Source organism: Lycium barbarum, chromosome 2 (assembly GCF_019175385.1).
Source record: "Lycium barbarum isolate Lr01 chromosome 2, ASM1917538v2, whole genome shotgun sequence".
Lineage (NCBI taxonomy): Eukaryota > Viridiplantae > Streptophyta > Magnoliopsida > Solanales > Solanaceae > Lycium > Lycium barbarum.
The window spans coordinates 10,656,360-10,728,448 of NC_083338.1; the positions used below are offsets into that span (position 1 = coordinate 10,656,360).

Sequence of the window (72,089 nt, forward strand, 5' to 3'; positions counted from 1 at the left end):
GTCTCAAAAGGTTGATAAATTCTTCCCTTTGTGACGGAGTTAAATGGACGCTAATTCTTGTTTCCCTCACTGTTTCTGAATCTCCCAAGTTTATGGTCTCTATTTCATCCAAATTTGATTTTGGCTTATTCTCAAAATGTTCAAAATATTTAGTTAACTCTTCAGGTTGCATGTCCTCTTCATATTCTTCAGAATCTTGTTCGGCATTTAGGATTGGTTCGCTTGTTTCATTACGTGTCACATTCACAATATCAGCAGACTTACCAGTTTGATTGCTAAAAAAAAAGAGAAATTAATTAAATGAAGATGGAATTAAAAACAGAAAAGCATAGTTTGGATTTGGCATTTAAGCTTTCAAAAGGTGGAGGCAAAACACAACAAAAGCATAAACACGATTCAGGCCTCAATTTTGAATCGCGTTGTTTCATCAAATACTATTACAAATTATCTACCAAGACTCCCGAAGAACCGGGGGCAGGGTACAAGTCCAATTGTTTAAAGCATCTGCAGGCTCAGCATCCCAGATAGTTGGAGTTTCAGGGCAATCATCCAGAATCACATTGCATTCAACTTCTTCCTGGGCAATGAATAGATTCTTGAGACCTTCCACGAGGTTGTCTTCAGCAGCTTCCTCTGATACTTGGGTAACACACGCTTTCAAAAATGACTGATTCAGGAGAGGGACAGGCTTTGGCAAGGGAATATCACCTTTCTTTTTTAGACTAGCCAATGAGATTTCTTCAAGAGTGGGCTCGTATCCAAGACCAAAAGTATCCTTCTGACCGGGTATTTGAATTGGTTCTGCTATTCCATCCAAGTTCACTCCGAGACCTCGACCAGGCTTAAAACCATTCTTCAACATTTCCCAAGCCACCATCATAAGCACACGTGGCAATTTTACCCTTTCAGCTTGAGTAGTACACATAATTTCCTTAATATGGAAAAAAGATCCAGCTAGCCTTTCTACACTTTCAATCACGGGAATTGAGTTTTCGGGATAAATCGAATTGTTGCCTTCTCCATGGATCACAATTTCCTGATGATTCCATACAAATTTCAAATTTTGGTGCACGGTAGAAGGGACTGCACCAGCCATATAGATCCATGGCCTTCCTATCAGAAATTGCAACTAGCAGATATATCCAGTGGAATTCCACCATAAACTCCACGGGTCCAATTTCCAGTGCTAAGTCAATTTCCCCTACGACACCCCTTTGAGCTCCATCAAAACCTTTAACCCTCACGTGACTATCACGAAGTTTCCCGATATCAATTCCTAAAGCTCGAAGAGTAGTGAAAGGGCATATGTTAAGAACTAAACCCCCATCAATCAACACTTTAGAAATGAATTTATCCCTGCATTTGACTGTAATGTTCAATGCCTTGTTGTGCCCCAAACCTTCAGGCGGCAACTCATCATCATGAAAAGAGACTTTGTGGGCTTCGAGGACTTCTCCAACCATGGCTAAAAACTTTTCGCTAGAGGTCTCAGCTGGAACATAGGATTCCTTTAGTACCTTCACTAAAGTGCTCCTATGAGTTTCAGAATTCATCAACAATGATAATAAAGAAATTTAGGCTGGTGTTTTCTTTAGTTGTTCTACAACAGAATATTTCTTAGTTGGCATCTTCCTCCAGAATTTTCTACTTCAGCCTCGGTCACAGCTTTCTTTTGGTTTTTTTCCTTACTCGGTGCTCCTCGTGCTACCTTTTCGGGGGCATAACACCGCCTAGATCTTGTTATTTCGGCAGCAACAGTTTCTGCAACCAATTTTGCCTTTCCTTTGTTCCTTTCCTCAGACGAGTAATTCCAATGAACTACTTTGGTGTTGAAAGAAGGTGCCTGAGCAACTAAGGCTGTGATCCTAGGCCTTGGAGTGAGCACTTCTACTTCAATTGGTTCCCTCAATTAGACTGTGATTATGGGAGCAATAAAGGCTGATGATTCAACCTTTTCCTTTTTTTTGACCGGTACAATAGTCCCTTCCAAGTTATAGTCTTCATCAATGGTGATCATGTTCACATTTGCATCACTATGATTGGGTAGAGGGTTGTTGTTTATATTTGGGGGAGCTCATTTGAGCTGGATGACTCCTTCTTTGATCAACGCCTCTATTTGTCTTTGAGAGTAAGGCAATTTTCAGTATCATGTCCGACAACCCCTGAGTGATACGCACAATGTTTAGTCCCATCATACCATCCAGAAAGGGGGTTAGAAACTCTTCCTTGAATCGGTTGGAGTATCCCTGCGGTTCTCAACCTTTCATATAATTGGGCTAAGGGTTCGGCTAATGGTGTATAAGTTTTGGTTGGTTTTTGTTCAAAGTTTGGGCGAGGTCTGGGTGCATTTTATGGACGGTTTTGTGGTTAGTATTGGGGTTGAGGCAGGTAGGTTGATTGATATTGTGATGGGCTTTAATAGGCAGGTGCTCGAGGTGGACAATATGTTGGCTGGGTGTGGTAAACAGGATAGGGAGCGGATGGAGGTTGGTAATAAGGCTGAGATACTTGGGCGTATTAGCTGTAATATGAAGGCTGGGATGAAGGATATTGGTAGGTTAACATCTGGTTTGGTCTACGTTCCTGGATGGTCGTGACCGTGGACACTCTGTCCTTCTTCTGCTTAGCTGCTCCCCCAATTGAACCTGATTGAATTGCCTTACTTGTTGCTTGCAAGGCTGCCAAATTTGTGATTCTTCCCGTCTTGATACCTTCTTCTATGAAATCTCCCATCCTAATAACTTCATAAAACTTTTTCCCGATGAAACTTATCAACCTTTCATAGTATGTTGCATCTTTTAGAGATTGTATAAAGAGCGTCGTCATCTCACTTTCCGCTATCGGGGGCTGAACCTTTGCGGCTTCCGCTCTCCACCGCATAGCATACTCTCTGAAAGTTTCTGTTGACTTCCTTTCTAACTTCATCAAATAGAATATGTCTGGGAAAGTCTCAGTGTTAAACTTGAACCTATCCATGAATTCTTACGCCATTTGTCCCCAACTACGCCATTTCTGCAGATCTTGGCGTGTGTACCAATCAAGTGCTTCTCCTATCAAGCTTCTTATAAACAGCTTCATCCTAATGGCTTGATATTTCCCTACTTCAACAAGCTTATCATAGTACGATCTCAAATAAGCCCGAGGATTTCCTTTTCCATCAAACATATCAAATTTTGGCACCTTATATCCAGCAGGAAACTCAATATCGGGATGAATACACAGATCCTCGTATTCAAGTCCTTCACATCCCTTATGGGTTTGGATGCTTCTAAATGCTTCCTTCAGACTACGAATCTCCTTCGCAACATTCTCGTCCGCTTTTGCCCTAACTTCCCTTTCCATCTCCTCATAAGGATCAACCTCTGGATGTTGCACGGCTTGCAATAGGGTAGTGAAAGGTTTAGCTTTCGCTACATATACCGGTGGCACATACTGCGTGTTATAGTTAGCGGTGTGTGCCAACAGTATGTGTTGGGTTGCTTGGTAGCTTTGGGTAAGTGGGGTGGTCTGGTTGAGTGGGATAGTTTGGCTAATTGAAGGCTGAGGAATATATGGAGTGGTGAAGGGTAACGTATTGACTTGTTGAAATTTAACTTGTTGTGGGTTGGCTTGTTACGGGTTATTTTGTTGCGGGATGGCCTGTTGCGGGTTAGTTGGTTGTGGGATGGCTTGTTGTGGATTAGATTGTTGTGAGATGGTTTGTTGTAGGTTATTTTGTTGTGGGATGGGGGGCGAATTAGTAGCACTTGGATTGATTGTGTGAAGTGGAGGGTTTGAGAGAAAGAGTTAGGGGGCAGGCGAGTCAACAGGCGAAAAGGATGGTGGGATTGTCGCACTTGTTCTATGTTCATGAGGAGAAGTGTTGAGGGTAATGGATAGGTTGGTGAGATTTCGAAGTCGCTCAATTTCACTTTGTATGTTGGCCATTTGTTACATCAATTGGGCGATGAGTTCATCAACATTCCTTCCCTCCGAAGCCTCGGGTTCGTCTCTCGGAACGGTGATAAGTCCCAAGCAAGTCTGTTCAGATGCACCTGAATCATTCATGTTGTTAGATGCTTGTGCTTTTGATCTTGTGAAGTATGGGTGATCCGCCAGTTCACAATCAACACGAATCAACCTTTGGGGAAATAATCAAAATAAAACAAAACTACGTCAGTATAGTGTGAATGATTGATACTTTAATAAAACAATATTAACATTTGACAAATAATGTTGAAAGAAACATATATTACATAGCAAACAAATCACATAGTAAAAGAGAAATCTAGCAATCATAGCGCAACCTATTATGCAGGGGACCTCTTTTGTGCCAGAGGTAGGCCTAACGCCAAATATTCGAGATGAAATAATTATTTTATAATTGATTTCTCCTAATAATTCCTTTTCAATTGATAGTTAGAATGATGAAACCTGATTTAAGAAATTTTAATAAATAATTTCAAAAAAGTAAAATTAACAACAATAACAAACTCGAGATAAGAAAATTAAACTAAAAAGTTGGAATGATGAAACATGATTCAAGAAAGTTGAGACTAGATTCTAACACGAGTTGTTGCTTCTTTGAAATCTTCTCTCAGAACTTGAACGAGAGAAAGAACAACAAACAACGCACAATATTTTTATCAATTTTCAACAGTACTCTTTAATTCACTTTTTCTAGAGAATAAGAAAAACTTAAAGGAGCTTTGACATTGAGCACTTGCAATTATGGAGAAGTAATTAGAAAAAAATGGTAAAAGATAAGTAAAAATGTCTAGTTAAGGAAGAAAGGTGAAAAGTTTTGTGAGTCTTGAACAAATTAAAAGAGCGGGTGTAATAAAGCTATACACGTTTTCTAACGAAAAAAGGTAAAAAGTGGAGTAATATTTTAAATTATCAAATTAATTTCCATTCATATGAAAGTGATTTGTAGGAGACATTCATATTTCCAAATTTATAGTCAAACAGTTACTGCTATCTTTCCTTTCATATGAATCAATTTTATCTCTGCTAAAAAGTACTCGTATCTATTTACTATTTAAAAATAAATAAATTAAAGGACAATAAATAGTTGATTCACATTGAAGCCGGCCCTGCCATTTAGCTAAGGTTGTGGGACTAAATGTGATTGGATTTTGTATTCATCCTCCATTTATGTGTAAAGATGTTTTTCTATTTACTCTTCAACCTTTAATGTCATTTAATGGTGTACAACATTATTTGTGCCTAGTTACCTTTCCTTTGCTTGAGAAAGAAAGGGAAAGTTAGTAAAAGAGTAAGTAGCAAGAATTTGAGGCTTATAAACCTCATCTAATAACTTGAGCAAGAGATAGGAAAGTTACTTGAAATAAAATGGGTGTTCATATTTTCCACATTCTAAGGCTAGAGAAAGCTTAGCAATGATATTTATCAATTTGGTTGAGAAATTTTTGATAAACTCGAGTAACCCATATTTAATTACATCTACACATATAAAGGACTTGGATTGATACTCATCCGCATTACTTTCCATTGGAACCACAACCTTAGTTCCTTAAACAATAGTTTACATTTCATAACAAAACTCTTAGACGTTAATGATCAAACTTTCAACCAATTATTATTATATTCCCTTCTCCCCCGAAATATAGACTAATAGTCGAGCGTTACACTTAACTAGTATATTTTTTCATTGTGTTCTCTGTGGGATTCGACCTCAACCTTGTTGAATTCTATATTTGACAATGACTGCTTACTCCTAATATTGAAGGTGTAATTTGCGCGTGTCAATACTTTCATTTGAATTTTGTTTTCTTTCATGACACCAGTAGTGTCTAACCAAATTTTCTTTCGTCATACCAGAAGTGTCTAAAAAATATTTGATACTAGAAACTAATGATCAAGGGCTAGAGAAGAGCTAATTGTTTATCTATAAGTATCATGACACTAGCAGTGTCCAAGTAATATCTGATTATGGTAAATAAGTTAAAGTCTCTCGAAGAGGTTATATATGATAGCATCATTCGTCCTAGATAATAATTGTTACGATAGGAATACAGATCGTAGTATACCAGAAGTTTATTGGCAATAAAATTGGTTATCATATTGAGACTACAAATGATTAGAAGATTGAATATCTTCAAGTTACTATAGCTAAGAAATACGTATATGAAACGTTATCCGATGGGATAACATGTCGCAATAAACCAAAAGTTTATGATATTAAATGTCATGCAATAGCAAACCATAAGTTTACTAAAATAAATAGCACTCGTCATGGTAAACTTGCAGTTTGCGGGTACTATAATTTTATTAGTTGATAAGACCATTTTGATTTTCATGATTTAAATCTGATGTGCTAATTGAGTATTCAAAATATATTGAAGAACCAGAAGATTCTTCAAGAATTTTTTTGTGTTGCTTGTTCTCATGATACGTTGATTACACCAGCTAATGTTGGATTGAATCTCCTAAATTCTGAAAATATAAAAGGGAATGTGGATTCCTTCACCTGCGATGCGATGTCTTAAATAGATGCATTTGTGAGATGGCCACATGTGCGTTTATTGTCAACCTGCAGTTTGACATTTACAAAGTTGCTGCTCAAAATAATTGAGTTGGAAGCACAATTTCCAAATTATGTAATCAAGACAATTCATCTTGATAATGTTGGTTTATATTTAAGCTGGTTTTGCATTAGATGCATCCATAATATAGCTAAACCATTGCCTATGATAACAGAACTTCAGATGTTGGTCTAAGATATGATATATTGCATGCAACAACACTTGTATGCTTCAGACCAATAAATTATGATAATTGTCCCCGCATAATCTGATCAGGGTCATGAACTAGATAATTCCACCTTATAGCTTTTGAAGTGCGGTATATGATTAATGGATATACCACAATGCACACCGATGAATTTCCCAAAGAAAATGGGGATATGTGTTAGTTTTTCAAACATAACGGGGAGAGAATATGCAGCTAAGAAATATGTTGTGAATTATTATCAGTATGATCCTCAGATAATTCGAGTCAAATGTTAGAAGCATTTGTTGACCCAAATTTTCATATTTCATCTGCAAAATGCTCCTAATGTCCCTGAAGGACAAAGTCTACAGCATGCATAGAGCATGATAGACCAATCGGTTTCAAATATAATAATCCTTGAAACAAAAGGAGCAAATGATCAAAATGATCACGACAAGGAGGCGAGTCCGGAGCCTAAAGGGTATAAAAATACACGGTATAAACCAAAAGGGGATGACCAAAAATTTATATACCAAAAGGGGTATATCGTGGGCTGATCCACGTTATACCCCAAACTTTTTTTTCACCTGTCAGACGAAAATTGAAAAATTAAAAAAAAAAATTAACCGTATAACGTGGACTGATCCATGTTATACAATATATTTTGTATAACGTGGATCAGTCCACGTTATAACAATATATATTTGTAAAGTGGACTGTCCACGACTGCAACTTCTTCGTTAGTGAGGCTTTAGATTTCATTCTCATGTTTACTGTTTTATATTCTATTTTCTAATTCTGAATTCTTCTAAAACTGTTCTACATTACGTATTATATTGCTAACCATTAGTGCCTTTACAAAATTGATTTAATTTAAATTAACTTAAATTACATTAAACAGCTCTTATAATATATACAATTTAGTTTTTTTAAAAAATTTAACCTTGTTATACCCCATTTTAATCGGATCAAAAGCGGAGTACAACATATTGGTGATTCCTATATTATTTTCATTTAAGGAGTCGCCACATAATTATTTTAATGGTGAATTAGAACACCTAATTATTAACTAAAAGTGTCCTAATTCACCATTAAAATAATTATGTGGCGATGAATCAATGGAGCAGAATCATAATTAATAACGATAGTGGTACAACATGGTTATGAAATCGGTGCCAAGTGTAAATCGGAGTAAAAGAATAGGAGGCATGGGGGGCATTAGCGGCGTAAGAGACCTAAGCCCTAGAGAAACGAAGATGGCGTTACAAGTAAATTTCAAGCGCCGAAGAAGAGGGCAAGTGACATTAGATGGATGGCATGGATAGCTAGACCTACTACTAATGTAAGCATCCCTATGGGGCAGGAAGTTGTTAATTGGAGCAGATTCAGATATAGACTTGTAACTACTGGATGAGCTAGGTAAAATACATTTGCTCAGATTGCTACATCGGGTGCATTACTTGGTTACAAGACTGTAAGGTGAGTATGTTAAGATTTCACGTATGAATGGTTATAGCCATAGATTGTGGGGAACGGTATGAATAAGACGTAGTGTAGTCAGGGGTATGCGACTTCAAGATTTACAGGTACAAGTGAACCCAAAAAAAAGGGGGGGGGGGGGGGGGGGGGACAAATAAAGAGAATACTAGTGTGAAGGTCGAAGTGATGAGCCCTACGGGAGTGTATTGACTAATAGCGAAATAACCGCACCTATTCAAATCTCCAGGAGAAGTTCACTATGATACGCCGAGATCTTAAGGTATGCATGCTTACTTTTGCTCTCTTGGTCGTGTGTGGCCACAAATATATTGGTATTGTGTTGTAGCCCTGTGAGGCAATGATATTGTGGGTTGTTGTGACAGGGTGGTAGTGCCATGTTACAGGGGAAACTCTGGCAAAAATTTTCTAGAATTCCCGAGCATTTTAACATTCGAGGACGAATGTTTTAAAAGGGGGGAAGAATGTTACACCTTGAAAATTCTCCGTACGTGTACAGTGAATAGGTGAGGAAAGGACATAACATATGCGATGTTTTGGCGAGCAATAAGGGTGTAAATGGCCTAATTAATATTCTCAAACACATCCGAGATAAGGAACGAAAGCTATTAAGGGAAAGCGAGTCGCATGTTGTATATCGGACAAGAATTTCGAGCAACGAGTTAGCGAGGGCATAATGATGTCTTAAGTAATAACGTCCTTTAGATTGGTATTGAAGTGCTAAACAAGTATTAAGAAGGTTCCATAAGGATCGGAGAACAAACGAGTCGACGAGAACGGAAGTCGCTTCAGTTGGCATTATACGGCCAAACATACGGTCCGTATAAATTATATTGGACGTATGTTGGACCGTATAATTAGCCAAGACGAAGATAACATTCTGGACCAAATGTACGGTCCAACATACGGTCAGTAAAAATTATACGGACGGTATGTTGGTCCGTATAAAGTCCCTCGGCCAGATTTCAATTTTTAATATAAGGGCCCCTTTTCATTTTATTCTCATTTCATTCCCACTCTCCACTTCAAGAACCCTCTAGAGAATACTCTAACATTCATCCATAAGAAAAATTCAAGGGGAATTGATTATCAACAACATAAAATCCATAGGGCAAATCATATGAAACTCAAGTAGGATTCATCTTCTTCAAGAAAACCCTAAGGAGGCGAAGTGAAACTTTGGTGCAAGAGGAAGAATTCCATTCAAAGCTTGTTGTCACGACCCGACTAGGGGGCCGCAACGAGCACCCGGTGCCAGCCCACCCGGGCACCCCCTTAACTTACACTTATGCTTACATCTAAGCGAGCCACATAATTAGACATACATTTCCTTTCATCCATCAAACTTGTCCCATTTGGACAACAACATCTTTATATCATCATAGGCATCTATGCCACGTCAATGTACATGAGCCGACAAGGCTAACAAAATGATACATAAAATATAGGCCGACAAGGCCAGACATATCTAATCATATACACGTGACTACGAGCCTCTAAGGAGAGTATAACATATCACATGAGCGGGACAGGACCCCGCTATGCCCATAATTATATACACAAAAGAATAAGTACCCAAAAGCTATGGCTCCGAATGAAATGGAGCTCTGCTGTGTAATCTCTGAGAAAGCTACTATGGATCAAGCCTGTCTCCCTGCGCACCTGCGAGCATGACGCAGCGTCCACAAACAAAAGGACGTCAGTACGAAGAATGTACTGAGTATGTAAAGCATGATCAACATCGATATAGAAGCATAATAGACAACATATGAAGTAGCATAGGGGGAGACAATAATATCATCATCATGGCACTTACTTGCTTTCCATAGGGACATTCCGTTTCTATTGCGTATCCGCATACATACATCCATATCCGTACTTAATTACCCTCACAATCATTTACATCTCATATACATAACATATTTGTACTCTTAATGATGTCATATACATAGCATATACACATATATACATATATACATAGCATGCCCGACCCTGAAGGTTCGGTGTTTCATACATACTTGGCCAACCAAGGCTCATGGTTATATCTACCTGGCCCTACCAAGGCATCAGGGTTATCCGTACTATCTGCAGACGTGCGCGCGCGTTACGTAATCATATACATACTTTATATACATCCATATATATATATTCTACCCGGCGTTATAAGCTCGGGGTTTCATCATAGCCCTTCATAGGCACACATACATATAATAGCTCATAAGCATCTCTAGCATTATTTTACTCTCATCATCGTTACTATCATCATCATTAGCGTTACGTCTATATTATAGGCTTACCCATCATATGAGGAACGTAGTACAATAGTAGTACACATTAAGGATCATAGGCTCAGTAGCCTTTGAGAATATAATCATATGGAGCACATCATGAGCTCATAGAAGGATAAATGATTGGCCAAAGAACCATGCCTTATGAAAGAAGGGTTAGCCTTACAGACCTTTTCGTTGAACTATTCTACACTTGTACGTACTCCTCTGATGCTCACGTTTCTACCTTCATTAAGGTCATACTATCATTAGAATAGATAACTAGCACACACGGCTAAAGCTAGAGAAAATCGGGCCGCATCTCCTTTATTTATACAACATTCGCCCATATCGTAATTCAACTCCTAAACGTCAACAATACATTCACAATATCATAACAATGGCCATTAGTCATTCACATTATCCACATTCCTCAATTTACTTTCATTTGTCCATATCTATGGCTATAACATATGACTATATCCATTCACGTGCATTGCTCATTTCATGTTCTCAACACCATTTATAACACAACACAACAACAATCATGATTCAATTCAAACTATTTCTCAAAACGTCACTATTCATCATTCATGACCCATTTTGCTATACTCTTCTAATGATCAAGCATTTCAACTCTCAAATACCTTAAACAACATATAAATATCATGAATCTTACCTTAGATGTTGTAGGAACAAGCCTTAGTCGATAATACTCCACTTGAGAAAAAACCCTAGTTTTCCTCCATTTGGATTTCTTGACTTGGATGATCTTTAATGGGTTTTCTTACACTTGATTCACTTGACCAATGTTGTTGATGACTAATAATCTTTGAAAACTTGTATAATAGATGTAGAGAGATGGTTTAAGAGAAGGGGTGTGATGTAGAAGTGAAATGAAATAAGCCTTGGTCCCCTTATTTAATGACTTGAAAATCTGATTTGAAGTGCACAGTGGTCGTAAACATGGTTTACGGTCCGTATTCCAGTTTACGGACCGTCCTTCATGGTCGTATTTAACCATAACAGAATCAGAAACTCAGGCTGCAACATGGTGATTTACGATCATGGTTTACGGGCCGTAAATCACTTTACGGTCCGTATTCCAGGTCGTATTTTACCATTTGATTATTTGGCAGAAAGTTGAAGTCTCGAATGCCAAAATACGACAGGCCAGTTTACGGACCGTATACCATTTTACGGTCTGTATTTCACTTTACGACCAACTGGCCAGTTTGCAAACCTGCAACTTTTCACATCTCTAAACTTTTCATTCTAATCATCCACATCCATTTACATGCATTGCTCATCTCATACCTCGCCTTATCTTAGCCAACTTTTTCGTCTTACATCGGATGCCTTCGAACTCTGGCTTAGGGTCATCAAACGTCATTTCTTACTCATGGAACATCATCCACTCGCACTCATCACTAGTTCATTCACTTGCGTACCAACGGAAGATTTTCCGAGGTGTAACACTTGTTCCACCATCATCTAAGGTATGTTTCATGATTATATTATGTTGTCAAAGGTATTGGAAAGCTAAGATGCTTGGATTGTAGAAAAACATGGAAAATGAGTTTTTAAAAGGATGAGTAGTGTCACAATTGAATGGTAGTTGGATGGAAATCATGAATGTTGATATGTTGTGATCATGAATACATTATAAATAACGTTTAGACCATGGGATAAGTGTAACGTATGAGGAGAAGTGATGATAGGCTAAAACCACTAAATGTGGAGAAATTGAAGGAAATTAGTGGATTTTGCTAAATGTATATAAACGATGATTGTTGGTTTCTATATTGTGATTATTGTTGTGAATGTTTGGGAGCTGAAATAGAATATGGGAAACGTAGTAGAAACAAAGGAAATGCTGCCCAATTTTCCCTAGAAATAGAAGTCCGTTCTTATAATTGCTTAACTAACGGCGGCATGAACTCTTTTGAAGGTATACACGAGTGCATCACAAGGGAAACGAGAAAGCGATAAGAATGGTAAACGTCCAAGGTATGTGAGGCTCGTCCCTCTCTTTCAAGGCATGATCCCTAGGTTATGATTTCATAACGGTTTCCATATTTCCCTTGTTATCAACAGTTAAAAAGTCTAAGATCCAAGGGTATGATTTCCTTCCTGATAATCCATAAGTGTTTTCCAAGATATTCGTATTCACCAAACCAAAGTTTGTGATTATGTGAGCTCCTATGATAACAACGATGGATATGTTCTTCCATGACACCGATGATGTCAAAAATGAGAATATCATTATGATGAGAACGATTTTTGTTTAAAGGTTCCAAGTTCACGATTTCAAAGACGACATAAGAATGTTGAGCCATCTATTGACTTCTCGATTTTATTCATGGATGATGACTACATTTTCTTTAAGATTCCAAAAATATATGAATTGACCTCTTATAAGATTATAACCCTATTTTATGTTTCCTCTTGATGTTATTATTCATATCTGTATTCTTCATTGATAGTCCCACCTTATAATAATTGTTCCTTCAAGGTGAGACATGACGATAATGATTAATACATAATATAATTGGAGGTTACCGACCTTACGTCACTCCGATGGAGCCATAAATTTTCCTTGGGCTCTTATGCATGTTATGTATATTATATAAGTATATGATATGTATATGTATACAGGGGATATGGGGAAAGGTAAGGTGCTATAGACGCATAGCCACCTGGTCAGCTGGCATATTATGATCTCATCCCGGACGCGGGATGCCCCGACGCGGGATATATGGGTAATGGATCGGGTCGTACGTTCCACGTCATTATATCGATACTTGATGATATATGGATCGGGCTGCACATTCCACAGCAATACACGATATGATGTTTATCAGTATGTGTAATGACCCGTTTGGTCGTTTAGCACTTTTGGATTCTTTTTCGCTAAAATACCACTTTCCGTAGCTTTAAATAGTATTCTTGACTTGCGGAAACTGGTGGCAAGGTGATTTAATTGGCGGGTACTTTTTGAAATATATTTATTTAATATGTGTGAATAGTTTATTTATAAGAATATGAGTTTCACACATATAAGGTATAAGTTGGTAAATATAGTATTTGGTGGAGTGAATAATTTTTAAATAAAACAAAGTGGTTAATTGAATAAGTGAAATAGGGAGGCTATTGTGGTAAAGAAGTGGGCCAAGCCCATTACCTATTCTGGCTGAAACCATGTTGTAGTGGTTGTGGGGATAAAAATATTAGGGTAAATGAGCTTTGACTCTTAAAGAAAAATAAACAAAGGGGCTACTCAAGAGGCGTACGACACAGTGATTAATTCACTGGTTTTAAGCTTCAGGTATTATCTTTGTGTTAGTTCATATCATGCACTTATTTATTGATTATTATATAGAGGCCTTTTGGAAAGTGCATAATTTATTTAATGAACCAATGATTTAGAAGATCATTTGATTACTACTACTAAGGGAAAATATCATATTGTTCTACGTGCATATTTTTTTAAGAGTAATTATTGATGTCACTAGTAACTAAATTGCAACATACAAAATGCAGAGAACAACTAGGTTACAATCAATATCTCGTACCTATTGCTGTTACTTGTATCATGATTGGATTATTACCTATTGCTATGCACATTTTGGACGTATCTTTTCGGATTGCTAGAAAAAAATAAATGAATTGAGTTAGGAAAGCATTAACCAACAAAACTTAGCAAATGATTAGGTAATGATGGGGGACTAACTAACAGGTCAGTGAGAGGTTACTTGGTGGGATGCATATTTTTATGATTTTTAAGTGAACTGCTAGCATGGAACGTTCAGATAGTGTTGATGTTAAAAGCTTCCACATTTTCACTTTTATACAGAGATGTAGTAATTTTCTTCCATGTTTAGTATTTTTGGGATGTGATAATTAATCTATTGGATGTTCATAAATTGTATTGAATTATATGCACACCTTCAAATTCATGACAATTAAGATTTTGAGATAATTGAAGGTTCTAAGCCCTAGTCTTAAGAGATGAGAATTTAGGATTTGAGAGACTATTTATGGATGAAATTGACTAATTTTCTGGATATATCACCCTTAGGTTATGGGTGATATGATTTTTCAATAAAATTTCAGTTCTGCCCTTGTGGGTCCGTGGTCACTTTTTAAGGTCGTTTTTGGGTTTCGGATATAAGTATAGCAATATGGGTGTCCTTAGATTTGTATTCTAACGTAGATCGCATATTTGATAGATTTCGATCGTTCAGAGGCTCTACGCAAAGGGAAGGCTTTGGTTTGATTGTTCGTGGCACTTGTTCGGCATTGAGGTAGGTTACGGTCTACTTTAGTTAGACTCTGATTAGATAATTGTATGTAGTTGTAGAAAGTGACGGGGATAGCATGATAGGCCTTCGGGCATGAAGTGGAGGTGAATTCCAATTAGGTTGGTTTGTCAGCCGTTATGTGGGCTTGTCGCCATATGTGTTATTTTCTGTGATTATCACCTGTTTGTATCTCTGCCACATACTAGTTCACTCATCACACGGAAAGGAATGGTAATAATGATAATTGAACAGTGGACAGTAATATGACTTGTACTTGTTGATTTATATTGTGATATTGTTGAGACTGATATCATGCATGGCATGCTTTCCATATTATTGTTGTGATGATTGGTGAGGTGAGTGATTGAGAGACTCCGAGGTCTTTGCCGGAGATGGAGAGTGACAGAGAGACTCTGAGGTCTTTGCCAGAGATTGAGAGTGATTAATAGCCTCCGAGGTTTCTGCCGGAGAGCACGAGTGGTACATGGACTTCGCGGGTCCCCCATGAGTCATGGCTTTGAGGCACTGCCCTTAGCATGTGTATACGAGAGTGGAGTGAGAGAGGTGACTGTTGCATTGCATTGCATTCATTCACTTATACATTTGACTGACCATTTGGTGAACTATATCTGTCCTAGTTGATTTCATGATTCCTTTACACTTTACTTGTATATTAGATGTGACCATACCTGTTTGCTCTATATGCTACTTGTTAGTTTCCACTTCTTCATGCGTTATCTAATCATTGTCGGCCTATGATGCTTACCGGTACTAGTGTTGTACTGATACTACTCTTGCTGCACTTTTGTTGAGTGCAGAGTACGATCCAGGCTCCAGTTCTACACCCCGTGGCTGATACGCGAGGGTGACATATTTCAGTCATTCAGGGTGAGCTACTTGGTCATCCGTGGCCCCTGAAGGACCTCATCTATTTATTTCTGTTTTTGTATTCAACAGACAATATGTAGCATTCGGGTATTTTCAGACTTCTATTCCGTACTATGTTAGCGCTCTTGTACCCTTTGACCAGATTTTGGGGTTGTCGTGACATTTCTAGTTATGATAAGTATTTAAGACTTGATAACTTATTCTTATGTAATTTTTTGCTATTTAACTTGTTATCAGTAATGTGGTTCGCCTACTCGGAGGGATAGTGTAGGTGCCACCACGACTCGCGAATTGGGTCGTGACAGTATGCATGCATGAATCTGCCTTAAGAGGCAAGCAGTTACTGGTTATCCTTTTGTATTTACTTTATCTTTTATCCTCTCCTTTATTTCTTGATGCATGCCTTACATACTCGGTACAATGCTCGTACTGACATCCTTTTCTTTTTGGATGTTGTGCTCATGCCCACAGGTAGACAGGGAGACGGTGCAGATCCGTAGGAGCCATCTGCAGATTTACAGGAGCACTCCACTATTCCGGAGGTGCTATTCGGTTGATCCTTTTATGTATATTGGTATATGTTATCCAATAGAGGCTCGTAGATACTAGATGTGGGTTATGCGGTTTCACGACGTGGATAGTATGTATGTGTATAAGTATATTGAAATATGTTCTTGTATTAGAGCATTATATTCTGTAATGAAAAACCCAATCCTCCTTAAAGTTAACAGGGAATCGATGAATGATTGTTAAATGGGTTAAGGAAATTATAGCACGAGCGGTGCTCGGTGGTTAGCCCCGGGTACCCGTCGCGGCCCCCAGCTGGGTCGTGACAACCTACTCCAGGTGATAATACCAATACAGTCATAGTCATGGACAAAACAAGCAAACCACAAACCTTAAGGGGGGCATGATCCTAATTCACCTTTTATTCCATTATCAGGCAGCAAACAACAAATAGACTGGTCTTGTTTTATTTTATTTCAAGTGTAGGACTGTTTTAAAGGAAAGGAGCAATGAGTCACTTCACCATCACACTTAAAGGTTTAATACCACAGATGCATAGTCCTAGTCGAACTTCCTTCATTCATTAAATCTCAGGAAAAAAAAAAGGAAAATACCACAGATCATGTCCAGAAACATAGGTCAAATTAAATTTCAACATTCTAGCTAAGCCTTTTTGCCAATCAACTTTACTTCACAATTAGAGTGCTTCATGATGAATAGAAAATAGCTAGGATAGATGGTAACCACAAACGCACATTGTTATCAATTTTAATCATGTCATGCTATACTACAAGTAAGCTGTCTCACCTTCCCTACATTTTTTTTAGAATTAAACCTAGATTAATCACCTTTGCTTTGCTCAAGATCATGCTCAGTAAACCTATAATAATTCAAAAGCAAGGCAAAGAAAAATGGAAAGGGACCTGCCCAACAACTCATTTACAACTTCACAAAAGTCTCATGATCTTATAAACAAAGATAAGGTCAAAAGCAGTTCATGGCCATTCTTCTCTTTTCAAGAACTCTAATCATGGCATTTCTATTTATCTTTTCCTAAATTTTCTATTGTTTACCTAGGAAATCATGCATTAAACACATTCCCAACAACACAGAGGCAAATAGTCATATCTAGTCTACAAAACACATTCAAACCAAGCAACATAAGCAGAATACTAAATGCTAAACTAAAAATGAAACAAACTAAATTGAGGTTTACCTTTTACATGCGCAGCCAAGGGAAGAATTGATTTGATAGCCTCTTGTGCTTCCAAACCAACAAACTCAGCCACACAAGAAGAAAAATAAAGTGAATGAGAACCAAATATTTCAACCAGAGCCTAACCCTTTTCGTTTAGGCTTCTAAAATTATTTTGACTGGAAAGTTTCTTGAAAAAATCCAAGTTTTTCACGTTCCTTTTCTAAAAAAAACTCTACTCTTGAACTCTTTTTCTTACTATTTTCCAGTTTTTTATTTTTCTTCCAAAAACCAGATCCCTCATGTGCAAAGACTGGGGTTGTTATTTATAGAACCCCAAAATTCAGACCAAAACCAACAAACTCCGATGTGGAATGAAGTTTAAACATCAAACCAACGGTTCAAGTCGACACGAACGAATATACAGCCAGATCTGGCCCTCTTGGTTCGATCTAGGCAAATGAAAATGGACCAATCACAAAATACCCTCAAAACAAATTGTAAAAGTAGCAAACAAAGATGATTTTGACAAAAATTGAAAAAATAATGGTAAAGGGAAGATTTTACAACTTTCAGGTAAAGCAATGCACAAAAGACCATGTGAACATTGATCTTTCACCATCATACGCGAACATACACTGTGCAAGTCAGCCCAAACTCACACACACACCATTTTTGGCATGAGAGAGGTAAGATTTCAAGGGCGGCTGCTAGGGTTTGCCTAGAATAGTAAGAGAGAGAGAGAGAGGAGGCGGCGTAAGGTTAGGGAAAATGAAAAGAAAAGGGGTGGGGGAGGGGTCTGATATTTTGAAAATAAAACATTTGGGCCGGGTCACAGCCTGGTTGGGCTAGACTAAGTCCAAATTTGTGACTTAATAAGATGGGCCTTTTGTATACATCAATTGTATATATGCATATACCTTGCGTATATGTATATGTATACTTGATGTATACTCGTGTACATATAAAACAAGTAATTTAGAAAAACATAAAAAATGAAGAAGCATTAATCATATAAAATTAAGACGCAATTATTTTATAAAAATAGTTAAAGAAAGTCAACCAAAATTATTTATGAGCCAAAAATAGCCTTTAATATATTAACTAATATAATTAAGACGCTAACTATATAATTAGCAATAATAAATATATAAATTAAACTGGTTTATAAAACAAAATATTAACAGACCTGTTTTGCAAAATAACCATGATTTGGCTAATTTAATAAGAAAATATATTTCTGAAAAATTAGTTTGCAGTAATCACTACATAATTATTTAATTGACTTAACTAAAATATTTATGGGCGATTATGCCTATTTTTTATAAATCTTGTGGATCACATATAAAAATTAGAAATTAAAAGGGTGGAAACAACCTAATTATCCAAATTATTGAAATTGTTCAGACTTTTACAAATATTAAAAAGAAGTTTTTGCAAGAAATATTTAATAGTTTTAAAATAACTTAACTAAACAAAACCCATTTCTTTTTCCTCCTTTTTCTAATAAAACCTCATAAGAATAGTTATAAAAAATACTCATTAATTTCTAAATGAATTTATGACGCATTGAAAATCTCTTTTATCAATTTAAGGGAAGAAATATTAATCTGGATGATTTATAAAAAAAAATCATTCAAGTCCTTAGAAATATTTAACTCATTTATTTATTACCCGGGGACTCTGGGCAGTTAAAATATATTAGGCGAGGTCAAAAATTAAGTGTCAACAGTCAAGACCTGGATTACTCTGATATCTTCCCAACATTCCAACAGCAAATGCAATGTCAGGTCTTGTACAAACCTGAGCATACATCAAGCTTCCAACAAAAGAAGCATATGGAATATCTTTCATTTGTTCCCTTTCAAGATCGTTCTTCGAGCATGGATTCAAATTGAACCTCTCACCCTTCACAATGGGGGCCACACTTGGTGAACACTCTTTCATTCGAAACCTCTCAAGAATTTTATTGATATAGGCTTCTTGAGATAGACCTAAGATACCTTGATGTCTATCTCGATGAATCTTAATGCTAATGACATAAGATGCATCACCCATGTCTTTCATATCACAATTCTTAGAGAGAAATTGTTTCACTTCGTGTAGCATTCCCTTATCATTAGATGCAAGCAAGATATCATCCACATATAGAACTAAGAAATAAATTTTACTCCCACTGACCTTCAGGTATATACATTGATCCATAATGTTCTCAACAAAGTCAAATGAAGAGATAACATTATGAAATTTTAAGTACCATTGACAGGAGGCTTGTTTTAGTCCATATATGGATTTCTTTAGCTTGCATACCAAGTGCTCACCATTACTAGAGGAGAATCATTTAGGTTGTTTCATATAAACCTCTTCCTCTAGATCACCATTGAGAAATGCGGTTTTCACATCCATCTGTTGCAATTCTAAGTCAAAATGGGTTACTAATGCCAATATGATGCGCAAGGAATCCTTTTTAGACACAAGAGAAAAAGTGTCTATGTAGTTAATTCCTTCCCTTTGAGTGAATGCTTTAGCAACGAGTCTTGTTTTATATCTTTCTATGTTGCTTGATGAGTCCTTTTTAGTTTTAAAGACCCATTTACATCCAAAGGCTTTTACACCATTAGGCAACTCGACAAGATTCCAGACCTTCATTACTTTTCATAGAATTCATCTCTTCTTTCATGGCATTATATCACAATTTTGACTCTTCGAAACTCATGGCTTGTGAAAAAGACTCAGGATCATTTTCGACTCTAATGCCAGATTCTTGCAGATACATAACATAGTCACTAGGAATTGCTGATTTTCTTTCTCTAGTAGATCTCATTAATGTTATGTCAACATTTTCCTGAGGATCATGTTGTTCAACTGGCTGTTCAATAATTTCTTGAATTTCTTGAACAACCTGATCTACTGGAATATTTTCAGCAGTTTGTGGAATTTCATTGATCAGATGCTCAACACCCGGTTATACTTGAGGTATGTTGTGAACGATAACCAATCTTTCTCTTGAACTAGAAGTTTGATCTCTTATAGAATTTGTATTCTGAAATTGATCAATCCCACTAATCAAGTCATTCTAAAGAAACTTCGCATTTCTTGATTCTACAATTCTAGTGTTGTTAGATAGACAATAGAATCTGTATCCTTTAGACCTTTCGGAATATCCAATGAAATATCCACTAATGGTCATAGGATCCAGTTTATTTTCTTGTGGGTTGTAGATTCTAACTTCAGACGAGCATTCCCATACGCATATATGTGTTAAACTCAGCTTCCAACCTTTGAACAACTCAAAAGGTGTCTTTGGAACAGCCTTAGTTGGAACTCGATTTAATATATACACTGTCATCTTAAGAGCTTCAATCCACAAGGACTTATGTAGCTTAGAGCTACTTAGCATACTACGCACCATGTCTAATAATATTCGGTTTCTTCTCTCTACTAAACTATTTTGATCTAGAGAACTAGGTATAGTGTATTGGGCAACAATCCCATTTTCTTGAAGAAACTTCACAAACGGACCTTGGGCTTGTCCATGCTCAGTGTATCTACCATAGTAGTCACCACCTCTATCAGTTCTCGCAATCTTAATTTGCTTTCCGTATTGTTTTTCTACTTCAGGCTTGAAAACTTTAAAGGCTTCTAATGCTTCCCTTTTATTATGAAGCATGTAGAGATACATGTATTGTGAGTAATCATCTATAAAGGTGATAAAGTATTTCTGACCATACGTGTCCATGTCTGGGCAACATATATCTGAATGTATGATTTCTAATATGGTTGAACTCCTTTTGGCACCTTTCTTTGACTTGTTGGTCTGTTTGCCTTTAATGTAGGCCACACAAGTATCGAAATCAGTAAAATCTAAAGTACTAAGTACTCCATCATTTACTAATCTCTTGATTCTATCTATGGAGATAAGTCCTAATCTCCGATGCAATATAATAGAGGAATCTTCATTCATAACACAACGTTTAGTACCAACTTGGACATGCATAACATTAGGAGTGGAATCATTTTGTAAATTAAGAGAGAAAATACCATCAAACAATGTACCATTTCCAACAAGTTTATATTTATAAAATAGATTGGAATAACCTTCTAGAAAGAAAGGAATATCCCAAGGGTACAAGTTTTGAAACTGAAATTAAATTCCTAGAAAACTTAGGTACATAAAAGATCTTTTCTAACTCTAAAATGAAACCACCGCTAAGAACTAAAGCGCATGTCCCAATAGCTTCCACACGCGACTGCATCTTGTTTCCAGAATAGATGCTTCGCTCAGCTCCCACTGGCTTCCGCATGTTTTTTTAATCCCTGCAATGAATTCGCAATATGGATTGTAGAAGCAGAATCAATCCACCACGTGTTATGATTAACACTAGCCATATTAGCTTCATAACATACAAGAGAGATTGAAGTACCTTTCTTTTCAAGCCATTTCTGATACTTGATACAATCCTTCTTTATATGCCCCTTCTTTCTACAGAAACGGCTCTTGGACTCTTTCTTGATATCAAGTTCAGGTTCAACTGGTGCTTTTCCTTTCCACTTCTTATTGGCTTGGTAGGTCTTCTTTCCCTGAGTAGCCATGAATGCACTTTCTCCTGTTTCCATCAGCAATCGACCCTCCTCTTGAATACACATGGCCATAAGTTCATTAATAGACCATTTATCTTTATGCGTGTTATAAGATATCTTAAAGTGGTCGTACTGTAAAGGAAGAGAGTTCAAAATATAGTGCACAAGGAAAGTTTCAGACATTTCAACCTCAAGAGTCTTTAGCTGAGCCGCTAAGTCTCGCATTTTCATGATGTTCTCGCGCACACCTCTCACACTGGTGAGCCTCATTGATGAGAATTTCATAATCAGGGTGCCGGCAAGTGCCTTATCTGAAGTCTCAAACTGTTCATCAATAGCCTTCAATAATGCCTTGACATTGTTATAATGTTCAACAGAACCACGAATATCAGTAGAGATTTTGGTCTTAATGAACATAACACTCAAACGGTTCGAGTGCTCCCATTGTTCATGAAGAGCAATCTAAGCTTGAGTGCTAATTTCATTAATAGGTGGTTCGTCTTTCCTGATAGCATAATCAATGTCCATGCACCCTAAATGAAGAAGAATTCTCTCCTTCCAGATCTTATAGTTCTCACAATTCAGTTCGGGAATATCACAAATATCAGAGAAATTCGCAGGTTGCATAACTGCAAAAATATACATACATGCTTAATGAATTTGAGGTAAATAATTTAAATTGAATCTACTGAAATAAAAATTGCCCGTGGGCTAAATTTTTAATTCAATTAGATTCATTCTTTACGATAGAATTATCAATTTACTAGCAGGATATTCTATCTTTATTATAAAACTACTAAATTCTCATTGATAATTCCTGTGGGTCATTATGAAACAACAACAACAACAACCCAGTGAAATCCCACAACGTGGGGTCTGGGGATGGTAGAATGTACGCAGACCTTACTCCTACCAAGATAGGACGGCTGTTTCTGAAAGACCCTCGGCTCATTATGAAAAGTATTTAATATTTTATCCTAATTAATTATGCAACCCAATAATAAAGTTTCTTGAGTTATTATATCGTGCATAATTAATCACAATTCTAATGTCTAAAATTTCTGTAAGTGATCCTTAATTTTAAAATTTTATTCAGTTAAAGATGTTGTGGCTAATCCTCAATCAAATAAAATTATAGATCACTTAGACATTAGTCCTTATTTAATGTCTATGATCCTAAACTTGATATATAATTCCATTTAATTAAAGTTGTTGTGGCTAAATCTTAATTAAATAAAATTATATGGATCACTATACATCAAATTAAAATTTATCCATACTTCATTGCTAAAACATTATGCAATAGATTTATGTCTAAATGCTTTGCACGAACAGAGGTGTAATAGGCAAATAAAAACAATAACTGGAGCAGTATTTCATCAAAAAGAGAGAGATTAAAGCCCACTCCATTTTTACTTTATTATCACTGTATTGTCTTTTTCTATTGAAAAAGGTAAATAAAAAAAAAATTCACATAATGGATGAAGTAAGTCATCTTAGCAATGGGGCCCGCTTTATCTTTATCAAGAAGACAAAGAGAAAAGACACTTTGCATATGCACAGAAAATTTCTCTCAACACCGTATCATCTTCATCAACTGGTTGGGTCATCTCAACCCGGTTTAAACCCAACAAAATTTTCACCATTACAGACAGTGAAAACACAGTTTAAAACAACCGCAATATCAGAAGATCAGTTTCTTAATGATTTCTAGTATTAGAATTTATCAAAAGTCTCAAAATACAGATCTGTTCATGAGGATCTGTAACAACCCCATTTTGATAAATTTTTGCAGATTCCGAAATTAACAAGACAGAGGTAAAACGGTTGCTCTGATGCCAAATGTAAGACATTATAGAGCAATAGCACAGCGGAAAAAATGTGGGGAGTTTATGAAAATAGTTTTCTGAAGTTCTGGGCAGTTGCAATATGTCGAGAAGTTGGGAGTTTATCTCCCTTTGTATGCGGGCCATTATAAAGTTCAACTTACATCTCCTTCCAAATCTTTTTATGATACTCCTTTGACCCATATTTTCCATAAAAAAAGGGTAACAATGTTTTATTCATTTTTAATTCATACATTGTTTATGCAATTTGCGCATGTGCTATGTATATGGCAGGTTTTTTGTCAAGAAAAATCTTCAATTTTGCAGTGAAAAAATTATACCTATTATAACAGAGGTGTTAATGCATCAGCCTTTCACCAGATGGTCATGGGATTGTATTCGGTGGAGAAGCCAGTACCTAAAGGTCAGACTTTCTCCCTTTAATTTTTTCCTCATTCAATAAGATATGTTTAAGAGAAATTACCTCAAACTCAAAGTCATTGTTCATGGAAATTTTAATATTGTGTCAATAAAAGCGTCGAACAACGAGTAATGAACCTTACCTCACATATGTTCTTCTTCATTAAGCCACTTTCAAGTTGTTTCCTCTGTACTAGAAAATATACTCTGCTTCACTGTTACTTATGATTCCTATATGTGAGTAGTGAATTTGATTTCACTTTCTTCTTTGAATGGATTGTTTCTATTAATTGTAATATTCCTTTTTTTTTTTTTGGGTACCATTTGTTGTTTTATAGCATGCAAAGCAAGCCTTAGCTCTATGCAAAGGACTGCCACTTCTAAAGGTTAATTAGATTTTGTTGCAGTTTCTACCTTTAAATGTTCCTTTTGATCAATTTTATGGTATCAAAGGTTATTAAAAAAAAAACTATATATATAATTACAGGACAAAGACCCGGTGATGTGACAACTACAACTACAACTCAAGACTCCTATTTTTACACTTTGCGCCAATTAATCTCCTTTAAAGCCTAAATAAAGTTTCCGTAACAAAGATTTACAAACTAAACACGCTTCCCCAAATCTGCCGAAAAGGTTCGACAATACAACGCGCTGCTTCACCAATTATCCCTTATTTCACTCTCACTCTCTCTCTGCCTGTTCGTATTCCTATTCTCCATGTTCTTGCCAACATCTGTTTGCTTTAGCACTTTTTACAAGAAAGATCTTCACCAACTTCTCTTTGCTTCATCTTCACGACGCAAAAAAAAAAAAAACATTTAACTTACCCAGGTATGCGAATTTACCTTTCACAAGCACAACCAATTTCCTCTACTTTTGTCGCATTAACTATTTTCATGTACATTTCATTAGACTCCTTTCGTTTACTAAAAGCTCACTCACTTACTCCCACATCTTTTGAAATATAATTCAATAGCGCTTTAAGACTTCTCACTGTTGGATAAATTGTTCTTACAATTTGGTGAGAAAAACTGCATCCTCTTGCCTTTTGCATATGCACAACTATGCCAGTTCTGACAAAGTTCTTTATCCAGGCTAAGAAAATTGCTTCAACAATGATTTTGAAGATAGAATGCGTGATCTACTGACTAGGTAACTTTCTCAATTAAGATTGCCATCTCAACATTTTGATCTTTGTACTTAAAAAAAGGAAACTTTTCAATGGCTAGCTTTGGGTTTAGAGTGTCTATGTATGCCAGTATTTCTTCCGCTTCTATATTGATCAATATGCCTTAAGCATGGAAAAGATAAGTGCTAAAAAGGGCCTTAGCATTTTTAAGGATTTCAAAGACAAAAAGAGAGAATAAGGAGGGGTTGCACTTCTGTAACAGAGATGGAAAAAAAAATGGAAAGAGTGAAATTCACTAATTTAGGGGATGAATGCAGTGAAACAGAGCTGGGTTTTCTTTTTCTAGGTCTCGCGTGTTATATCATTGTTAGTTTCAACGGATGTGGTTGTTTTCTGAATTTGCCAGTTTGCATTGTGACCAATATTTGAATCTATAAAGCAGTCTTACTTGTATAGGTGTGTCAGTGCTTCTGGTTAAACGTGAGACCGAAGCATAGCTAGGAAAACTGTGTTTTACGTTTTAATGATTGCCGCCTTAATAGCTGATCCTTTATCGTCCACATGTATCACATTCTCGAACACCATATCCGCTTACCTGTAGTGCTAATAGTGAATAATGCTTGGATTGTAGTTTGAAGTGTAAGCTATTGTTGCATATGATAATTTTTTTCTAAGCCACTTCAATTAATTTATGTGATTGACAATACCATTTAACGAATAATTCTCAATGACTATCTTGCTTCTTAGTAGAACATTTAGAGATCCCTATATTGTATTTTGTGCAATGTACCGTTAAATTACGATAAATATGGTTTGGAGATAAAAAAAATGGGTTCTTTGTAGTTCTAGCATCTATTGTGTTTTGAAAATTGGCCAGATTTATGCCTTTGCATGGTAAAATGTAGTGAGCACATGAACAATATTTCGTCTAAGACAACTAGAGGCCAACTTTTAGCGACATCTGTGATAAACCTTGAAGATTTTGGACTAATTGACGAGGTTGTATCTACTTACACTCCACTTAACTGCAAGAATAGTTCTAAGAGCTCCGACCAACTAGCTCTGTTTGTTAACATACATCCTACTGAGAGGGCTAGGTTAAATTCATCCCAAGTTAGTGCAGGGAAAGAACTATCCATAGAAAAGAATGGACAAAAATCTGTTGCAGATTCAGTGAATGGAAAAAATGAGGATGACTATGAGATCAAATCATTGCTCTAAAAAAACACGACAATTTTATACATAAACATAATACTCCTTCACGACTCACGGCAGTAATTGCATTTCATACTCATGTTAATACAAACTCACAGTGGTTGTCTATATGCTCTGAGAGTGACGAATAGGGGTTTTGAGCTTCCTTTAGCCTAGCACCTTCTTTTTCAAGTATCTCCCTATTTCATTATACAACAATGAAAGCATGCGGAACAGATGTTGCTCCCACGACCACCTAAAAAGGTTGAATCAGAGACATTTTTGCTCAATTTGGAAATTTTGGTTTAAGAAAATAGAAACAGAGGATCTATAATGCTTGAAATTTTGCTTTTGATTTAGTGTTTGAATTTGCTTGAAGAGTTTCTGATGATGAACCAGAGAAGCTGTAATGATATTTATAGTTGGGCGTGTAGAAAAAGAAAGCGATAAACTTATGCAATTCGAGGTACCTAGGATGTTCTTCAGTTAAAGAAGATGCTTCTACACTATTCGACTTAATTTTTCTAAAATTATTTAACACTTCTTAAATAATGTTGTATCTCGAATAAACTGGAACGGGAGTACTAGGAATGTCATTTTCATTCATTATAACCACTCAGTTTAATATGGTTTTCTATTACCTCCGTTCTTTTCTTCTTCTTTTCTACATTTTTTCTTAATTTGCCTCACGTGAGAAGATAGTCCTGATATGTCAAGACTACTAACCCTTATACACTCTTAATTGGTGATTTAGAGTATCAGTTGTCACATTTAATTTTTATCTTAGTCGCTGTATCTTAGTCATTTCTTATACAGTTTTGGCTGGTGCTTCGGACTGTATATCCACAAGACATGTTGCTACCGCTTCTCTTGCTTTATGGCCTTGCAGGATATGAGGTCTCCAATTTTTGTCACATTTTTTAAACTTCTTTTAACCGTTTAAAATGGACAATAATTTCTTATATATTCTTCGTTTATTGGGTTCCTGTTTTGTACTTCAGCATCTTCTGGATGCATTATTAAGGGAACAACTTAACTCATAATCATGTACTTATACTTTCATCTTTTTCTCTTTATAATGTTTATTCTCATACTTTATAGTCAACTAGGTAATTTCAGTCAAGAAATGATCAACATGTCTTTAGGGTAGTCATGACATTGGATGTGCCATCTCAAATGATGATAATCCACCTCTATATATCTTCGCCCATTACTAATAAGCCTTTGATTAAATAATTAGCCTAGACTGTGTGCTTGCCTCTCGTCTCTTCTAACACTAATTCTCTGCATAATGCAAACTGAAGGCATACAACATCCAAAGTAGTGGCCATTATTATTTGGAGGGTGCAACCATTTCAGGTGATATTTTCAATCTTTCTAATGAGGATGTGAATAGTCCAATGGGTGCCCTCATAAGTAAGTGATCCTTTGCATTTTATATGACTTCCTCCATTTAACAGATTAGCGCTTGCCATCAATTCCCGAAGTCCGTAAATATGGTTAATGTGCTTGGTACTGATTTGAAACATATTCATGGGAGGGGTCCTTGATATCTGTAATCGTGGATGTGTGGGTTCATGACAATTACTTGGCTAATACATGCCATTTGTTTTCAGAGAAAAAAAAGACATTATGGTAAGAATCTAATTTTTCTAAGCATTAAAACTGAGAAAATGTAGTTCAACATACTGGCAAAGATTCTCTAGGAAGAAATCAATGGGAATTTGTTGCGCTTTAATTGATTACTCAGCAGAGATAGAGAGAGTTGCGGTGTTGTTTGCAGGCTCGTTGGTCCTGACTCGTGAGATAATTTTGCTGCTATGTAGCTATTCACATCATTATGTGGATGCACTGCACTTAGGTAAGTGCTTTGTATAATCTGAGTAGTGATTTAGGACAAAATTAAAACTTCAGTTGTGTTCTTTATCACAAAAAAAGCAGGAAAAGGAAAAGGAAAAGAAAATTTAAAATAAAAAGCTAAAAATGCTAAAGTATTGAGTCCTGTATATGTCCTTTCCACTGTCCCGGGTCCTTTTCACTCTACTTTGTGTATCAAAGTAAAGTAAAGTTATTAAAAGTTTAGTTTTACAAATTTAAAGTTGTTGTCGTGTGTTTGCTAATTCAGTAATATATGGTAATCAACTTAAAGTTCATGGCTGCTTTATCATGTTTGCAGGTTAGGAATTATCATTGTTTTCTTCTCGAATGAGACTTTGGTTGGTTTCATCGCTGTTGCAAAGGTCATTATTATACTGCAACAACTAAAAGAGTTGCTAGGGGTAGCCCACTTCACAAGCTAGATGCAAATAGTTTATGTATTGCCTTCTTTTTCCTAGCTTTTCAGCAGAAAAGATGAAGAAGATACCATGTCAATCTTGAACGATAATTATATTTTTATTTTTACGATTTGAATGTAATAAATCTGAGAATTGGCGTCATGAAGAGTTGTGGAGTTATACATCTCAGACCAGCTTTACTACATGGTCATCATATTTTTAAATTATTTACCTTCTTTAATGACCGCACGAAGGACAGACAAATTGATTAGTTTGTATATAAAAGGAAAATACGAAGATTCAGACTTCTTAATTGATGCATGATTTTAAAAGACTTTTCCCGTTGTCAAAAAGGGTCTACATCAATCAGAAAATATTACGTTAGCCGAACCAAAAGTGTTGGACGAAAATGGAAAGGTGCATGTAGCATTATTATGAAAAGGACTAAAAGAATCTTATCTTTTCTTTGTGATCAAACTATGAGTCAAGATCAGTCAGATATAATATTTTATGGACAAATTGATTGTCAATTAAAACAACATTCATGTCCCCCGTCTTTTTCCTCTTATTCGTCCACAACTTCTAAAGTACTAATTTTATTTTTACAAATTTGACTTTGGACGCTAAGTTCCAATGCTTTTGCAATTTGCTGTATTGACTAAAATGTTCAACGTTAGGAAAACTTACTATAGCAAATACTCTTCTATTAGCTAACAGAATAGTCCTAATTGAGTTCAAACTCCTTCAGATAAAACTAATCACAAGACTTATTTGCAGTGAACTACTATCTAAAATTGACAAAGTAAAGGATTAATGATTCACAGTGTCAGAATCAGAAATTGTACTAAAGAGTGTCAAATATAAAAAAGTAGACATACGTGAAAAATAGATAGCATCGAAAAAGTATAAGTTTTCGACGAAGGGACTGACACCCTTTAGCATAAGATGGCGGAACCCAACGACCATTAAGAGATGGCATCGAAAAATAACAAGCAAATGAAACGGAGTAAATACCAAAAAAAAAAAAAAAAATACCTTTATATAACATAATTTTCCCATCATAGTTGCATCATCCTCAACAAATACCGAAGAAAAAAAACATACGAAAAAAGATAGAAACAAGTAATTAACAACAGCACAACAGTGGCATGCCGGTATCAGCTAATTGCCAGGCGCAGTTGGAGAGATGCTACCTTTGGCCTCAATGAGGCGGCGGTGACGAAGAATCTTCCGACTTTGAGTTGATGGAATAACACTCATGAAATCGCGAGTTTCATCTTTACTGGTTGGAGTTGATGGAATGACACTCATGAAATCACGAGTTTCATCTTTACTGGTTGGAGTTGATGGAATGACACTCATGAAATTGCCAGTTCCATCTTTACTGGTTGGAGTTGATGGAATATTGAAGTTTTCAACCAGCATTTTTCTTCCAACTTCAGGGCCATAACAAGTGACACCACCAAGCAGTAACATAGAGATGAATAAAGCAAACGAGGAGGAAGCCATTATTTTTTCTCTAGACTAGATCTCATTGTAATTTGTGTTTATGAGATCGATTTATTTATAGTTGTTGTCGTAGTCTTGTGGCTATCCAGATAGCTGTCCAGTCCAATGATGATGATGTCATATGATCGTCATCGCGCACGCAATCACCGACTTTCTCCAAGTAGGCTGTTACTATATGACTTTTGATACGTACTTCCGATATTTCAATTCTCCATCAGTTCAGTAAACTATTCAGTAAACTATCAATCCATCAATTCAATTCAGTAAACTATCAATCCAGAAGGAAAAATTGAAAGGGAACGGACATGTGGCTATGATGTGATATTCCACGAATCTCTGTCGATTTTTTCCTCCAAAAAAATGTGTGATTTCAGTAGCGTCCTTAATTACTCCTATGTATTAGTGGGTAATTATATGGTTCATTTTGGACTTCCGCTATATCGAGAAACTACTCTTATTTTCATTACTAATCTTTCTTTTTTTTATTTTGTTTTTCCGTTTTACACGTTCCCTTTAATTGATTTTATCAATTGTCGGTTTTCCCTATTGGGTAATTCTCTCTAGGTGTCCATCACGGCCTTTGTATTTGAGTGCTGACTTTAATGGATTCTTCGAATTAGATTTTATTATATAGGAGAATGAAATAGATCATTAAAATCTCTAATTTTGTGAATTTTATTGCTATACTAGAAGCGCGGGCCTAACATTCCGATTTAACTGTACTTCACAATCCGATAATTTAGAAAGAGATAATTATGAAGCTACAATAAGTTAAAAATATGATCTTATAAGAATAAAATGGCAACAAGCACAAAATAAAAGGAAGCTTAATAAAATTAATTAATTGATAGCAATTGAACTTTAAATGGGATAAGCATGCCAAAATATGTCTTTCTGCTTGTTGCTTTTGCTTTAGTTGAAGAAAGATCAATACCTGTGCAAAGACCAAAAGGCACAATCGGCTCACAAATATCTTTCAAGACATGCCCCGATCGATTTTAGTTTTCTCAAAAATGGAGAAAGAAGATGCAACTAAGCATATTAGAAGCATGGACGGAAAGCTCAAAAGTTAAACTAAAGTTTGACAGGAACACAGATAGAGCTGTAATTAATAAACTATGCTCAACCCAAAAAAGAAGATATAGCCAGATTTTGAGTGTCATTAGAAGTTTGTACAGGAAGTTTTCACTTTTTTCACTTTTAATACATTCAGATAACTAAATATTCTTTGCAAAAACTATAACCAAACACAACTCCATCTTCAACTCCAAACTTGGAATGACCATTCAAAAAGTAACTGCTCAGGCCATACCGACCGCTTTACTCTTGAAACTAAAGAAAAATATTGTAAATAAAATATAAACTGCTTTTTCATTTGCCATTTTTCTGTAATAGTTCAATTGTTTTTAAATAAAATAATAATAATAATAATAAAAAAATAAAAAAGAGGAAGAGATCACACTGAATTGGGGAGGTGGGACATATGGATTGGTGAAATTATTACACTGAGATTACATAAATCCTTTCAAAACTTTATCATTATTATATATACAAATTAAACACGACTACATATAAATGCTTTCCTTCCACACACCCAAAGACAAAACAACCAAACGAACACACACTCCATCAGTGTCACAAACATTTTACACATTCCTAAATATATTAGGGCTGCATATCGATCGGTTCGGTTCGGGTTTCAAAATTATCGGTTTAACTTATTGGTTATCGGTTTGTAAATATATTAAACCGTTAAAGAACCGTTAAAATATCGGTTAATGGGTTATCGGTTAATCGGTTTTTGTATGTTATCGGTTCGGTTATCGGTTTAACCGTTAAGATTTCACACAACAAAAAAATTGCTTGACCACAATATGAATGGTGACTGGTTAAAATTGAGGTAATTGGCAGGTTTATCCCGCTTAATCATGATTTATAATTGACAATGGGTTTCAACCCACAAAAAGATCAAGAAATGGATGTAGTTCCATATATGACTTTTCTTCATTTGAAAACTAATAATGTTAAAAGAAGGTTATTTTGCCACCATCTTTCAAAAGGTTATATTAAAATCACTCCTAACCCATAAACAGAACATAAACAAGCAACAGTTGAGTTTAAATCTTAACATACATCATATGCAAACACAACCTGAGACTTCTATATATACAGAACATAAACAAGGCAGCAAAGCATCTTAAGTGTATAACCAACAAAACACAATACTATGTTTCAGCCTTAATACTATCAAGAAGGCAGGTTGTTAATCATCTTTACATTTCTCCATCATTCTACGGTCTGCATCTTTACAGGGGTTAGTAAACTACCTATGAACGCCAACCCTACTGACAGGACCATAATTAAGCTATAGATTAGAACTTAGAAAATAACCCATAGAACAGCTTCTAGTGGGCACTGGGCAGCAGCGACAAAGGCAAAACAGTGCACAACAACTTAGTTAAAGGGTAGAAGTGTAATTAATTAAATTGTTATCGGGTTATCGGGTAACCCGTTAACAAAAATGGTCAACCCCCGACCCGACCCAATAAGCCAATAACTCAAAAACACCACCCGGAACCCGAACCGGTAATCCATTAACCCGAACCATTAACCCAATAACCCAATAATCGGTTCGGGTTATTGGTTTAACCGTTAACATGCACAGCCCTAAAATATATTGCATGGCCAGCTTAGTTCATAAACTTTGTGTATCCTCCTCCATTGTTGTGATGATGGTCATATTAATGGCTGCAACTATGCAAGAAGTGGGAGCAGCATGAGTAATAGTAATTGTCGTCATATTCTGGTCAAATGCAGAATTCCATCCTCTGGTCCAAGCAGAAGAGGTCACTCCAAAGTATTTCCCATTTCATGATTAACATATTTGTAACATTTTATGATTATGAAGAAGCTTGAAACAGAGGATTTGCATATTGATTTTATACACTAAGGTTTTCCTTTTTTACTTTTTTCTTCTGGTTTAGGCATGGTGCTATAGAAGTAGAATAGTGGAGCTCTAACAGCAATAACAATAATAGCAGTAAAGAAAAAGATCATCACTATATTTCTCAATTACCACTTTTTGATAAAGACTTCAAATTTAGCACAAATTCAACAACATGGACTGAATTCCCTCTATCAGTGTAATAAAAACTTCAAATTTAGCACAAATTCTACAAAAGCAGCAATTACATGGACTGAATACAAATGTAAATATAATAATTACCTGAACATAGCTATGTTCGCCTGTCCAACCATCATCAGGCTGAGACAATACCAGCACAACCTTAACCCCAGAGGATGCCCAGTTCTCAAACCTATCCTATAAAAGTTAAAAGACAAAGAAATCAGACAACACATACAAAATTTATCTTGTATTCTGTCACCATGAAGACAGAAATTGTCTACATTTTGCAAGCACACAAACAAAACCTGGTATGCCATTCTCTTCAAATTCTGTGCACCATAATATAGCCGAACATCAGATCTCTTGTCTGCACCAAATCCTACCTCAATCAGGGATCTAACTGGGCTGGCAAAACCAAATTCGAGATAAAGGAGTGAGCTACAATGGAAAGAAAAAAGATAAAGTGAAACATGAAAACTAAACATATTTTCCATCCTTCCACTAAAAAACATTGAATGCTAACCCAGGTACTATAAGTGAGATTTGAAGCTGCATGATACAAACTCCAACCCTTTTTACATTAGGAGAAGTAGGCCCATCTATTGAAGATTGCAACTTATAGGGTTGATGAACTTCAACTTTATACAATCAACTCAGTACTCACAAGATAATAATAACTTTGTCACATGCAAGGTCATACAGAACTATAGAAGAAAGTCTAGTGCAAATGAGATTTCTCTTTGCTAAAACATTTTTGAATAAAATTACAAGAGAGTATAAACTTATTAAAGAGTTCTTAAATACTCGAATTATTAGACTTATCAAAGATCAGAAGATTGACAATTCATCTAACCTTTTCACTGGGTCTCCTTTTTTTTTTTTTTTTTTAATATCTAGAATTAAATACTAACAATAAACATTCTCAACTGTTTTAGTCCCCATATGCAAATGGACATTGGATTCACACAGCAAAGGAAAAAAATCACATCATCAAAATGAGACCATCTCAGAGAGCCTTTGAAATTGAAGTGCATACGGGTATACTAAGATGAAACGTCAAATCTAAATAGATATAAATATCGACTAAGATTAACTAATCTCATGTGATAAGGCAAAGTAAGTTAAGGTAACCTAACATAAAGTAGCATATTAACTTACTTGTAAATCTGGAGCACTGGGGCAGCAAAAAACCTTAAATAACCAGCATAGCATCCTTGCTAGTTAATCCTCCATAGTTCCCAATGACCATCCCACTACCGGACGAGACTGTACCATTCATATGAGAACCACAAAAAGGTTTTGTTTTTAGTAACTAAATATCCCCAAATAAGGAAGATGTTTCATGCGATTAGACAACATAAAGAGTGTCAGAATTGTGAGGAAAGAAGAAAGTCTAAGTTACATTATATTTCAAGCTTATCAATTCAAAGTCAGGGAAAGAATAAAATATCAGTGGAATTATATCTACTTCTTTGCACAAACTGAGATGACAAAATGGACGTGCCTTGATTTCCTTCAACTCCTTACTTAATGCCGCAATGGAGTCATCACTACTGGTCAGACGTACAAAATCAAAAACCAATTTTTACCAAATTCCATTGCACTACTAAGAAAGAAACACGGAAAAAAAAAAAAAAAAAAAATTGCCTCTGTAATCAATTGAAACCATGAATTACCAATATCATTCTTAACATAGCCACAAAAGTAATGACAATACTAATAAAAACATTAGCTGCTAACTAATAACCTAATTTCAATGCTTTGATAAACTACAATAGAACTGACAATTTTAAATGTTTGAACAGGATTTTCATCAATATGTTATGTGCAAAGGAAATAGGACCTCCACACCTGAAAGCAAATAGCAGACCATACTACAGGAAAACAATAAAGCATAGTACTAGCAATATACTATGTATTCGAATTTCCAGTGAAAATAAATAATGAAAGGGCATATACATAAGATGACACCAGCAAAATATAATGTAAGTTAAGACTCTGGTCATTCACAATTTATGGTAAAATAAGCAATTACTTCTTCACGGACCATTCAAAGAAAACCGTACTCCTTTTGGCATTTCCCATCGAATGAAACATATTCTAATAACTGGATCGCTTCATACCAGCTATAACATCACTCTTCATGATTTCAAGAGCTTCAGTTTCTCTGTAATCCAAGATCATTCCTAGATATTTGAAAACAGAGGAGCTTTGAAGGTCCAAATGTGTAAATGCTCCATAAGATCATCAGGAATATGTAACAATTGCGCAGTTTGGCATGTTTCCAGTTGGAAGAACACATGTTTAGCATAACTGTTCCTCCAACACCTGCACGCACATAATAATGAAAGGATTTTAGCAGAATTTTTAGGTACATTAGGATTGCAGATTAAAAATATTAGACCTTACCAGAGCATCACACATTAAGTGGGCATGATACTAATATCTGGACATGTCTTTTGACCACAATCAATCACTTGCTTCCTACAACAACAACAACATACCCAATGTAATCCCACAAGCGGGGCTCAAAGAAAGACAAAAGGTTACAATTATAAAGCCCAATTTTCTTCTTCTTCTTTTTTTGGCAAGTAAGACTTTCTATATCGATAATTATCAAGCAATCTATACAATTTCATAGCTCAGCTAATATAGCTTGACATTTCTCAAACCGATTTTCAACGTCCTTTTTATAAGACAACAAAGATAACATATTATAGTACACTCATAGAACTGTAATGAGCTTTCCTGCTAATACCATATTAGCTTTTCATCCCTTGATTTAGAATTCTGAAATTCAAAAGTTTTATGGGGTTACGCACGCAAGAAAAGCAAGGTATAAATAGAGGTTATGAGAGGCAAAGCTTATCTTCGGCGAGTGAAATAATTAGCTTCAAGTTGTATAGCTTCAATGCTTTAGTTATTTTAGGCATATTATCAAGCACCGTTGCAGCATAAGTGTGAAAATCAAATACACATACAAACATGCATCTAGAAAATCCAAAAAAAGAAATGTCCAAAAGAAGAGAGAACTATCAAGTATCCACCAAATCCCATTACCAATAAGTGAATGCATTAAACAAACAAAGAAAAGAAGAAACAAACAACAATCACAACAAAATGTAAGAGAAACCAGCACACTCCAGCCAAAGATTCATAATACTCACAGAACATTCTCAATTTCTGTCATAAAAGGACTCTCTGCAAACAAAAGGAAAACATTAAACAGCAAACCGAGGCTGAATCAACGAAAATATAAAAAAGAGCAGTTTTGTCCAACGGATATGAATCAAGAAGCCGAGAGATTTTGTTTGTTTGTTGGGGCTCCTGCTTGCTCTTTGAAGGCAGTGAGTGGGAAAAATGAACTAAAGTGTGTACACGCGTACCATTAAGGAGAAGTGCAGAACACGTGTCCATGGGAAAAAAGACAAAGGTTCAACTATCAATTTCAATTAAATAGTACCATTCCTGTTGCTTTTTGTACAACCATTCATTGCCTTGTTCGTACAGCACAAGTTAGTACAACACCCAAGTTGAGCAGAATAAAGCTCACAGCAGAGCAAATTCAGAACTCAAAGTCAAAGGTCGTTATAGATGCATATGGGTGTAATTGTTTTAACAAAACCAAGAAAGAGGGGAAAAATTCAAAGAGAACTCACCAAAATGAGCAGAACATTAAAAGTAACCAAACAAACGGGATAAATGCAGAAAAACCAATAGAAGCAGAGCGATATAACAGAGTAAGAAACTTGGGTAAGTGAGTTCATTCATGGCAAATGAAAGAACAAAATAAAAAAAAAAGAATTAAGGGGAATTAAACTTAGCTTCAAATTCTTTCTTCTTCGCAACTTATATTTCAATCTTGAGTGAGGATCAGTTAGATAGAAAAAAAAAAGGGGGGGGGGGGGGGGGGGGGGGAATGGAGAAAGCAAGCTAGTGGGCATGGAAGAAGTGACTGGAGACGGTAAAAGAGTAACAAAAGAAATATTATACACCAACTAATGGAGAAGAAATGAAAGAGAAACAGAACAAATCGTAAAAATAAGGCAGAGAGAAGATGGTACCTTACTGTGTAACTCTTCGATGGGGAAGACAAATGAACAGAAAAGAAGTAGCTAGCCACTTGGCTAATGAAGGGGCCTCAATTGAAGAACGAAATTACTAAAATGCCCTCGAATAACATTCATTATTACAAAATTGCCTTTGTTCGTCCTTGTAACCTTTGTTCGTTGGACTCATGCTTATTATATATACTAGATTGCTTATGCCCGTGTTGCGCACGGGGCTAACATTTCAGATTATAGTGTATTTATGTATATGTAGTTGTGTTTAGATAATCATAATATATATATATAAACTATGTTTAAAATACGATTAATATAACATTGTAGTTTGTGCTCCGTATCTAAAACTTTACTTTATTCGTGTTTGCTACGAAAATTTATTAATACTTTTTAAAAGAGAAGATTTGTTTAAAAGAAAACTATTTTCTTCTCTTTGAGATAAAATAATAGCAATATTTAAGCATCAGTTGATACTTTCAATTTTAATTCGATTAATTTAAAAATGTAAAATACTTATTATTTTTTATCAAATTTTGATTTGGATAATTCTAATTCAAATTATTAAATTAATTTTACATGTTTGAAACGAAACAAAGTAGAAATTAATTTTCTATTTAAAAGAAGAAATGCTATTTTTTAATTTTTGGTAAATATTCTCGGTTTAACTCATTTTACTTGTCATGTTGTCTTTTGCATGGTTTTTTAAGGAAACGCGAATTAGAATTAGAATTTGACTAATTTATCTTATTCATTATTTGATCTTCATTTGATATTAATCTCTTTTCACATTTATTAGAGTAAGAATAAAAATAAAAAGTAATTAAATTGTATGTTATTTTTATATATATATATATATATATATATATATATATATATTTTAAGTATATTTATTTTACTAAACATAATAAATATAATAAAGTATTTCTATCTACTTTTTAGAAGAGTTGGGGTAATATCAAGTATAAAACGTCATTTTTTTTTTTTGCCTTAAATAAAAAAGTGGGTGGGACCACAAAGGATTTTTTTTTACTCTTAAATAAAATAATAGGACTGAACACGGACGATGATGTTGTCTCTATAAACTGGTTCTTCTATATAGTAGTAATAGTAAAGTAATACATATAATTTTTTTATCAAAATTTGATTTGGATAATTCTAATTCTAATTATTATATTAATTTTATATATTTAAGATGAAACGAAGTAGAAATTTGATTTTCTATTTAAATGAAGAACTTCTATTTTTTAATTTTTAGTAAATATTTTTTGTTTAACTCATTTTACTTGTCATGTTGTTTTTTACATGTTTTTTAAGGAAACATCAATTAGAATTATAATTTCACTAATTTACCTTATTAATTATTTGATCTCTATTTAATATTTTTTTTTTTATGACATTAATCTCTTTTCACATTTATTAGATTAAGGAAAAAATGAAAAAGTAATTAAATTCTATCTTATTTTAATATATAAGTATTTTAAGTATGTTGTTGTACAATAATTTCATGTGCTCCCACTAATGGGTTGATACGCATGTGGCAATGAATCCATCATTATTGATTTAATTGTTTGATTTTCTAAGCACTTTTTTTTAACATTGTTTGTTTTTTTAATATGGGATTCATTTTTTTTTTAATATTAGTTGTTGTTTAATATATATGGGGCCCACATTTTTTTTTCGAAGAGTTTGGATGTGGTGGGTTCCACTTTTTTTTTTAATACTGGTTGGTGTTTAATATGGGGTCATGAAGAGCTTCTATTTTTTAATTTTTAGTAAATATTTTTTGTTTAACTCATTTTACTTGTCATGTTATTTTTTACACGGTTTTTAAGGAAACGTCAATTAGAATTATAATTTCACTAATTTAGCTTATTAATTATTTGATCTCCATTTAATATTATTTTTTCTTTTATGACATTAATCTCTTTTCACATTTATTAGAGTAAGGAAAAAAATGAAAAAGTAATTAAATTCTATCTTATTTTAATATATAAGTATTTTAAGTATATTGCTGTACAATAATTTCATTTGCTCCCACTAATGGGTTGATATGCATGTGGCAATGAGTCCATCATTATTGACTTAATTGTTTGATTTTCTAAGCATTTATTTTTTAACATTGTTTGTTTTATTAATATAGGATTCACCTTTTTTTTTAATATTGCTTGATTCTATTAATATGGGGTCCACTTTTTTCCCGTGAGTTTAGATGTGGTGAGTCCCACTTTTTTTTTTTTATTGCTCGGTGTTATTTAGTATGGAGCCCACCCTTTTTTTTAAGGGACAATAGACGATGAAGCATGGGTCTAAACCCATGCTTTATATAGTTTCTTCTTTTTCTTTATTTTTATTTTTTATATTGCTTGGTGTTGTTTAGTATGGGGCTCACCCTTTTGAACATTATTAGTTTGCACTATTTTTATGCATAATATATATATATATATATATATATATATATATATATGTTCAAAACACGATTGATATAACATTATAATTTGTGATCCGTATCTAAAACTTTATTATATTAGTGTTTGCTAAGAATACAAAGTCTGAACTTTTTTTTTTTTTTACATTGTTTATTTTTTTAATATGGGATTAACTTTTTTTTATATATATATATTGCTTGATTTTGTCAATATGGGATACTATGTTCAAAACACGATTAATATAACATTGTAGTTTGTGCTCCGTATTTAAAACTTTATTATATTAGTGTTTGCTACGGATACGCATGGTGTTTAATATGGGGCCCACAATTTTTTTTTAACATTGTTTATTTTTTAATACGGGATTTACTTTTTTTTAATATTGCTTGATTTTGTTAATATGGGGTCCACTTTTTAGGGGGGGGAATTTTTATTTTTTTATTTTTATGGGGGGGCCCAAAATTTTTTATTTATGAGGAGGGGCCCACGACGGATGACGAAGAGTGAGTTTTGAGTAAAACTCACTCTTCTAAATAGTAGAAAAAATAAAATAATATTAATACTAGAGGGTGTATGCCCGTGCTGTGCACGGACCTAATACTTTGGATTATAATGTATTTATATATATGTAATTGCGTACAATTGTAAAAATTTATGTATTGAATAGTTAGTATATGTATTTTATATTAGGTAGTGTTATTATGGTTAATTTTCAAGTAGTTATTGCCATTTAGGATTTAAGTCACATCTTAGGTGAATGAAACTGTGCAAGTAGAGGGTAGCCACATTAATTAGTATCACATTTTTAAATGTTGGGTCCGTGCGCAGCGCGAGCAATATTGTAAATAACAATAAATCCTGAAAAAGAGAATACCTAGGGGTTTACTAATGCATCAGTGATGCATAATACGATATCTAAATAGAAATTTTTAACATAATTCAACTACCTATAAAAGCATACACGATATCTTAGAAGATGAAAGTGAATAAATATAAAGGTAACCATTTAATGAGAAATGATAGTTAGATAAATATAATATTACAGGCCAAACTCACCAACCAAGGTTCTTCACACAACCTTGTCTAGTGGGTTTAAGATATCTTTCAAAGAAATGAGAAGCTCAAGCAAATCTTTGATCAATTTTACAGATATTGCTCTTCCCAAAACCAACGTAAAAATCGTTCACTTTCACAATATTCAGGGATGATTTAAAATATCCAACAGTAAGAAGATTATCGTAAGTAATGAGGTAAGATAGTATAAGACAACTAAAATAAGTTTGCACTGTTTATGCATATATACATTTGTCTATTACATTGATGATTGCACTGTCATATATACATCATTTATACCACATATTTATAGAAAAAGTATTTTCTTAGTACCAGTCATGCATGTTGTAGTTGTGCGACGCCATGGTTGACAAAATACCTGTAGAAATTTGTTGTTAAAATTAGTGCAAGTTTTCAAGTAATGGATGTAGAGTGTAGTAGTAATGCAGTTCAGCTAGCTGTGTCATGTACCTTTTTAAAGCATGGGGCGTCACATATGGTTGTAATGTAGCTTTTCAAAAAGGCAGTCTTGTGGCAAAAAGATAATAGCTTGACAGTGCATTGGCAAAAAGATGTGCTCCAAAAATTTGTTGGCAAAACCTGATAACAAAATGATGCTAGCTTTGGTTAGGAATGTAGATGTTGAAAGTAAATGAAAAAACCACAGGGTTCTATTAGTCACTCCAATTGATAGATCAGCATTAGACAAAAGAGGTTTAGAGATATAAAGAAAGTGTTTTTTTATCAATTTGTCAGCCTCTTGTTCTTACCCTATCTAAACATGACAGTAATCTAATGTATAAAGTAATTCATGCCATATGCAGTGGAAAAGCTATAAGGGATAATCTGAAACTTTCAAATCTCATAGGCTTAGAAGATGGCGTTTTAATGCTTCATTTTTTTAGTCTTAACATCACGTTTCTATGACAAAACTCCATCTTTTTACTACTTCAGATTCTTTCAGACAGATTAAAAGTTAGAGATATCCATTAGGCACTAAACTTAAAAAGACGCACAAGTAGGCAAGCACATAGCTTTACTTAACGTCTATGCTTCTTCATTGAAGCTTCCTCTGTGTATAACTGCTCAAAAGAATGGGAAGTGAACTATGCTTGAGAAAAAGCAAATGAAGATTGGTGGTGCAGGAGGGTGTGTGACATGCAATTATACAGGAGATGGAGAAGGGTAGCACTATATAAATAATAAAACAGATAATTGCAGATCAATTGTATTAAGACTATTGACTTTGGTACTAAAATATGAACAAAATTATGGATTGTTGTCGAATTTAGAATCTTTACCTGAAAATTGAAATAAGAATGTGGTTCTGAAGTCGTTCTAGTAATGTAAGAATATGAATCTTCCTATCTGCATCACAGTAATTCAGAACACTGCCACAGAAGTAACACTTCATCAGTTATAACCTGCATGTTCATTGCAGGTTTCAATTTTCTAGTTAAATGATAATACATCATAGGTTTACTTAGTTATTATGTGTGTTTATGGTTCGATGTGGACTTCGATATAAAGCAGACTTACACGCTGCACATCATCCAGCTATAAGCAAGTTGGCTATATGCATGAGTGGCGGCTTTCTGAACATCCAGATGGTTATAAGGCAGTTGGCTATATGCATGACTGGCGGCTTTCTGAACCTTTGGAAGGTTAAAATAAGTGCCTTTCTTAGCTCAAATACACATCAACACCTACATTCATGTTAGTATATTGCTCAGGGGAAAATACCATTCACTTCTAGCAGAAACACAAATTTAAGAAGTTGAGTAAATGGAAAAAATTACCATTTCCCTAAATCGCTATTGTTCCACTATAGATAACACGCATTAAAAACCACGTCATAATTATTTAAATATTCACAAACAATGTTATTTGCTTCAGATATGGCATCATTGCATGTGTGTGAAACATTTTGCGGACTACCAAAGGCATAATCGCCAAAATCACACTCATTCATACCAGAAATCATCCTATTAGAACAAAAGTACTAATAGGTTGCAGGAACACCACTATAAAGTCTCGGAGGTAAATTCTCCGACAAAATAATGAAATAGTTCAGCAAGCTTATACACATACAAATTTCTCAATATCATATAGTATACATCTATTATTATATTAAAGATTTTAATGAGTCTAAATGAGAAATATATTGTCCCTGCATCTGATGCCCATAATTACAGCAATCACTCAAAGCATACAAATATACAATAAGTTTAAGTTATATATATGTGAAGTGTAAAAAAATTTATAACATCAGGTCATCTTTACCTTTACCTGTTATAATAAGTTAACTGCTGCTTTATTTTTAAGGTATTCTTTGGATAACATGATAGTAGAAAAATAATCTTTACATTGACTGTGCATAAAATTTAAACAAAATATGCATGAGATTTTCCCCCAACTTACTTACCATTTATTTCAAAATCTTGAGTGGTTTTTATCATAACCCTATTTACTATTGTTGCTTACCTGGAGGTCTCTAAAATCAACTGCACCAGCAAAAATATATAGATTCAGTATGCTGACCTTGCAGTTGACAAACTGTTCCATCTAAATTAATGATTTATCTCATATAGACTAATAATGTAGTAATAAATTTTTACTCAACGTAATTTTAACGTGTTAATAAAATATCTAATTTACTCTTTTTGGTATCTTTTAGTCACCTGATTCTGTGAAGAAAAATAAATGTACTGTCAGTGTACACAAGGAAGCAAAATAACATAGAACTTATCGCACGTGTGAACCGCATCGCCTTGTAATCGTTGTAATCAATAGGATCCTCATGCTTTTTCTTTTCTCTAATTGCCATGTGTTCTTTCTGCAGAATTACAAATCAAGGTTATAAATTACGAATGATTCAAACAGCAATGTAGTTATTTAACCACTCTCTGACTTTGGACTCACTCTTTGTTCTTCAAGAACTTTTGGATGATCATGAAGATATTCGACAGCCATCACAGAAGTAGTGGAAAGAGTACAAAATGGTTATGATTATATCAATCATCTCATCATTTGTTAATTTTGTACCTATTTGCTTCTTCATTCATCAGGTAACCAAGCATATTGTGTTGAGTTTGCTTGAAAGCTCCTCTCCTTTATGAGTGTCTTTAGTAGGCTGACAATAATTTTCCTTGCCTGAAGGAAATTTTCTTATTAGATGAGTACTGTCTAAGCTTCTCATAATCACACAAGTTTATAACATGTTAAATTACACTGACAGTATACACTTGAAACATAAAACTTGGAGGTACCTGCAGTAGAAATACATATCAATTATCCGGCACTTCGTTTTTGCTATATGAAGCCTCTTCTGCTCCTTTGGTCTTTGGAACTACTTTTTCTTATGTAGCATAAGTGGCAACAACCAACAATTACAAGACCAAAGCTCACCTGCAATCGGTAAATCCAATAGGAACATGGGAATAAAACAAATGCTTTCCAAAAGCAGGTGGTGAGAGGGCGGAAACACAGATGTGATCGTAAGAAGGCGAGCCTAAACATAGAGCGAACAAAGATACAGAATTGAAAAAGAAGATAAGAACAGAGGCCAACAAAAGAAGAAAGGTCAATGGGAAAATCGGGGAGGAGTGTGAAAAGGTGGAATCCAGTTGCAACCCACAAATATTAGTATTACAAGCAAAAGGCAAAATTAATGGAAGAAGCTCCGTTTCAAAGATATGATTGAGATGGGTGATTACTGGGTGGTGATTCGGTGGACGGTGGTCAGTGGTGGATGAATCAGTTGTTGGGTTTTTCTGATAGAGCTAGGAGGCGATGGTTTGATTTCAGATAGCTATTGCCGGAGTTCACATGGCAGATCGTTCTAGAAGCTTGGAGTGTGTTTGGAAATAAATATCTAGTATTCTAGTTACCATTTTGCCCCTGTATGAGTGAGTCAAATGAGAGAGGCAAGAAGCAATTTTGGCAATACCACGTGATAGGCCCACAGGTGTACCATTATCAGTGGGTCTTATCACAGTTACAATTACGGAAGTGCCCTTGGTCGTTCAAGGGCTCATTTGCTAAATTCTTTTGGAGCAATTCAGTGGGTAATTCCAGCAAACATTGGGTGACTTGGGCAGCTTTATGTTATCCTCAGGAGGAAGGTGGAATGGATTTCAAGATGTATCTAAGGCCTTGTTCTCAAAACTTTGGTGGAATTTTAGGACCAAACAATCATTATGGAGGATGTATATGAGTAACAAATACCTTAAAAAAGAACATGCAGTGACTGTTCAGTGAAAAAGAGGGACATATATTTGGAGGAAAATGATCCAGTGCCGAGTCATAGTAGAAAAGGAGATTTGGTGGCAAGTGAAACAAGGACTACATTTGCAAGAGAAAACAAGAACCCAAGACTTTTCAATAATACAAATAGCTTGTACCATCATACAAGTGGGTTACAAGAGAGTAATTTGCACTTGGATCAGTTCAATAAAAGTGATTCGGTGTGTGGTATTAGCGTCGTATGATGCTCAACCTATTGAATCATTGATATTGAGCTACCAAATGCAAAACACTCTGAAACGAGACTCAAAAAAAATAAATAAAAAAAATACAGACATCATACAAAATGGATACAAGCAGCAATGACAAAAAACTCAGAACAACAGCATATGGAAGCAAGTTCACATCAAAAGAAAATAATTAACCAGCAAAGAGAGCAATGGGGAAGACGAAATCAAGCAAAAGGTCACCAAATCAATGCAGGAAAGCAGAGGAAAAGAACAAAAATCAAGATTCCAAGAAAAGGCACCTTCGATCAATGAAAAATGATGACAAATCCATAGCGATCATGGTCCGTGAAGCTCAATATTTGAAGAAGAGAGATCGTCACCTGAACTTTACTTTCCTATTTCATCTTTTATTCTTCTGGACCTTTCTTTCCTTTTATTGCTTAACTTTAGTTTTTGTTGGACTTATCTCAATTGAGATATTATTAATAAAATAAACCAGTGGGACACTTCACTGGTCATGTTTTAAAAAAAAAAAATAGTACAAGTAGAAATCAATGTAAAGCAATATAATATTATCCTTTATTTCACCAAATTGGAAAGGATTTTAAGTAGTATAATAAATATATTTGATATTCTTCACTGGAAAATCAGTATAAAAACATAAAAAATCACTGTTAATTCATTTTGTATCTGCTAATTCCACAGCAATTTAAACGCTGTTAGAAGTAATCTGAAAAGCCTGCGATGGAAATACAAATTTAGTACATACGTGTACTTTAACATTAACAAAAAGAAAACAGAAAAGGAAAAGAGAGGCCAAAAGTAAAAGGAAAAGAGAAGCCAAAAGTAAAACAAACAGAGAGAGAAAAGTCAAATTGAGACATCAACGCGGGACCCGCATGGGCATGATGCAGAATTTCGAATATTGCCAAGCCAGCGCGTGGCATCAAAACAGAAGTGGACCCAGTTTATCAGCAAATTAATACCAGCGTGAATAAGTGATACTGCATCAGGTACAACAATTTAAGGCATGCATATTTTGAAGTTCCAAAATTACCCTCGTAGGAAGCTGGCATGTCAACGAAGTGGTGGCTGCTTGAGCAGCTCACTCTCACTTCTTATACAGGAGAAAGAATATATTAGGCTGATATTAAAAAGAGTATTAAATCTAAATGGTCAAAGTGATTTGCAAGTTTTATTTAGTGGAATTAAATTTAATACATATGGTATGAGAGTACACTTGGACACGTAATATAGGGGCACAGGTATAGTAAATTAGTTAAAAGAGATCTTTATAAAAATAAAAAAGAGTAAGAGCTCGTTTGGATTGGCTTACAGCTTAAAGCTGTTTGCAGCTTATAAGCTGAAAAAAATAAGTTGGGGTAGTCCAACTTATTTTTTTTGGCTTATAAGTTGTTTTCAGCTTATAAGCTGCTTTAGATAAACTAAGTCAAATGGGTCCAATTATTTTTTTGAGCTTATTTTAAGCATAAAATGACTTTAAGCTGGCCAGCCAAACACTCAAAAAAGCTGAAAACAGCTTATAAGCCAACTTATAAGCCAATCCAAACGGGCTCTAAATGATCCTCATATAACTTTCTGCATACATGCACGATTCACCCTGCACATGTAAGTGCGAATCCACCACGTCGGTCACTATGTCTCTTGGTCAAACAGAAACCACAAGTTTGCCACGCATTAATTCATTCATTTATACTTTGCAATTCAAATCTCCAATCTTTCTCTCAATTTGGAAGACCACATTTTTTTTTTAATTATCACTCAACAAAATATTTTTTATTCATGGAAGGTTGGAGACGTATTCGTCTTTTCCTTTTTTTGCTGATAACGGATCATGGCCGGTGCTAGTGCGAAGATTCAACAAATCGTATTTGCCATGAAATATTACTCTCTCTCCCAATTTATAAATACATTTCATTTTGTGAGAGTCAAATCTCAGGACTCAACCCTGGACATTAGGGGCGGATTTACATGGTCGTGAAGGTGTTCATCCGAACATCTTAGAAAAAAATTACAGTGTATATATAAAATAAATTTTTCGTATGTATGTATATATTAACTTTTGAACACTCTGAACAAATGTAAAAGGTTAATTCAAGCGGTCTAGGGTATTCAAAATTGTCTTTAGATTTTTTATATTTAGCTTTTGTTGTTTTTTCAAACCCCCTGAGTGAAAATCCTGAATCCGCCACTGCTGGACATGCGATCGAAACTACCAAACTGGAGTACTGTAGGGGCAAAGGAAATTTTTGGTGGAGTGGTGAAATGCGTAGATACCGGAAAGAATACCAATGATGAAATCACTCTGCTATTTTTGCGATTAAGTTGTATGCTCTTTAAATATTTTAAATTGTTAATTATTGTGACTTATAGTACTTTTTATGTAGTTTATAAATATGTAAATTATTTTTCAAAAAACTTAAAGAGTGTATGTCCGGCTTCACTAGCAAAATAAAGAAATTTGACTCTCAAAATCCAAACTATATCATAGAAATTGAGACGGAAAGAGTAGATTTCTTTCGATTAATATTATATGGTGTTTTATGGGCTCATCCTTCTAGAAATCACTCACCTATAAAAAGTAAGAAATATTTTCATTAAATTATTTTCAATTAGATGGTATTACCTTCGTTTCTTTTTACTGGTTCCTTATATTAAAAATAAAAAATTTTTACTTGTTCATTTTAACACATCAAGAGAGATTTCTTTTCTTCTAATATTTCCCTTATCATTAACAAACTACATAAAGTATTATTAATCAAAATTAGATTTTCAAAACATAATTAATTAGATTAATTTAGTAAAATATACCTCTAATAAATATTTTCTTAAGCGGAGTTCCAAATTAATATATGTCGAGTAAAAATAAATGAAGGAAGTACCCATTCAAATAATTATTATGTTGAAAATAATAAGCAATGCTTTCTTAATTATATAAATAATTATTTATTTTGAACTAAACGTTGAAATTCAAAAGTATAAGAATGATCATCGGGTGCCCTACAACTATTAGTCATGGCATTATCCTGCAAAGAGGTGGAATTAACAAAAACTGAACGGTAGCCCCATTATAAATCTTGAAGATTCTGTCCCATCTATCTATAATATAAAGCTTGACATACACAAGATAATGTGACACATTTTCATAGTCACCATTTTTATTTATATTTTTTCTCTCCTTTTTTTTTTTGCCTTTTCTCTAATTCTAAAATGAATTAAAGATGATATAATTGAGGAGTATGGAACTATTTTAAAAGCTACTCATTTAAGCCTCTTAATAATATTAAATGTGCTATAGAAAAAACTGCAAAGTTATTACATTAACTTAAAAGAGAAACAATATCCACCGTTTACTTAACTGAAGAATCCCAAAAGATAAGTGGAGTCAATATATATATAAGTAAAATTAAAATTATGATCTAGCTAAATAGTATAACTTTTCGACGAAGAGACTGACACCCTTTAGCACAGCACAAGATGGCTCCGCCGCTGATGACCCAGCGACCATTAAGAGATAACATCGAAAAATAACAAGCAAATGAAACGGAGTAAATACCATATACATTAAAAAAAAAATCCTTCTATATAACATAATTTGCCCATCATAGTTGCATCATCCTCAACAAATACCGAAGAAAAAAAACAGACGAAAAAAGATACAAACAAGTAATTAACAACAGCACAACAGTGGCATGCCGGTATCAGCTAATTGCCAGGCGCAGTTGGAGAGATGCTACCTTTGGCCTCAATGAGGCGGCGGTGACGAAGAATCTTCCGACTTTGAGTTGATGGAATAACACTCATGAAATCGCGAGTTTCATCTTTACTGGTTGGAGTTGATGGAATGACACTCATGAAATTGCCAGTTCCATCTTTACTGGTTGAAGTTGATGGAATATTGAAGTTTTCAACCAGCATTTTTCTTCCAACTTCTGGGCCACAACAAGTGACACCACCAAGCAGTAACATAGAGATGAATAAAGCAAACAAGGAGGAAGCCATTATTTTTTCTCTAGATCTCGTTGTAATTTGTGTCTATCGATATGATTTGCTCTCTGTACATGGATATAAATAGCAAAGAAAAGAATCTTCCCTAAACTCCTATCCATACAATTGTTGCATTCCTATTGGAGTCAATAACCATTCTAATATTTTTTTTTACTTTAAGACAAAAATAAAATAAAGCAATATGCTGAATTATTTACACTTGTCATTGCTTCTGGATCCTACTAAATGAGTATATGAGAAGTTGCCAGTCTGTGTGCGTATTTGCTGAATCATACGGTCATAATCTCACCATGAACGGTGATTAAGTGCTTCTCCGTATATCTTTTATTTTGTGAAAAATTGGGAATAAAGTCACTTTGGCTTCAACTTGGGAATTGTCGACATCTTCTTCTTCTTTTTTGACTTCCTCTTCATATCAATGTCGGCTCCGTTAGAATTTGAATCAAATATCCCAACACAAGTAGGCTGTTTTTTTTTTTTTTTTAATTGAAGGAAATTTTATAACTGAAGTAAAAACAGAAGTAAAGACATCGTCTGTGCGTTAATTACATGGAATAGTTCTAAGCGAACTTATTCCTAAAGAATCATTGCTTAGATGCTGAATTAAGAAAGATGGGGACAATCTCAAAATATAGATTTCCCCATAGATTGATGTGCCACTTTTTTTGCCTCCATGATTGTTACCCTTTCCATTGCCTCCAGGTAAATGTGAATGATTGTTAGCCTTTCCATTGCCTCCATAAGGAATCAGCAATCATGTAGAGTCTTTATGTGACTTTTGCTACATACTTCTAGAGCTGTTCACGATTTTGATTAAAATCAAAATCAAATCGAAAATTTAACCAAATCGAATAAAAAATCGACATTTGGTTTGGTTTGATTTGGTTTTAAATTTTAAAAACCGATAATATTTGGTTTGGTTATGACTCTATTAAAAAATAACCGAACCAAACCGATAAATTATATACATAAATTTTATAATTATTTATATGTATAATATTAGTTTTTCATAAATAATTATAAATATTTTATACCTTTTAATCGTTAATTTGACTTTTGGTCTACTTATTTCACATGATTGTTTAAGGCCCATGTTTTTAAGAATATGTCCAGGCCCATATTTTTAAGAACGGAAAAGGTCCAAAAATACCCCTGAACTATTGAAAAAGGCTCATAAATACCCTCCTTCCACCTTTTGGTCTAAAAATACCCTTAAGGTTTGTTTTTGCTCAAATATACCCCTCAAACTAACAAAGTTAAAGTTAACTCTTTTAAAAAGCCAAATGGCATTTTGTGATTGGACACATATATTATTTAATTTAAAAATTAAAAAATATGAACAAAACTGATTTTGTTTTTTGCATTTTGTGAATTAATCAACGAAATATGTTTTTTTTTTTTTGCATTTCGTGAATAAAAAAACGAAATAGGAAATTATAATTTTTTTTTGCATTTCGTGTATTGAAAAATGAAATAGGATAAAAAAATTAATTTTGTTCATATAAAAACAAAATTGGAAAATATATTTTGTCTAATTTTCCAATTTCGTTTTTATATGAACGAAAATAATTTTTTTTTATCCTATTTCGTTTTTTAATACACGAAATGCAAAAAAAAATTATAATTTCCTATTTCGTTTTTTTATTCACGAAATGCAAAAAAAAACATATTTCGTTGATTAATTCACGAAATGCAAAAAAAAAAAAAACAGTTTCGTTCATATTTTTAAATTTTTTAGTTTTTAATTTTTAAGTTTCCACACAATTTTTTTTAAAAACAATATGTAAATTACGGAATTTTATTATTGGAAATTTTTTTTAAATCTGGAATTTTATTATTGGCAATTTTTTTTTAAAATTTGGATTTATTTTTTAAATTACGGAATTTTATTATTGACCAATTACAAATTGCCATTTGGCTTTTTAAAAGAGTTAATTTTAACTTGTTAGTTTGAGGGGTATATTTGAGCCAAAAACAAACCTTAAGGGTATTTTTAGACCTAAAAGGTGGATGGAAGGGTATTTTTAGACCAAAAGGTGGAAGGAGGGTATTTATGAGCCTTTTTCAATAGTTCAGGGGTATTTTTGGACCTTTTCCGTATAAGAATATGTCTAAGCTCATGTCTTTAAGTCTTTTAACTCTTTAAGTGTAAACCTACTAACAGAAGCTCACGTTAGAGTCTAATGTCTTTAACTTAAATTTTAGCCTTTCTTTATCAGTCATTTGATTTTAGGTTGTTTTTTTTTTCGAATTTATACCTTTCTTTTTTCTTGTCTAAATGGGTCCTAAACTTCTACTCCCTCTGTTCCAAAAAGATTCTCCTCCTTTCTTTTTTAGTCTGTCCCAAAAAGATTGTCCCCTTTCTATATTTAGAAACAATTTAACTTTATGAGATGATTTACAACCACACAAATATCTAAGGCTTGTTTTGGACCACACATTTCAAAAGTCTTCCTTTATTTCTTAAACTTTATGTCAAGTCAAAAGAGGACAATCTTTTTAGGACGGAGGGAGTAATATTTTTCATATGAAAATGACAGAGGTTGTAGATTTGGAGGTTTCTATTGAAGATACTTCAGTATCATCAGCATTTGCTGCAACTCAAGCACATGGTAATGCCCTAATACTTCTTCCGTGGGTAATCCTCCTAAAAAGCTAAAAAGAACAACTCCTTGTAGTCGAGACCTAGCCTTGAGGATAATGATAGAAAAACATCTGAAGTTTGGGATCATTGCATAAAGTTTTTTTAATAAAATGGGAGAATTGAGGGCAAAATGCAAGTACTGCCCCAAAGTTTGGGATCATTACATAAAGTTTTTTTATTTCATATATTTTCATTTTAATTTTAGGTAGTCTTTATGTTTAATTAATATGTATGTTTGTAACAATAACTAAAAGCTCCTATATTCTACTTTATTTCCAGGTATGTGTATTAAGATGACAAAAATGGTGCAGCCACTACTAAGTTAGTTTTAGCTCTATATTTAATAGTAAAGCAACTTTGGATAACTTGAGTATTACACTATCACTAATAGTGAAAATGTTGCTATGATGTATGTTCCACCTTAAACTATAAATAAAAGTTATCGTTTGAAAAAAAAAAACATGTCTTTTTCAACTTTTTAATGTTTTACTGATAAGTCTCATGGCTGCTAGTCATAAATCGAAAAATCGAACCAAACCGACAATAATCAAACCGGTGGTTATTATTTCATTCGGTTTGGTTATAGTTTTAGACATTTAAAAATCGACTAAATTGGTTTGATTATGGTTTTAATCAATAACCGATCCAAACCGAACCATGAACACCCCTAGATACTTCCAATATTTAATTAGAAAATGAAATCTCTAATATCTATTTAGGACGTGACGAAAGCGACAATACAAAAGTATATCTATTGGCACTGAACTTTCTGAAAAGTCACCACAGATAAGCCCAATAATGTGACACATTCCATGTGATTCCAATTCTCTCAAACTAGACAGATTTGATTCAAACAAATCTTGAACGCATACCCAACGACTTGTCCGTCGAGTTTTTGTCGGAAATCCTAGATTATCGATGACTCTCCGTCGATTTTTTCCTCTAAAAGATGTGTGTTTTCAGTAGTGTCCTTAATTATGTATTAGTGGGTAATTATATGGTTCATTTTGGACTTCCGCTATATTGAGAAACTAATCTTATTTTAATTTCGATTTTTTTTTTGTTTTACACGTTCCCTTTAATTGAATAATAGGGTTTCCCTATTGGGCAGTAATTCTAAGTGCCCATCACGGCCTTTGGATTTGAGTACTGACATTAATGGATTCTTGGATAAAATCAAAGTCCAGATTTAGACTAAGCCGTAAATATTGAAGTCAATGAAAGCCCTAGATGAAGTGTCTTGTCATTCTCTTAGAAGATCTGAAAGTGACATGCACATGAAGTTAAATTATGGCCTAAATTATATGAATACAGCTTATCACTTCATATGCACATCAGCACATGAAGTTAAACTAGATATGTGTTGAAGAATGAAAAACTCCCACATTGGTGGTTAATGAGATGGGTGGTCTTCTTACATGGACTTGGACAATCATCCCCTCATGAGTTAATTTTTGGGATTAAGTTAGACCCATGATCTATTTCTTTACATGGTATCAGAGCAGGACCATTTCACATGATGTTGGGCCCTCAAATTAAAGTTGCCCACGCACCAGATGTCCAGTCTTGGACGCGAGGCGGGGTGTTGAAGAATGAAAAACTCTCACATCAGTGGTTAATGAAATGAGTGGTCTCCTTACATGAACTTGGACAATCGTGCCCTCATAAGTTAGCTTTTGGGGTTGAGTTAGACCCATGATCCATTTATTTACGATATGAACACGACCTATCACTTGCTCATGTCCATTCTACTATAGGAATAGAAAAAGAAATAGTATGCGTACACAATTAATTAGGAGTTTCAAACTCAATGATATAATGTTGAAATTTCACTTCTAAAATTCGAACTTCACTATACTGCTAAAAATTTGTGTTTTAACTAGGACTATTAAATTTAAAATTCTATTTTCATATTAAATAATAATTATATCTCACTACATTTCAAATGGTAAAAATATTAATAAGTGGACCAAAAATTGTTCATCCCAGACTACTTTTACTAGAAGACAATGGAAATGGAGTACACCGACCTACAGACTTAAAAAATGATGCATCCATTCACATCTTGTGACCAAAAAGAAAAAAAGAAAACGAATGAATATAGATTTTTATAGTTCAAATGGAACAAAACAAGTTTTTAAATATGTTTTGCATTTTATTTTTCATATCTTTTATATATAAAAGTAAAAATTATTTACCCTAAAAAGAGAACAGTTAAATTTGTTTAGTCGTTTAAAGGATATGTGATTTGATTTTGTTATAAGCAGTGAAAATAAGCTAGTTAAAATGATAATAGATGAATTAATTGACTAAAACAAATTAAATATAAAGCAATTGAGCCTGGGCTTGAATGATCCTGAAAGCAAATCCTTTGATAGGCTTGCACCGGTGGAACTGTAAAGCCCTTAAACTTTCTAAGAACAAGTATACAAATCCGGAGCAAAAGAGCAATTTAAAAGAATAAATGTGAACAGTAAAGCTTGTAACAATAGTGTGTAATTGGTGTTATTCGATGATTCTCCTTTTGGGCTGTTAAGGCCCTTTTACAAATATATGGACCTTTTAACCAGTAATTAAATCCTAGTAATGAGTAATTAATATTGCCTTTAAAACTAAATCATAACATCTGCTTTGGATTCGGTCCGGTCTTATAACGTTATTCCGCTATTAATTATCTGGTGTGACTTTCCCTGGTAACTTGACTCTTGATTCAACCGGGGCTTCTTACTCGTATTGAATGTTGAAACTGGAAGCATTTCATCTTCCTCCGCCAGTGTCTTATTGCCATCTTGCCACGTGCCAGGCCATATTTTACCATGTATACAGTTAGTCCCCCCACTTTCCGGTGGAAAGAAGTGATATCGGGGAGTGGAACTGAAATATCTCTGGAAACATTATCACCCAATGGCGGGAAAAAGGCTTCTCTTGACTTTTGATATGATGTACGTGTCTTCGATTCAGACATTTCCACCCACATGTCTCACCCACATTGGTAGCACTGGGCGGTTTAGAAATTTGAAACGATTTAGTAATTATGATGGTTCGTGCAATAAAACTTCAAGAATTTCATCATAATCTCTTTACTTAATCTACTCTTCTTTTGTCATGACCCAAACTAGAGGGTCATGATGGGCACCCGGGCCTTAGCTGCCGAGCACCACTAAACATGCTTTTCTACCATGACCATAGACAAGAATGGACCTCGAGGGTCACTAGGTGTAAATCTGCTAAATCATATAGGAAATATGCTAAAAAGGAATGAGCTCAAGAAGATACACTATACAACTATGCTGGACGAACTATACAAGCCAACTAGGCTGTCATGAAAAACTAATACATCAAAATATAGACCGAAGGGCTATACCAAGCCTAACCAATACCATGACTGTCTACAAGCTTCTACTGGAGTATCTAACATAAAGAGGTCGGGACAGGGCGCCGACATACCCGTATGTACACAAAATAATAACATACCAGAAGTACAATGGCAACTCCGGAACAAGAGGAGTGCTCCAATGTCAGCTGAATGGCAACCTACGGGGGCGGTCACCAAGCTATCTATCTGCACTTGCGGGCATGAAACTCAACGCCCCCAGAAAGGGACGTCAGTACGGATAAAGTACTGAGTATGTAAGGCATGAAAGTAACATGAAAGAGACATAAGAAAAAAATAGGATGAAATAAATGCAACCTGTATGTCTAAACTGCCTCTGTGGTCCAATGATGTACATAAACACTATGCATGAATGCATGAGGTCATATATATGTATATGACCTCATGCATTCATGCATAGTGTTTATGTATATATATATATATATATATATATATATATATATATATATATATATATATATATATATATATATATATTTATGCATAGATAATGCCTGTCAAGCCTCTGTGGGCATCCTATCGTATCATATCGGCCTCTGTGGCCATCATCATCATCATCATCATCATGTGACTAGCTGATCAGGTGGTAGTACGTATATAACGTCGTCACCTTCCCCATACCCCTTACATATATATATAATACATAATATACGCGTATATAATGCCTGAGAGGTCACAAGTATGTACATGCATATATATAAATGAAATGCAATGCATAAACAAGATAAGAGTACATTCTGAATCTGTCGGAGTGACGTAAGGTTGTTATACCTCCGAACATCACTATAGGATAGCATTTTCATCAACAAGTAACTCTAGATACCATACGGAAGCTAAAGAAAGGCTTTCTGAAGACAACATTATAGAACGGGAATCAAAATGAATTATCCCTTGCTTTTAAGAATAGAATCATTAGGGATTAACGATACATGTACGTCTTGTTCGTAAGGATCATGCCAAAAAGAAGGAAAGTTAACCTTAACATACCTAAAGTCTTCCAAATAATCCAACAACAAGCTTATCACCTCTAGAGCGCCAATCCTATAACAAAGGAATACATATACAACTTAGATGGCGCTAGTATATCACGTCTATCAATGATAACTCGATTCAAAAGTGAAACAGGCAGCATTTCCCCTATTCCTCAATCATTACCACAGAGTCCACAACCAACAATTAACACAATAACCTCATATGATCTTCTTTAAACTCATATTCACAACATTCAAAGATATACAATTGAGCAGCCCCATATACAAATATATACAATACTTTCCTTCATCCAAATACACCAAGTATAGCAACTGTTGACACCTAATTTTTACCTCATAAGATGCATATTTTAATTTTTCAAATTTTCCGAGTCAAAGACGGAGTAGGGATACACCCTCTAAAAATTTAAATTTTAAAATCCCGAGAAAACTGCAAAAAATGACGTTTAATTATTATTTCCTGAAAAATTGACAACTACGAGAAATACGAGTTATTTTACTCTTATCCCGCTCCGTCTATTCCGGGAAAATTGTTAATTTAAAACGACGTACGAGTTACGACTCATTTTGACCACACTTTTCACATCTTGAAATATTGCTCGGAAGTATATCAATATTGGGCTCGTTTTGAAGCTCGTATTTTAAAACGACGTATTATAATTTTTATTTCATCAAAATATTATTTTACGAGGGCGTTTTAAGCTAATTAACTTAAACTATATGTTATATTTTTAAATTATTTGTTATATTTTATAAAGGGAGTGAGTAAATAATATACTTACCCCCCCCCCCCCCCACCCCAATTTTACGCGTCATTTACATTCACTTTGCCCTAACTTCATCTCTCTCTTTTGAGAGAAAACCATGGCGGCTAGGGTTTGTCTTCATCGCCACCATGGCGCCACCACTTCCAGTGTTACCCCGACGATCTTTGGGGGAGGAACAACCGCGTCATTAGGCGGTGTGATATGCCATAGGAGGGGTCATGGAACCCTTATCCATCTCGTGCTATCACACCAAGATGCCAAAATGACGATTAAGGTTGTCATCCCTCAAGGATCAGGATCCTTGAGGACAGGTGTTGTCCTTTTTTCCCAACGTTTTGCTTTGGTACAACGTTGGTACGATTTATTTTGGATTTTTTCTAGTTTGTACTATTTTTATCCTTGTTGTTGTACGACTTACAAATATTTAGGGATTTTAGTACGATTTAGTACGATGTGCTGTATTTATTTTGTCATTACTTGTTTGAATTTGATTTTTGTGATAAGATTGGGAATTTAGGGGGAAATTCGTTAGGGAGACCTAGAATCTTCCATTTTTATCCCTAAATTGATTTTTGCATGCTATAAATAGAAAGAAGTTGTGATATTTTGGGGGTCTGGATTTTTTTTATTGAACTTATACTACTTGACTGCTAGCGTTTTTGAGTTCTTCATAATAATCTGCCTAAAACTCTACTACTTATATACCTATACTACCAAGTTTATACATACACTACTATAATATATAAGATATTACTCGAAAATACTATATTATATTATGAAAATCAAGAAGAAAAAGGCTTTGTAATTTTTTTTTGAGTGATTGTTGATGAAGAACATTGATTCAATCTCTCCATTTGATCTTTGGGTTGCCTTTGCAAGAGGTGATATACTACTATTCTCTTATTTTATTCAATTTCAGTACTTATATGAGCTTGAATAACTGTCTTATTGTTTAAATATGTGCTTTGAGACTTTGGTTAGTTGATTTGAATACATTTTTTCCTTAGTCTAGTTGATAATATAGTTTTTATAATGTTTAAGTTGCTATAATGTGACTGAATTGATTTGAATCATGTTTGAGGTTCTCTTTGTTTTTCTGGATTTCTGAAACTTAAAGGATAAGACATGATTGATTGTATTGTGAATTTAGTCTTGTTATAGTAGGTTGTTTGAGATTCTAGCTTTGTTGTGTTGATTTTTGTTAGAACTTGGTATTGTTTCATTAGAAATTTAGGCACTTAGCTTTGTTCTTACTAATTTTTGCTCATTATGCTATGAAAATGATCTTGTCTTGTTAGTTTTAGACTGAATCGGTTTTTTTTAGTTGCTTGTTTGGCATTGTTCGTGACCTAAATGATTTTTAAAAATCTAATACATGGCTTCCAACTTGGTTTCATTATAAAGAACTTGAATTTTCTAGAAATTTACTAAGCTTAAGTTTATAGAAATTGAAACTACTCCTGTGTCTCTTATTGTTCATGAATCACCTTAAGCAGTCTAATATTTTTTGGAAAAGGTAGTTTGAGTTCCTGAACCTGTCTTGCTAATTAGAGTTTTGAAATCTTGAAGCTTATTCCTAAATCTATGTGTGTTGGTTAGTATTTATCTTAAAATTGCCTAAAAAAACAAAAAAGGAAAGGGAGGGTGTTTTACCTAAACTATTGTGTGTGGGTCTCAGTCTTGTGAGAACTTGCCTTCCTTCCTTTTACTAGTCCTTCATCTAGATTGTTATGAAAACTGTTTATGTCTTTGTTTAGAATTTGACGTGTTAAATAGAAAAAACTTCATGTATTCTTGTTGTTGAATAAGTAGAAGTGTAAAAAAAGGTTTAAACTTAACCTAGAAAGTAAAAAAATGGAACTTAGTAGTAGCTCAGTTTCTTTTTCTTTCCCACTGTGTGCTTGATTCTTGGAGACTTGATCTTTGATTAAAATTTCTTTTCTGAAACTGTGGTATGAGTTGATTAAGATTTGAACCTTGTTGAGCTTACTATCATGCTAAAACTGAGACCAAAATTTGCTTTTAAAAACAAATAGGGTGTTTGCTTGCTTATACTTGCCCTGCTAGTTGTTTGTAATTTTAGACCTATATATGCATATGGTTTTACTCTTTCTTATGTTGTCTAGCCTAAGTGTGATGTTTTTATGACGTAGGATAGAATCATGATCCTTTTATGGCCATAGTTCAGTCTTCTCTGAACTTGTAAGTGTTTCCATGTGAACTCCCTATTATCTGTGACCTTAATTGATCCATATTTACACCTAGGATAGACTCATACTCTCCTGATTCTTGTGAACTTGTTTGATCTTCTCTTAATCAAACTTTGTAACTTAATAAGACCCCTGTTGATTGCTATCTTTTGTTTTGGACTTTTGTGTGTAAATTCTAAATACGACCAAGTGTAAACCATCATTTGGGAATCCTGTTGATGCTTTATGAAACTGACTATGAACTAAAATGATCTTAGTGATTAGTTGACACCCCTCTAGACTTGTGTGTGTATTAGTGTTTAGCTTGGTATATTGACACCCCTATAGACTTACATGTGTATTAGTGTTAAGACCTCAAGTTGAATCTAAGTAAATATAGCAGTCCTTTAGGTGTTGTATGGACATTGATTAGCAGGAATTTGCTATGCTTTAAAACCAATTGGTAGTCTAAAGTGCTTGGTTAAAAAATGAAGTTCTTGGGGATTTTACTCTAGTTTTGATTTCTGGAAATTGAAACGATTAAGTAGGATGTATATCAAGTATACTTGGAGGGTATGCCACTAAGGTTTTGCTCTCCATAAAATATATACTTGGTGTATATCAAGTGTATAACAACTCTCGACACTTAGAAAATTTCTGGGCATTTCTCCTTGGGCCATTACTATTACTGATGGGCCTGTTTCAAATCTGGGCTACTTTATTATCCTTCTTAGCTACTATAGTTGACCATCATATTTGGGCTAGGCCCAATAATGTTGTAATTAAATTTTTGGCCTTGTAATAATTATTGTAGCCTTTTAATTTTTGTACTTAGTTTAAAATCATTGATGTATTCTAATGTTGTGTATACCCTTCATTGTCTTTGTCCACCTAAAATCTATTGGTGGGCCCCAACGGAGTTCACCAACACATCTAAATCGAGTCACCTACTTCTTGGAGCATAAATATGGAGCGTATGCATTTTGGACCCGAGGTTACCCCGTTGCATAATACTTTTTCTATTGGGCTTGGTCGGCTCAATCTCTCTATCTCATATATTTGTGTACGTCAATTTATAATTATTTACTTATAAAAATTGGGACTCCTTAAATTGGTAATTACTCAATTAAAGTCATCAAAACTTGATTTTCATACTTTGCAAAAATTGATTTTTGAAGAAAATTGATATAACGTGAAAGGGGACTGATTTTATAAATGTTGGACCAAAAATAAATGGTTTTCATAAATTATGGAACTAATTTGGACTCTTTAAGAACTTTTGGACTGTTATAAAACTTGGACAATTTAAAAATTTAAACGGACTAAATTGAGCTAAATTATGGTCAATGGTACTAAAACGTGAAATATGATTAACAAACAGTTATTAATAGTATGCCTTAAAACTATTTTATACACTTAATAAAAAAATTCAAAAAACCTTTTTTCTAAACTCGGGTGGGCTTATATAGTGTTCGCTTAGGTTAACGCCCTTGGGTTTTAACTTAGGTGTTCTAGTTCGAAACCCAAAACGCCCAATTTTGGGTAAAACTCTATCATTTTTATTTCTTGAAAAATGAGTATTTCTTGCATAAATGACCAATCTTTATGTGCGGAAATATAAACAAAAGCAGTTTTTATCAAAAAAACAACTTATATCTACAAGGCATACTATTAGAACCCGTAGGTCCTCCGTATTTTACGGAGCCTTAATACCGGGGTGCCTAACACCTTCCCCGGGGGATCACTAGAACCCTTACCTAGACTTTGGTATAGATTGGTTTCTTTTAAAACTTAGTCGTTTTAAAAGAACCCTTTCAAACTGGTTTTCCTAACTTACTTATAAGTTAGGTGGCGACTCTAAAAACGATGTCCATTTAGAGCACCATCCACGTAGAGGTATATTTTTCCTTTTTCCCGATACGATTGACAACCGTACTTTTTCGGGACACTTTTCTTTTTAAATGAGGCAAGTGCAAATACGAATCGGAAAAAATAGAACTGCCACAACAACCTCAACACATTCTTAGTACTAATTATTATCCTCCATAGCAAGATTTTGCTCACAGTACACTAACAATCATAGCTTAAGTTAGATTACAACTCAAAATAACACCAAATTCATGTTTGAACCTTTTCTCCAATTTCTTTCCCTCAAACCTTAGTATAGCTATCACATAAACTCTTAATCATTGAAATAAGATGAAATCTTACCTCAAGAACTCAAGAATACTTCAATTCCAAGACCACTTCACATTGAAATATCCTCCAAAACTCCTACAAGAAGGAGAGACAAGTTTCAATAATACTTTTAAAATCCTAGGCATTCAATTCTCAATTCTCACTTTGATCTTTGATTTTCACTTGAAGAGTGATTGAATATGTTGAAGGAGGTTTCTAGAGCTTTCATGAACTTGAGTTTATGTTAAAATGACTTAAAAATGAAGAGGGTTCGTAATATACAAAATCAAAAAAATTCCACCGCCTCAGGATATATGGTCCGCAATACTGGCCGTATAAAATTATACGGCCAACTCACCGACCGTATAATTTTATACAGACCGTATAGTTGTCTGTATTTTCCAACTCAAAATTCTGCCTTCTCTGTTAAATTTTTAGATCCTTAAATACGTCCAGTATTTCAAGATATGGTCCATATCTCAGAAATACAGTCTGTATAAAGTAATTCCAGAACCAAACTTTGTCGAAACGTATTTTCTTCAATTCTCTTATTCTCAAATCCTTCCCTTATTTACCAAACATGAACTTAAATGCTTATAAACATAAGATAAGCATGCCCCACCTCGCATAACCTCGAAGAAAATCCCGGTGTCCAAGACTAGAGCCATTAACATATGACGAATCTCAAGGTATAAAACTACGAGGTGTAACATCTTCAAACGCAAACTGATCTCCATCATAAAAATCACTATTGCCTTCAGTCCTTAATCCATTTTACCTTCTCCACCATTTTTAATTAAAACCTTTAATCACCAAGCATCATGGCTAAACCCAGACCTCCATCTTCTACTGCTTCTTCTCCTTCGTCTTCCACACGACCGTCGTCCCGCAGGAATGGTGACGGCGGCAACCATCCACAGGCTCCGGCTAAAGAAAGTTCTTATCCTTTCATTCCTAGTACCTTTAACTTTAATGACGACTTTACCCCTAAGAAAAAACTTACTCAAGCCGATAGGGGTGAGTTCGTCAAAAATTATCCTTCCTCTATCACTAATGCCAATATCAAGACAATTATAGCTGATTGTAACTGGGGTCGCTTCTCCAACATCATCATCCCTGCTCCTGAGGATGGCATCACCATGCACTAGCTGGGTTTTTCCAACGTTTACACATACCCATTTACATTTGGTTTAGACCAGGCGATTATTGAGATGTGTAAACGCTGCAACGTTTGCCTCGGATAGATTGGTCCGTCTGTATGGAGAGTCGTGGCTTGTATCCGTTTCCTAGCCAATAATGCCGACAAGCCTTTCACCTTGGATGACTTCATCAGGGTTTACGCCCATAAAATATTCAGGGGTGGAGTTATGTGTCACGCCCCGAACCTGGGCCTGGACGTAACACGACACCCGGTGCCTGACTGCATGTGACCGAGCGAACCAACTGGCTGGCTGAATCAACATGTGATACCAAAACATAACTAATTTATAAAATAAAACTAACACATGCTGATTAACTAAAAGTCTCACTGAAATATCATAATGCGAAAATACTTAGACAATCTGAACATATCTGAAAGTAGCCAACATGGCTAAACCAAACAACTGAATGACTGCCAACAAGGCTAACATAATAAATATCTGACTGTCTGAACTGTGTCTATGAAGCCTCTAAGAGTACTGAATAATAGAGCTGTCTATAAACTGAAATAACTGGATAACTGACAACGCCCCGAAGGAATTTGGGGCTCACCAGTAGCTGATACGTGCACTCCTAAATAGCTGAGTCGTTAACTTGTATATCGTTGCCTGCATCGCGAGATGCAGGCCCCCAAGCAATAAAAGGGACATCAGCACATTTGAATTGTACTGGTATGTAAAGAAACTGAAGCAATAAAATACTAGAACTGAAACTGAAACTGAACTAAACAGGAGAGCAAGAAGCTGAAGTACTCCCTGTTATGGATGAAGAATCACCTGTAAAACTGTAAATATAACTGTGTACTAGGGCCCAAATAATGTGCACAAAAACTGTGGCCTCTAGCCCAAGCAATATGTATGCATAAACTGTGGCCTAGGGCCCAAAAATACAGATACAGGTGTTCAACATTAACAATTTACAAAGCTGAGACTGGTTATAGCTGATAGCATGATAACTGTTTCTGATTATGGGACTCATGCAAATAACTGATTATACACTGACTGATACTCATGTGATAACAATGCATAAGTCTATAAAGATTACGTGTTGAGTTCATTATGTTCAAAGTGACAACCATGAACGAATTCTGTAACTGCAACCCTAGAAGATAACAGTTCTATATCATATCATGAAACTAGGGCTAACTATATTCTGTATCAAATTGCTGACAAGTATGAAGAATGAGGCGTAGGGAGAATCATGAACATTTCCTAACGTAGATAGTTAGCCTCACATACCTTAATTCCAGCCTTTGAGCGTAATACAATGTTCGTCACCCCTTTCAACTTTGATCTATATCAATACAAGCCAAAGGGATTCTATATTAGCAACAATATTCATGCTTTGGTCATCTAAGCATTTTATCAAACACTTAGTGGGCATAAAGCTCCACAATCTCCATTAATGGTGTTTTCTTCACCCAATCCCCACTCTATTACTTGTAGCTGATTCTACAATCTCAATTAGGTGTAATTAACATCATTCTTCATCACCCACATGAATACAACAATCCCAAGTCAACAATCCAAAACTCTAGCATAGTTCATATAATCCTCTTTATCAAACCATTTACTATTCTCCCAAGAACTCATCAATTCACAACTATAAATGTTTAGAGGGTAGAAACATTATGTCACGACCCAACCCCGTAGGCCGTGACTAGTGCTCGAATTGGACACTCATGTCACTTGTTAACTATAATCATTTATAACTAGTATGTCATGAACTTATTTGTATAAAAAGGTATGGTGTTGTTTTAAAGCTGTCAAAATATTTTTTTTTGTATGTCGTAGGCACCTGTCTCCTGAATAATTAAAATTTTTAAACAACAACATATATATATTCCTACGCAAGCCGACAAGGCTGCCACGATATGCAACATACCAAACATACATATATATGCAAGCCGACAAGGCTGCCATTACGAATGGGTACGCCCCAAACATATGTCATAATCATAAAACGCGTCAACAACCATAAACAGACCCACACAAATGTCCACAGACCTCTAAGAGTAATTACCGTATCATATGGCGGGACAGGGCCCCGCCGTACCCAAATAAACTCATATGAATTCAACATAAGGGAGTTATACCACAAGCTAGGCTCCGGAACAAAGGAGCAGTCAAAATAGCTGAATAAGTGTCCTAAGCTGGCGGATCTCCGAAATGAACGTCTGTACCTGCGGGCATGAACGCAGCCCCCCAAAGAAAGGGGGTCAGTACGGAATATGTACTGAGCATGTAAAGCATGAAACATAGTGATAGACTCATACTGAGATAAGATGTATAGGACTCAATGCAACTAACAGAATTTCATAAAGACTTGCCTTTGAACATATTTCATCTGTATCATTCTCATATCAATGTCAATATAGTGTTTTGTAATCAAAGCTGCATAATCATTCTGTATATAACATGTATACGTGTCCCGGCCCTCTAGTGAGGGGCTCGGTAATTAAAATCATAGTATCATAAACATGCACATAGACGTGTCCCGGCCCTTTCGTAAGGGACTCGGTAATAAGGAATATATATGCCCTCCTGGCCACCATCTCCATATCATCATATCATCACATCGTCATATCATCATATATATATAACGTGTCCCGGCCCTCTAGTGAGGGACTCGGTGAATATAGTCATAGCATCATAAACATAAACATATACGTGTCCCGGCCCTTTAATGAGGGACTCGGTAATAATATAGTAGATGTGCGCACGAGAACGTGTCCTGGCCCGGGACTCAGTGAAGGATATAGCGATAAGCACGAGCAGAATAATAAGCAACCACATATATGAAATGCATCTTTTGAGACTCAATAGATAAGCAACTAACCAGCTCTAAAGTATTGGGATAATAATCATATTCAATTCTTTTCAACTCTCATTATAAGCCATAGCAAGGAACGTTTCAGCTTTCATGTACATGTATCAATTTTCATGATGTAGCTTTTGAAAATCAAGTATACTTCTATTTATGCCATTCTTTTAAGAGTAGGAACTTCTATACATCATTCATTAGTCAATCATGTAGTAGGCTCGTGACAATAGCATTAAGGAAATATAGAATCATAAGTCATGCATGGAACTAGAGAATAGAATTTACCCCAAGGTTCATATCATTTCATACTTACGTCTAGGACATGCCAAGAAAAGAAGGAATAAGCTTTACATACCTTTAGCGTTTAGTCGTATTATAACTTGTACTTGCTGCCCAAAAACACTTATCCTATATCAAGACATCAAGAGATACAATTAGTCTACGAGGGAATTCAATACGTACTTTAACGTGAACAATCCCTTTCAAACATTTAGACGACGTTTCGTTCGCATTCAAATCAACTACATACAACCACCCCAACATCAATAATCATATGTTCAATACCAATCCGGACAGCCCACATAACATTCCAAATAGCCCACATTCACAACATTCCATAACGATTCACATACGGCTACTACATTCTCAAGTTACTCCTAATAATCCGTAGCCTTAACGTTTTCGTGTAACAACTTTACAACAACCCAAACAACGTAAATACAATATATATTCTTAACTATTATTAGTATTTCCAATTTAAAGAATACAACATGTCCAAAACAGTTCCTAACCACAACATGTCCAAAACAGTTCCTAACCACAACACGCCCAAAACAGTCCCTAACCAATCAACACGCCCAAAACAGTCCCAAACCAACAACATAAAGGTGCCCGGAATTCTTGCAAACGTTTACGAACATACCAAGCAAACCACATATGATTCTTACACATTATTTCATGTCTTCATTTCATATAATTTCAGTAAAATACGACCAGCAGTCACAAGATAAATATATCACCAAATTCGTACGCAAATAGCTACATTGTCGACACTAAAACCTTACAACGACAACAACATGTTTAATGCCATTACTTTCATGATCCTTGGAACTGTTTTAGCATCATTTACATTCTTATAACAGCCCACAATTCATTCCAATTTCGACCTGAATCATTGTACTTCACTTTCACTAAACGTTCACAACAAGAATCAACACTCAACACATACAAATTCACCTCTAGCACTAAAACAGTCCACTGTTTTGGACTGCTTATATGCTTCAACATAATTCATTTCTTTAACACCTTAATTCACATATTCAACATGCACACAATACACCACAATGTCCATAACAACAACAATCAAAATGTGACACAAAACAGTCCACAAATTCCTCTAAAACAGCCCCCTCACACGGCTTCAACACAACTACAACAACTTCATGATTTTCATTCATTTATCCATACTACAACACATTCAATCCATTTCCAATACATGTACAAGAATATTAAGCATCATTTCACCTAAGTTTATAGCACACAGCCCACTTCAACTTCAACAACAACAGTCCCTAACTTACGATAACATCTAAGTCCATATATCGCTTGTATATCAACGTTTCCTCCATGTATACACCATATTAAACCTTTAATCCAAATTAATAACATGAGTGGGAGGTTGAAATTACCTTTAACAATCAGAATCTTCAAGAATCTTGTTCCTCTTTCCAGCTTCTTGCTTACAACACAAGGAAAACTTAGGCTACAACTTCTCTTTAACTAATATCATGTCAAGGGTCTAGGATTTAGCTTATATGATGGCTCAATTAGAAAGGGGGTTTGGGAGAGAAAATAAGGGTTCTTGGATCTGTTTAAGTCGTGTGAAGTGATATAGGGAAAAGTGGTGGCTTATATATTAAGTTTAATGGGCCTCACGGGCCGAAATATGAGTGTTTGGGTCGGGTCCAAACTTGCTGCCCTGCCAGCCCATATTGAATCGTCCATATCTCCTTATCCCGATATCATTTTGATGATCGGTTTGTTGCGTTGGAAACTAGACTCGACGAACTTAATTTTAGGCTTTTGAAACACCTTAAAACTCCTCATATGCTAGGAGATATGCCTCCTACAATATAGGCTAAAATCGGGTCCGAAATGTTTACTGAAGTTGTTCCGATTCATTTCGTTTAACTTCTAATCCTCTTCCAACCTCATGTAACCTCTTATACATACATATACACACTCATATACATACTCATAACATGATTTCAAATCCTTTAGGTTACCATGTCACCTCGGGATACTTAAGGCAACCATATATATAACGATATTCTTACTAACTCGACTAACTTTCCTTGAACCTTCATAACTCATTTTTTTCTTGTTTTACTTCAAGTAGCACGGATTATTATGGAGTGTAATATACTTCCCCCCTTAGGAACATTCGTCCTCGAATGTTAAATTAGTGTTGTATAAGAATACTTAACCTGTTACCCTTCCTAGTCAATCTTATCCTTCACCACCTCACAGCCTGTCTTACCAATACATTCGCATCCGTCACAATTCGTTTTTCTCTGTACTCTCATCTTAATCATACTACTACTTCTTTTACTATAAACTCGTCATAATTTATCCCTGCTTATCAATTCAGTTGGTACCTTACTATAACACTTTATCAAGATTATCCAGCCTTTTCTAAATCATCTCTTAGTATCATAAACCCTTTCCAAATTCTTCTTTTTACCATATCGATATCGACTTCCTAATTACTATTACCATCGATTCGGTAGTCGACTTATTTCTCGAGGTCATCCATATTGGAAACTTAGTCAAATCCTATCCTTACTATTGACACAACCTTTCAAAACATATTACAAACCTATACCTCATTCTCTTTTTCTATTTCTCGGAAAATTTGGGCAGAGTTTTCTCTGTACTTCTTACTATCCCAAAGCCTGCACGCAGGAAATACCAACAATGCCTCACAGGGCCAACATTTATACGTATATATCATATCGTATCATAGCCACACAGAGCTCCCAATATCAACAACAATATAAAAGTGATGAACATAACTCGTATGCCCTACTCAAACTGCACCTGTTATACTTTCTCTTTCAATGTTCAACTTTACATTTCAATCGCACTTCCATACCTTACTCGACATATACCTTTCGTACCTTTGCTTACCTGCGTACTTTGGAACTTCCAATATCGTCAAACACTTTCTTCTGTCGATGCCGTTCTTCAGCTGAAATCAAAAGTTAGTATAAAGAATTTCATTTCCTATGACTGGGCTCTATCGCACGATCTGTGATATGAAAGAAAGGTAACATCCTAAATGCCCTGTAGCGTCCAGTTTATAGATGTGGTGCACAACACACCGATAAACAAGATTCTACTAGACACGGTCTGTAGACACTCCAAGGACGAACTGCTCTGATACCACTTCTGTCACGACCCAACCCCGTAGGCCGTGACTAGTGCCCGAATTGGACACTCATGTCACTTGTTAACTATAATCATTTATAACTAGTATGTCATGAACTTATTTGTATAAAAAGGTATGGTGTTGTTTTAAAGCTGTCAAAATATTTTTTTTTGTATGTCGTAGGCACCTGTCTCCTGAATAATTAAAATTTTTAAACAACAACATATATATATTCCTACGCAAGCCGACAAGGCTGCCACGATATGCAACATACCAAACATACATATATATGCAAGCCGACAAGGCTGCCATTACGAATGGGTACGCCCCAAACATATGTCATAATCATAAAACGCGTCAACAACTATAAACAGACCCACACAAATGTCCACAGACCTCTAAGAGTAATGACCGTATCATATGGCGGGACAGGGCCCCGCCGTACCCAAATAAACTCATATGAATTCAACATAAGGGAGTTATACCACAAGCTAGGCTCCGGAACAAAGGAGCAGTCAAAATAGCTGAATAAGTGTCCTAAGCTGGCGGATCTCCGAAATGAACGTCTGTACCTGCGGGCATGAACGCAGCCCCCCAAAGAAAGGGGGTCAGTACGGAATATGTACTGAGCATGTAAAGCATGAAACATAGTGATAGACTCATACTGAGATAAGATGTATAGGACTCAATGCAACTAACAGAATTTCATAAAGACTTGCCTTTGAACATATTTCATTTGTATCATTCTCATATCAATGTCAATATAGTGTTTTGTAATCAAAGCTGCATAATCATTCTGTATATAACATGTATACGTGTCCCGGCCCTCTAGTGAGGGGCTCGGTAATTAAAATCATAGTATCATAAACATGCACATAGACGTGTCCCGTCCCTTTCGTAAGGGACTCGGTAATAAGGAATATATATGCCCTCCTGGCCACCATCTCCATATCATCATATCATCATATCGTCATATCATCATATATATATAACGTGTCCCGGCCCTCTAATGAGGGACTCGGTGAATATAGTCATAGCATCATAAACATAAACATATACGTGTCCCGGCCCTTTAATGAGGGACTCGGTAATAATATAGTAGATGTGCGCACGACAACGTGTCCTGGCCCTGGACTCAGTGAAGGATATAGCGATAAGCACGAGCAGAATAATAAGCAACCACATATATGAAATGCATCTTTTGAGACTCAATAGATAAGCAACTAACCAGCTCTAAAGTATTGGGATAATAATCATATTCAATTCTTTTCAACTCTCATTATAAGCCATAGCAAGGAACGTTTCAGCTTTCATGTACATGTATCAATTTTCATGATGTAGCTTTTGAAAATCAAGTATACTTCTATTTATGCCATTCTTTTAAGAGTAGGAACTTCTATACATCATTCATTAGTCAATCATGTAGTAGGCTCGTGACAATAGCATTAAGGAAATATAGAATCATAAGTCATGCATGGAACTAGAGAATAGAATTTACCCCAAGGTTCATATCATTTCATACTTACGTCTAGGACATGCCAAGAAAAGAAGGAATAAGCTTTACATACCTTTAGCGTTTAGTCGTATTATAACTTGTACTTGCTGCCCAAAAACACTTATCCTATATCAAGACATCAAGAGATACAATTAGTCTACGAGGGAATTCAATACGTACTTTAACGTGAACAATCCCTTTCAAACATTTAGACGACGTTTCGTTCGCATTCAAATCAACTACATACAACCACCCCAACATCAATAATCATATGTTCAATACCAATCCGGACAGCCCACATAACATTCCAAATAGCCCACATTCACAACATTCCATAACGATTCACATACGGCTACTACATTCTCAAGTTACTCCTAATAATCCGTAGCCTTAACGTTTTCGTGTAACAACTTTACAACAACCCAAACAACGTAAATACAATATATATTCTTAACTATTATTAGTATTTCCAATTTAAAGAATACAACATGTCCAAAACAGTTCCTAACCACAACATGTCCAAAACAGTTCCTAACCACAACACGCCCAAAACAGTCCCTAACCAATCAACACGCCCAAAACAGTCCCAAACCAACAACATAAAGGTGCCCGGAATTCTTGCAAACGTTTACGAACATACCAAGCAAACCACATATGATTCTTACACATTATTTCATGTCTTCATTTCATATAATTTCAGTAAAATACGACCAGCAGTCACAAGATAAATATATCACCAAATTCGTACGCAAATAGCTACATTGTCGACACTAAAACCTTACAACGACAACAACATGTTTAATGCCATTACTTTCATGATCCTTGGAACTGTTTTAGCATCATTTACATTCTTATAACAGCCCACAATTCATTCCAATTTCGACCTGAATCATTGTACTTCACTTTCACTAAACGTTCACAACAAGAATCAACACTCAACACATACAAATTCACCTCTAGCACTAAAACAGTCCACTGTTTTGGACTGCTTATATGCTTCAACATAATTCATTTCTTTAACACCTTAATTCACATATTCAACATGCACACAATACACCACAATGTCCATAACAACAACAATCAAAATGTGACACAAAACAGTCCACAAATTCCTCTAAAACAGCCCCCTCACACGGCTTCAACACAACTACAACAACTTCATGATTTTCATTCATTTATCCATACTACAACACATTCAATCCATTTCCAATACATGTACAAGAATATTAAGCATCATTTCACCTAAGTTTATAGCACACAGCCCACTTCAACTTCAACAACAACAGTCCCTAACTTACGATAACATCTAAGTCCATATATCGCTTGTATATCAACGTTTCCTCCATGTATACACCATATTAAACCTTTAATCCAAATTAATAACATGAGTGGGAGGTTGAAATTACCTTTAACAATCAGAATCTTCAAGAATCTTGTTCCTCTTTCCAGCTTCTTGCTTACAACACAAGGAAAACTTAGGCTACAACTTCTCT

The 72,089-nt window shown here is 34.9% G+C and overlaps 2 protein-coding genes and 4 long non-coding RNA genes across 56 annotated transcripts in view; 1 reads left to right on the forward strand and 5 right to left on the reverse strand.

The window, feature by feature from the left end:
- Window positions 1–21,466: 21,466 nt before the first annotated feature.
- LOC132626146 (uncharacterized) lies at window positions 21,467–22,370 on the reverse strand. Its single transcript, XM_060340904.1, has 2 exons — window positions 21,797–22,370; window positions 21,467–21,689 (listed from the first exon to the last, which is right to left on the reverse strand). Exons 1-2 carry the CDS (start codon window positions 22,368–22,370, stop codon window positions 21,589–21,591), a joined length of 675 nt encoding a protein of 224 aa, XP_060196887.1. The 3' UTR covers window positions 21,467–21,588.
- A 446-nt stretch (window positions 22,371–22,816) lies between these two features.
- Window positions 22,817–29,004, forward strand: LOC132626147 (uncharacterized). 40 transcript variants are annotated; one of them, XR_009577118.1, is made up of 4 exons: window positions 23,475–24,203; window positions 24,538–25,354; window positions 27,830–27,941; window positions 28,702–29,004. XR_009577118.1 is itself a non-coding variant. In XM_060340906.1 (4 exons), exons 1-4 carry the CDS (start codon window positions 24,054–24,056, stop codon window positions 28,704–28,706), a joined length of 348 nt encoding a protein of 115 aa, XP_060196889.1. In that variant the 5' UTR covers window positions 23,480–24,053; the 3' UTR covers window positions 28,707–29,004. The 40 variants fall into 40 exon arrangements, 2 of the variants coding, with proteins under 2 accessions (XP_060196889.1, XP_060196888.1); XR_009577101.1 differs by having other exon boundaries at window positions 23,476–24,203; window positions 24,538–25,033; window positions 25,297–25,354; window positions 27,342–29,004; XR_009577114.1 differs by having other exon boundaries at window positions 23,476–24,203; window positions 24,538–25,033; window positions 25,297–25,354; window positions 27,830–29,004.
- A 2,012-nt stretch (window positions 29,005–31,016) lies between these two features.
- Window positions 31,017–37,563, reverse strand: LOC132626150 (uncharacterized). The gene is made up of 7 exons (XR_009577127.1): window positions 37,502–37,563; window positions 35,847–35,921; window positions 35,561–35,765; window positions 34,596–34,703; window positions 33,743–33,842; window positions 33,537–33,632; window positions 31,017–31,244 (listed from the first exon to the last, which is right to left on the reverse strand). It is a non-coding gene; the product is annotated as an uncharacterized LOC132626150 (long non-coding RNA).
- A 3,537-nt stretch (window positions 37,564–41,100) lies between these two features.
- LOC132626151 (uncharacterized) lies at window positions 41,101–46,073 on the reverse strand. 12 transcript variants are annotated; one of them, XR_009577137.1, is made up of 9 exons: window positions 45,755–46,035; window positions 44,250–44,388; window positions 43,903–44,133; window positions 43,662–43,816; window positions 43,406–43,484; window positions 42,520–42,686; window positions 42,282–42,371; window positions 41,452–41,580; window positions 41,101–41,359 (listed from the first exon to the last, which is right to left on the reverse strand). It is a non-coding gene; the product is annotated as an uncharacterized LOC132626151 (long non-coding RNA). The 12 variants fall into 12 exon arrangements; XR_009577138.1 differs by having other exon boundaries at window positions 43,465–43,484; window positions 45,755–46,028; XR_009577135.1 differs by having other exon boundaries at window positions 43,735–43,816; window positions 45,755–46,025.
- Window positions 46,074–64,931: 18,858 nt separating this feature from the next.
- Window positions 64,932–67,537, reverse strand: LOC132629315 (uncharacterized). The gene is made up of 3 exons (XR_009578173.1): window positions 67,360–67,537; window positions 66,027–66,079; window positions 64,932–65,030 (listed from the first exon to the last, which is right to left on the reverse strand). It is a non-coding gene; the product is annotated as an uncharacterized LOC132629315 (long non-coding RNA).
- A 2,037-nt stretch (window positions 67,538–69,574) lies between these two features.
- The window catches only part of LOC132629316 (uncharacterized), a 2,606-nt gene continuing 91 nt past the window's right edge, over window positions 69,575–72,089 (reverse strand). The window contains exons 1-3 of the long non-coding RNA XR_009578174.1: window positions 72,003–72,089; window positions 70,670–70,722; window positions 69,575–69,673 (exon numbers count right to left, since the gene is read on the reverse strand). The exon at window positions 72,003–72,089 is cut by the window's right edge and continues 91 nt beyond it. This is a non-coding gene — a long non-coding RNA (uncharacterized LOC132629316). The remainder of the gene's footprint in view (window positions 69,674–70,669; window positions 70,723–72,002) is intronic.

What these genes read in the sequence shown, in the direction of transcription:
- LOC132626146 (XM_060340904.1), bottom strand. Translation starts at nt 22,370, where the DNA reads ATGTTCATTAAGACCAAAATCTCTACTGATATTCGTGGTTCTGTTGAA. An exon ending in GAAATGGCTTGAAAAGAAAG is followed by an intron (nt 21,690 to 21,796) that starts GTACTTCAATCT and finishes AATTCATTGCAG; the next exon opens with GGATTAAAAAAACATGCGGA.
- LOC132626147 (XM_060340905.1), top strand. Translation starts at nt 24,054, where the DNA reads ATGTGCTATGTATATGGCAGGTTTTTTGTCAAGAAAAATCTTCAATTT. An exon ending in GGAGAAGCCAGTACCTAAAG is followed by an intron (nt 24,204 to 27,341) that starts GTCAGACTTTCT and finishes TTTCTTATACAG; the next exon opens with TTTTGGCTGGTGCTTCGGAC. An exon ending in ATGGCCTTGCAGGATATGAG is followed by an intron (nt 27,423 to 27,829) that starts GTCTCCAATTTT and finishes TGCAAACTGAAG; the next exon opens with GCATACAACATCCAAAGTAG.